A 72,089-nucleotide genomic window follows, 5' to 3' on the forward strand; every position below is an offset into this window, starting at 1 on the left:
TGACATTGATGGGTACCATATTTGAGTGCATCCTCACCTCCATCACCATGTGGTACCCTGCCTTGGACACACTGTTCCACCCACTCCCCTCCGGCAGGAGGCTGCCGTCTACCCGGACAAGAACCTCTCGCCCAAGGAACAGTTTCTTCCAACTCTCACTGACTCATGTCTAAATGGAATTAGGCATAACTTGAATTCAGGAAAATAATACCACATTAGTCCAAATGAAGTACGGGAGAATTAGACTGCACCTCCCTCTTCCCAGGTAGGCTATTGTTTCCGCATATACACTCTATTCCTCCTGTCTGCATGTTCACATGTTTTGTTGCCCTCCCACCCGCTGCTTCTCTCAGGCACGCCAGGGGGATCTGCTCGTGCTTCTGCTCAGTCGTGACCCTCAAGGAGTCTTCCACCACACCTACAGCCCGGTAACTTTCCCATCCTTACCCACTTCATTCAGTCTTGATCATATTCTAGAGAATGACACTCTTGTCTTCACAGGACGCTAGGCTCTGCCTCGCAACCAGCCTCCCCAACGTCAGGCTCGGCTTTGCCACCAGCCTCTTCATCCACCGGGCTTGGCGCGCTACCAGCCCTGTAATTCAAATAAAAATCTTCAATGTCCAATTGTTGTTGTGTTATTGCACTCGTAAACGCGTTACTTTAATGCATTTCTAGTTATTATTACACATTACAACAGCCATATTTCAATGTTACATTTACATTTAGTCATTTAGCAGACGCTCTCATCCAGAGCGACTTACAGTAAATACTGCTGGCCTAGGTGATTGATCGGAGAAAATGGCTGTAGCTAATTTTGAGAGGCATTGTAAGGGTGTGGATATGTTCTAACTTGCTCCGCCAATCTCTCCTCTATTCCTTCTGTCATAAACAGCTGTTGAGCGTTCACTGAAAATTCTAAACAATGAAGTCAACGACGCGTGCCGTCTATCTAGCCAATCACACTTGAGCGACACTATGTGACGCTGGCTCTTTTTTTCCCTAGTTCCAAGACCTCGGCTGTGTCTACTACCACAAACTTTATGAAGTACACTGCAATACAGTGCCCTGCAAAACAGTGCACTCTGTCGCTGATAAGTGCTGTTTCAAATGGAACACTGCTACGTTAAACACTTGGTGGAAGTGACGGACGCAAATCTGCTCGCCACACCCGCAAAACCTGCCAAAATGAAATCAAGTGGAAAAAGCTGCCGAAAGGGCTCCTCCTTTTCCGCTACGTAGCCAAGATGGTGCCCGTTTAGGGTGAGTAGTGTCCATCGTTGTACACTGTGGCTGTTTATCAATCCACGTTTTTTTCCGTTTTGTGTTCTTGCGAACTCGTTTGACGTCATCTTTTATTGCCCAAGTACGGTTCCAATCCAAAGAACACAAGTCACCAAGAACGCCAAAAATACCCAGAAATGTTCCTGATCCGCCCCTTTAATCGAGGATGCATCGGATGGTGACTTGACCAGAGAGAACGCTTCTGATTTCCCAGAAGTCATTGCAAGATGTCAAGCAAGGCAGACAAACCTCACAACTGTAATTTTTTACTTTTAATATTTCAGCTAAACGGTACGTGTAAATCAGCATCTGAATAAAAATGTGACGAGAAATAAGCAGTTCAGTCGCTGAAAAATTTCTTTTTTTATTGATGAAACGGCAAATTTGTAAATTTGCTACGACTTGTCGATAACCTAGCTAGCATCTCAGTGCAGTGCAGACACTAGGTACTGTAAGTTATCAAGGGCTACAGAAAACGTAAAATTACAGGTAGAGGGACAATTTTTTTGCTTTGTTATCTAGTCTTTGTAGTTGGTCACTGTTATCATAATGCTGCGAGTCCAGGAAAACCCTAACCATCTCAATTCATTCTCCGTCCTTGCGTCCTTGCAAGACAATTCTTGTAAGGACGCTTGCAAGAAGGTTCTTCAAAAGAATGTACTTGCGTTCTCAGCGTTCTTCAGATTGATAAACAGCCTGTTTTTTTGGACCGTTTGCAGTGCGCCATCCGGGTACTTTCAGTGCACTGAATTATTCTGGTTTTGTGAGTGAAGCGCCCTAAGCACTGAAAGTCAGTGCTCGAAGTGCACAAGTGCGCGGTAGTAGACACAGCCCTCGTGCCAAGCCCCCACCCCTCGCCCCTCGGCTTGAGGCAACGGCCCCGGTGGATGTAGGTGGTATTGCATTACGGTTAGGTTTCCGACTCTTTTTATTCTATTAACTCCAGTCAACATTTATTTGACTTTTTCAACATTACTGCTTTTTATAACATTCGGAACAGATACAGCATGGGATGTTACAGAAAACAAAACAAGTGCACAAAGGCACACATGGAGAATTCAATCAAGCTAGCCACGCTAGGCAAAGACAATCGCTATGCAGCTAGACGAAGGTCTTCGGATTGAGGTGAGGAGAAACAACGACGTGGATAAGAACAGGCACGTTCTATCAAAGATAATTGAATGTGTTAAATTCATTTATAAATCCTTGATATTTGGTTTTACAGTAATAGTTGTGTTGTGTTTCCTAATAATATAGGGTGACCAGACGTCCTCTTTTACCCGGACATGTCCTCTTTTTGAGACCTAAAAAATGCGTCCGGCAGGGATTCCAAAATCGTCCGGGATTTTGCCTCGTTGGATATTTGTGTTTCTCTGGGTCTTTGACAAACTAATTATTACGCCCGGCCTTACAAGTTTTGGAAGGGTAGGCTAGCTCCCTTACGTTCCACCTTCTTGCGCGAGCTCTGACCGTAGAGAGAACTGTTATTGGTCAACCGCCTTTTCAGTGTTGCCAGATGCACGATAATTATCCTCCAAATACCATGATTGTGAGCCTTTGGTATGATACCATTTCCAATCTGGCAACAATGTGAGCACCTTGCCGCCTTTGTTGAATATATGAGGAGGACTGAAAAGTGTCTTAATTTGTTTATGTTAATATGTGACCATAAACAATTTATTATTTAGAATTTTGTATTTGTTATCATTATTGCTTTAATATATGGATAAGACACATTAAAGACATTAACCCATTAAAATATTTCACAGCCCCATCTAGAATAATTTTCACCAGCCGCCACTGACAGCCTTAATTTTTTTATCTTACACACTTCTGCCACGGGGTGCCACCACTCAAAATCTCCTGCCACCACATTAATATTTTTCTAGATCCGCACCTGACGTCAAGCAAACTCGGTGACACATTTAAATGTGCTTTAGACGTTGCTCAGCAACGAGCGCTTGTCCCCGGTGACCTGCCTCTACAGTTCCGTCGTTTGGGAATTGACACACGAGCTAGACTGCCTCAGAACTAGCTGACCATTGCTTGTTCTCGCCTTGTCGTTAAAACGGATCTAGTCGTGCCCATGGGGAACCCGGGAATTGCAAAACTACATCGTCTCGCACATTATGTCTTAAAGGCCAAAGGAAGTTTCTATATTGGGACATGTCAGAAAGGTAAGCAAAGACATTAGGACAATCAATTCTGCTATAGTTTGTTAACTAGTACTGTACGTTCACTTGGCCTTATTGTTGGCATGCAGACAATAGATTTTGGGCGTCAGCATTTTGCTGTTTTATACCATGCGAACAGGGTATGTATGGATCAAAAGTTAGTCTTGGGAATAGAAAACCTTTTCCGAAGTAAATAAATAATATAAACAAATACACAAATGCAAAAGAACAGACTATATTATTAGGCTATCTGTCCAAACTCTCCTCTTTGCACCTATTACAAACTAATGGCACGCACTCAGGTGTCCGCTGTTATGGCGACGGCATTAATCCAGTGCGCAAGGCAGAGTTCACTGTAACCCAAACCGGACAACAGCGGGTCTGAGTTTCAGCGAGGCAGATGTACGCGAGGGGGTCCGTTACAACAAACCGAACCCCCTTTTAAAATAATGTTATCACATTATAAGTAATTCAAATTGCACTCTTCACGCATCAAGATAATCTCCCCACATGAGCAGAACAAACCATGACATTAAGTCATGCATTAGGGGTTTGTTACTTTAGTATTGTGCCGTCCTGTCCTTGTTGGAATGTTGTAGTACAAGAGTACTACATAGCGCCAGGCTAATTTAGCTCCTTTCCACCTCCCTGCTTTTCTCCCTGCATCTTTCTTTTTGAATCCTTATGTCCCCTTCCTACCCACATCCCTCCCTCTCATCCCGTCTCTCCCTCCTTGCTGTTTCTCCCCCTCTCATCCTTCCTCCCTCATTCAGTTCCTCAGGAGTGAACACGAGCAGTGGCAGCTTTCCCAAGTCCCACTCCTCCCAGTTCTCTGAGTTCAGCGTCACACAGACACCTCTCTCCGTGGACCAGAGTCCCGACTCAGGAATCGTAACAACCCCTGTGAGTACCCAAGATCGACCCCAATACAGACACACAAACACGTTAAATGTGATCTTTCTGACCTTCAGTCAACCTCCCCCAAACTAAGCACCCTGTTGACCCCTTAATGAAGTAACCCATTGTCCCCAACATTCTCAGACATCCCCCTATTCCTACCTCCACTTTTCTACCCTCCTCCCTCTTCCAATGTGTTATATCCCCCCCATACTTTTCAGTCCCTTTCCACCTTCCAGAAACCCTTCAACCTCTCACTTCTCTCCTCAACCGCTCTTTGTGAGCATGTGCAGTAGGACCCAGCTCGGATGTCAGTCAATACTCGAGGCCACCACTGGTAGTGTCCAGGGTCATTTATGGGTGGTCACCCATGGACATATAGGGTGACAGAGGGACAGGCTAGGATTACAGTAGCATAGGGTCAGAGGAAGAAGGGGATTAGGGTGACGGAAGGAGAGCATGCGGAAGGTGAGGAGGTAGAAAGAGGGGATGATGATGAGGAGGTAAAAAGAACTGGATGAAGGTGAAGAAGTAGATCAAGGAGGATGAAAGACAATGAGTGATTGAAATCACTCAACAATACCTAAACTAAACTAATACACATTCTTCTCCTCCACCTCACTCCTTTATCGCCTTTTCTTCCCTTCATACACCTCCTCGTCTCCTCCCTTCTTTCCTGCCCTATTCCAGCTTCCATCCAGTAGGTTCAGGTTTGTGTCGTGGCACCGCCTCCAAGAGAGTGATGTCACCGGAGACCAGCTCACCAGCCCCAGGGTCAGAGAAGGTCAGAGTCAGGGTGTGACCTTTGACCTTCTGCATCAGTGCAGACAAATGCATCAGTGTTTCTACAACAATACAGTAAATATATACAGTAAATATACACTCGAATTACATTCAACACAGCTGCACAGCTTATGAAGGGAGGTGGGTGATGTCATCAAACAGGGCCTTCAGAGGAGGAGCTTTTCCTAAGAGAGGGTTTTGACGATGCCCCATTGAAGAGAGGGAGGCATAGAAGAAGAGAGGAAGGGCAGAGATGGGCAGAGAGACTACAGGAGAACTGGGAGAACTGCTTAGTAAGACGGCCATTTATATCAAGTTCTCTTTTCTTTGCATCCTATGAAGTATGTGTGAGTGCAAAATGTGCGCTTGTGCTCACGCACGGGTGTGTTTAGTGACTTGTGCCTGGGCATGCATATCGTAGAACTGTGTGCGTGTGCATGTGTGAACGTCTCTGTTTAATAGGATATGAAAACACCCCTCCCACTACACCCCCGCCCCTCCCAGGACCTGAACCTGTCCTACCAGGACCTTGGAGACCCCTACCAGCAGGAAAACTTCCTCAGGATCCTGCACCGGCTGATCCGCGTGGAGGAACTACAGCTGGTCAACAATGCCCTCACTGACCTGAGTTCTATACGACTGCCAAGGTACTACATTACCCACAACTAACCCGAACACTTTCATTATTATACCAAGAGCCTTAAAAGTTCCAGTGCCATGTTGCCTGAAACTCATGATACCCCCTCCAACATCCCACACACCGGAAATTAACTACTTTCACCAAAGCATTCTTCCAAACAACATTGTGTGTTCTTTAAAGAGATAACCTAACCACAATTCCCTCCTGGCATTTGTGTGTTACCTTGGGCCAGATGCAAAAGCCTGAACCTGCACAGGAACCATCTGACAAGTGTGCGGCAGCTGCCAAAGCTTCCAGCCGTGGAGCACCTGTGTCTGTCTGAGAATGCCATCATCACGTTGGGAGGACTGGGGGCGTTGGGGGCCACACCACTCCGGTCCCTCACCCTCACACGCAACCCAGTCACCTTCGCACCGGACTACCGCACATGGTGAGAGAACACCTCAATGGAATGCAGTGGACACAAACTTACACACTGTTCTCACAAACACACTTGAATTTTAAATGGATGGATGCAGAGTTAGGAGGAGCGTGAAAAAAGAAAGGGATCGGTAAGAGTGACAAATGAAAAGAGAGAAGGAGGTAGAGGTAGAGGAGGTAGAGGTCTTCTCAGGCTTAAACCTCCATGTGTTCCTCCTCAGTGTTTTCTCTTTTTTGCCAAAACTCCAAGTTCTGGATGGAATCCCAAAGCTGCCAGAGGACTCTATGACTCCCAGACTCCAACTTCCAGAAAACACCAGGATGTGTAACATTTTGTAACAGACACTAGCCCATCAGAAGCAGTCCTGAAGACAAGGGTTGCTGTTTTACCTACCAAGTTAAAAACTCAGGGCAGACAATATTTTAATAAAACATTTACAGTAAACTACCTCATGGAAAATAATTTCCCATGTCTTGTTTCATTGGTTTGTTAAAACTGGTTTTGTATATTTTTGTCAAAATTTAAGTTGTGTTTGAGAGAGACATATCTTCAGACATTAGTTACATAGTAACGCTGTCCTACTAGCACAGAAGGTAGTATAGACATCCAGTATGTGTGCCATACAGCAGCTACCCCTGTACACCTGGCAGTGTTATGGGTTATCTTTCCAAGGCTTTAGTTTATCTTGTTTGTCTCTCTGTACTCCCATACTTCCAACAGCTTTCGAATGACAGGTAAATTACCTGTGTGCCTCCAGTCACAGGGAAAACAGAAATGCTCCTTCTCTCAAATGGACACAGAGGTGGGGGTCACATTGAGATCGTCCCATCCTGTCAACAGTTGTTCATTAATTAATATGCATCCCTGTATTCTCTTAATAATGGTGTTGATTTCACATGCACCTGAAACCTGATCAGACACAGATGCTGTTAACACAAAGGGATAGTTTACACCATACTGTAACAACCCATAGCATACACAAATGTCCTGTTTGATAACTTAATGACTGTGTGTGTATGCTCTGACACAGCAGTCATCTTCCTGCATTCAGATAAAGTAAAAGCTCTTCTCTGGGTTGTAAAGGAGTCTCTTTTGCTCCATTGCCTCCTCCAGCTGCTCACTAACCGTATGGCTACATTCCAGCTGTACTTGCCAGTTCTACCAGTGCACCTACACACACACATGAAACATATTAATCATTCCACAGTTTAACGTGGTGACCTGTCCAATGTAGTCTGTTCTGTTTGATTAGGATATGAGAATAGGTTTGTAACTGGTTTATAAAGAAACAAATCTTTCTCACACAATCTGGTTAAAAGATTGTGGGGGGGGGATCAGATGGCTGAGCGGTTAGAGTTGGGCTAGTAATGAGAAGGTTGCCGGTTTGATTTCTGGCTGTGAAAATCATGTTGTGTCCTTAGGCAAGGCACTTCACCCTACTTGCCTCGGGGAGAATGTCCCTGCACTTACTGTAAGTCACTCTGGATAAGAGCATCTGCTAAGTGACGAAATGTAAATGTAAGATTGAGTGCCAACAGTATGTGAATCTTAATGATAATGTGAGCAAATATTAAACAGGCTCTCAAGATGGATTTTGTCTCTTGTAAATCAAGACATTCAAATGCTTTATGCCTGGTAATTCGTCAATTAAATGATTTTTGACATAAGATGAAAGACCTGAAACAGTGCTTAAGATTCTGGCTGAGGGTCATGAGACTCGCCTATTGGATGTCATAGTCTTTCATTATTTGGTAGAAGAGTGCTAGGGCACACACCATTTAGTACACTGGCATGGACTCCTTACCTGACTGCAAAGCACAGAATTGAAACCCTTAAATGAAACACGATTGTGTATTTTTGTCAGATTGGGATTTACAATGGGGATATACATTTATGACACCATGTCAAAATATTATCCACACCTTTTCTATGGGCTAAAATTCCTCTGACAAAAAAATATATCTTCCACCCTTAAAGATTGTCAGTATTGGGATAACAATAAATAAATGAAAAATGTTCCTTTGATTGGAATGTGAAAGATAGTAGAAAAACGTTTGAGTAGAAAACATTTGCATAAAAAACAAGTATAAAAAGCTCAGCAACTATGTTGTGTATTTGTGGGCACACAAACCCTCTTTTTACATCAAAACACTAATATTACATTAGTACAAAGACAAACAGATATATATAGATGAACAGAAAATAAATTTTGGAGGGACCTGTCCATCCTCTTAAAAGAAGTTCATCAGTTCCGGTCCCACTTAAACAGGAGAACAATCCAGTTTCCAGGTAGATCCTTCCAGTTGCTCTGTTCAGAACGTCAAGTGGCTGACCGTTTACTCCTTTCTGGACGAGTGTAAAACCAGGCCTCTGATAGGTCCCAAGGGTAATGAAAAAAGACAGCTATAGGTCAACATCCCTGTCTGTCTCACATCTCTGCCCTGCGATTGGTGTGCTTGCCCCGACCAACAACAACCTCCTCCTCCTCCTCCTCTTCATAGTTCTCCTCATCGTTGTTCTCGGTTTCTTTTCGGTGCTCCGCCTCCTTCTCGGCTTGCTCCTTCACTTCATCCTAAAGATCAGAAGAAATATAGTGTGAGTCTACATTATGTTCTAGCTATCGTTTTTCTCCATCAGTGAAACCAACTCATTATATTATCATTAAAAAGATGTGACTCGCATTTAATCTACAGATTAGACCTATCAGTCTACCCATCAGTGTAGGAACCACCAATCGCAAGGCTTCGCATAGGTTCAAGGAACTAAAACAAAAAACAGAAACAAATGGTATTTTACTAGGAACAAAACCAAAACCACAAACGTTATATATTATTTGTGTTCTGGAACAGAAACGCTTATTGTAGTCAAGTGAAAAGAGATGATGATGATGGAGATGATGGAACCAAAAAATGCACAAAACATTATTTGTGTATTATTTGTGTATTGTTATAAAAGCAATAATGTACGAGAGCGCGGAGGGCCGGCAAACCCTGTAACCCATACATTATTGACGATAAAGTACTGCCTCTCGTACCTTAATTAAGAACCGCTTGCGTCAGGGGTTTGCCTTGACCAACAAGACGAACAGAATCCTTTGACCATCATTGCTTTAAGTTTTTACAATTCATATTTCAGCTAAACAGGACATGTAAATCTGCATCTGAATTAAAATGTGACGAGAAATGGGCAGTGTAGTTGCTGAAAATGTGCTTATTTTAATGATGAAACCAGAGCCTGTTTAAGGAGAGCCTGCCCACTCCCTATTAAGCCCCATTGTACCAAATTTTGTTGCAGTTCCACCAGAGTTCCACTGGGAGTGATCGCGGTCGAGTGCAAAATGAATGGGAGTCTATGGAGCTAAACGGCTAAATTTTTCTCTTTCGCCTGATTGTCGTTGATAAATCTCAGATTTGATTATAGTTTTTGCATGTTCAACATGGATTACAGGTCAAAAGTTGAATGAACGAGTACTTTTCTTACAGGGTAAGTCGTTGTTGTCCATAACACGCTAGCATTCTGCTAACGAATGTTGATTGGTTAGTGAAGGACTGACTACAACCAGAGATCCCGCTTAATGGCATCCGAAGCAGAACCAGAATGTCAGAGCATTAGCAACATTAGCAAGCCAAAACTCAGAACCCGGAAGTTTCCCGAGAGTGGGAGTTCTCTCTTTATTATACATTCTCTGATGAAACGACTAATTTGTAAATTTTCTCAGACTTTTCGATAACTGTCATCGCACTGCAGCGACATCTACTCTTCTGGCGGTGAATTGTTTTCAGCACCCACAGACTTTGGAGTAGGCCTACTATAAATTCAACAAATCTGTCCAACTCCGTCCGTCTGTCTGTAACGGAGTCGGAGTAGTATAAATCGGCCTTTAGGGTACTCAGTTTTCCAAAAAACAGACTCATGGGAACGCCTTTGTCTACGTGGAACGCCCTCTGCGAGAGCCCAACGTGCACCTCCTGAATTTCCTAACTATATATCCTAATTTCGGATAGTTACAGATACCCCCTTAGCTGTGATTGGTCCGTTAACGACATCATTACCGTTGTGCCACCTACTCTTCTGGCGGTGAATTGTTTTCAGCACCCACAGCCTACGGAGAACCATAAACGAAAAAGGGTATCGTATCCGTCCGCCCGCCCATCCGTAAACTGAGTCGGAGTAGCATATTTCGGCCTTTAGAGACACGTACGTACGAGAGTTCTCCTTACGAGCATGTTCGGGAAACGCACGTAAGAAATAACGATGGTTCGTTATTTTGCTAGTAGAGAACCCTTAGACCGTAACGACTTAGATACATTGTTATTGGGAAACGCAGTAGTAAGCAGGATTTGATGGGTGCATTCCTGCATTTATAAATGCAATTCAGTGTGGAAGTAATCCAAGTAATCAGAAAAAAATTACTCAGATTGAATAACGTAACACGTTACAAAATACATTTTTGGGCATATATTCTGTATTCTGTAACGAAATACGTTTTGAAAGTATCCTTCCCAACACATTATTATGGAGTCCTCTTCTGTCCTGCCGCAAGGCATGCTGAAAACCAAGAGAGCCGTTGCGACCCTTCATGAACACCGATGTGATAAAATACATTTCCCATTATTGAGTAGTTTGAACCCATCCACCACAGAGGACCTCATTCGGATCAGTACATAGGGGCCCTGCCTGGAAATGTTTGATGCCTCTAAATGTGCTGAAAACTGTCTGTCAGCTGGAAAAAGATCAAGACGCCCATGCTTGGCCAAAGCTTGGCCAAGCCAGTCAGTTTGAAACAATGTTACAATGAAAACAAGTAAGTAATACATTGATATCTAATGAGTAACCAAGTCTAAGTCTAAGTAACCAATCCTGTTTCCAGTCAATTTTGTGTAATTCATTCAATGGTCTAATAATAATGCAATATTTTAAAAAAAATTAACAGAAACTGACTGTGCCCCTACATTTTTGTCTGTGCTACTAACGTTTTTCAGACATGCGCTCCTGCAAAAAAAGGTTAGCGTCGAGCCCTGGGATAGACTTGAACTTAACGGCGGCAGGCAGTGATATTGTGAAAGTGGAATGTGGTGTGGTCTCACTAACCTTCTGCAACCAGAGGAGCAGTGGAAGACTCAAGCTATCTGAGGGGCAGGGGCTAAAAATATAACAAGGGCACCAGCTGCATAGGGTGGGACACAGGGGCGTTGCTAGACATAAAGCTGTACTGGGGCACAAGCCTAATTACAACCGCTCATAACTTTTTTTTCTTGCTGCGTATATAATGCACAGTGTGCAATACAATGCACAATACAATCTTCCGTTGCTTAACCCGCTATATGTACAGTTCAGGGACATAGGTTTGATATTAGCTTAGGCAGGGACATCAATATTAAATACGAGCGAGTGGAGGCACTCCACTACTACACTGGTATGGCACCCTAGAAAGGACTTTCTTTTTCTTGCACACTGGGCCACCGTACAGGACCCTTTATAATCTTATTTTACCATTGGGGCATCCTACCTGCCCCAAAATCCATATTTATCGCATACAAAAGATCGGAACAAACCGATTGAAAAAATCCTGGGTTGAAGCCCTCACCTGAGTGTTGCTGTGGAACCTTAAGGTGGAACCTTGATAGAATGAATAATGTGTGCAGCGTTAAAGAACAGTTGCAGAACATTGAGCAGTGTTTAGAGTGCTCAAACGCTCTGATCTCTCTCTCTCCCTCCACCACTCTTTCTCCCCATCTTTCTCTCCTCTCTCCAGTACCCATAGGAGTGGTGAATAAAGCCCACAGGTAAACAGATACTCTCATAGGTGCGACACCTGATTCCTGCATTCAACTGCTGGGACATGCCAGACAGGCTACAGTTACAGGGGCAACAAGCGTGCACGTGTGCCCACACACCTGTTCAAGGTTCTCTTCATTGTAGGGGTCTCCTTCCTCCTCTTCCTCCTCTACCTCGTCTTCTCTCTTCTGAGCACCAGCCAGATCCTCCTGCACCTATGGGCAGATATTAGGGTATTGATCAGCATTACAGAATGCTGTGTGTGTGTGTGTGTGTGTGTCTGGGCGCACACCTCGTCCTCGCCCTCCTCCTGCTCATCCAGAGTATCTTCTTGCTGGTCTGGGTTAACCGCCATCTGCAACACACACACGTATGTTACCACTTCCTACCACTACTATATCCTTGTGTTCTTCCTTCCAACCGAACCCTTTTCCACTCCAAATATCTCTCTTCACTTAACCCCCCACTCTTCTCTTCAACTGACCCCAACTTTCTTGTGACTTTTTCCCTCCTCCCATACCACCAGTTCCTCATCTACAGCAGGCTGGTTGGGGTGTGTGTCTGTGTGTTTGGGCAGATCCCCCTCTTCCTCCCCTGCTCTGTGCTGTGGCTGCTGCTCCTCTGCCTCCTCAAATTCATCCTCCCCCTGGTTGTTAGGGTCGTCCTCGGGGTCCACCTCCCCCTCTACTGCCCCCTGTAGCACAGGAGGGAGGGACACAGTGACAGGGAGGGGAGATCAGTGGGAGACCATGGCTTTGGGAATTGTCACTGGGGGTTGGAAGAGTGTGTGTGTGTAAGGAGAGATGGATGGATGTATGAGTAAGGATTTTGATGAAAGAGTAAGGGTTTGGATGGATGAATGGATGGATGAATATGAGGCTGGATGAATGGATGAGTAAGAGGTTTAGATAGATTGATGGATAGATGAGGAAGGGTTTGGATGGATTGATGGATGAGCAGGGGCGGACTTAGCTATGGGCGACATGGGCAGCCGGCCGGTGCGGCATCTTGCAGGGGGGGGGGGGGGGGGGGGGGGCACAGAGCGCCCGCACAAAAAAAAAAAATCTAAATTGTGACATTTGCACGATCAGTCTCTATCTCTCATTTGCAGGTCACGTTGAACTCAGGTCTCCCCACTGAAAGCCCGAGAGGCGAGCAGGGGAATCTATGAAATAGTGCACCTATAACTTTGTACAGTATGCATATAGCAAAATCTGTCACACTACAAAATGCAACCAAAATAACCATAATTTATTAATAATACTGGGAATATATAGTTTCACAGATATATAGTTGAATTATTTTCTGCTAAATCATTCATATAAAACCAGTCTGCACAACACCACGGGGAATTGGTTTAGTCTTGACCCTTGGTTGACAGTGTTTGGGGATGGTTCATGGGCAGAGCGCTAAAGCCCCAAATATTTTAGGTAAAAATTTGGGTTGTCATTTTCATGACATCATGTTTATATTACAATGCTACGCGCGCTCTCATTGGGTGCATCGGCAAGGGCACAACCAGAGCCTGTTTAAGGAGAGTCTTGCCACTCCCTATTAAGCCCCTTTGTACCGAATTTTGTTGCAGTTCCACCAGAGTTCCACTGGGAGTGATCGTGGTCGAGTGAAAAATGGGATTCTATGGAGCTAAACGGCTCAATTTGTCTCTTTCGCCTGATTGTCGTTGAGAAATCTCAGATTTGATTGTAGTTTTTGCATGTTCAACATAGATTACAGGTCAAAAGTTGAATTAGCGAGTATTTCTGTCCTTTCGATTTCTTACAGGGTAAGTCATTGTTGCCCATAACACGCTAGCATTCTGGTAACGAATGCTGATTGGTTAGTGAAGGACTGACTACGACCAGAGTTCCCGCTTGATGGAACCCGAAGCAGAACCAGAATGTCAGAGCATTAGCAACATCATTAGCAAGCCAAAACTCTTTCTAGCATGTGTATTAACAGGGAGAGCCTAACCTGTCAGCTGTGTTGTCGATGCCTCGAGAGAAAAGTGGAAGTAACCAGAGCTTGCCATCAAGCAGTAGCTCTGGTCATACGATGTGTATGACGTCAATGACATTTCAAAGGCTTTTTAGAACGGAAAGGCGACTTAAAAAAAATGTAACACCCAGCGGTGTGTATTTTTTTTCCCTCTGTAAGGCTGTTTTGGCAGCCCCTTTGTCACTGGTCAACCAAACACTCGTCTGGGACAGTTGTTGATTTGCATGAATGCTAAAATGACAATCACACCTTAATGACACACCTCTGGAGAGGTTGTTTCAACAGTTGAAGAGGAAGGTGGACAGAGGAAGACTCTGAAATTATAATTTAAAGTTGTGTTCTGGTAAATATCGTTCTAAACTGATTTTAATGTCATGTTTGTATTGCATTTGTTTCTTATTTTATGTATTACATGTTAGTAATAATTTTACTTCTGTAACATGTACATGTACAGGATTTACAGAGTTTGTAAGCAGCAGACCAAGATGTGTTTAACATATTCCCGTCTTGCAAGGGAACCACTTGGTCTACTGCAGCCTTGATTAATGATCCAATTTGAACTTGTATGCGTTAGAGAACATTTTCAGTCATGTGACCGGTGTCCCCATTTTAGTCAGGTTTGGGTGTATATAGGAAGAAGTTTAACCAATCACTTCGAGTTCTGTGTACGATACAGCTCCGGTGCGTTAAGCGCCTATAGATTAATTAAATTAAATTAAGGCCTCTGAGTCACTTACAGTGGATCTCCACGCTCCGAAGGAATTTACCGGAGCCTCTGAGTGATCAACTACCTATCCTACTAGGTCTACTATGGTCAAATCCATATTATAGTAGGGATAAACGACTGTTTAGTGAACACGCATGCTTTAGGGTCGGTGCTCTGATCAAGCCGACGATTTTTACCTACGTCAGAGTTTCATGTCATTAACTGTTAAGCGCTCATGGTTACAGGCAGGGGCGGACTGGCCATCGGGGATACCGGGAGAATCCCCGGTGGGCCGACGGGGTTGGGATGGTCCAAAACACCGGCCCACTTCCATTACCAACCGGCCCTTTGACATCGCCAGCATCTCATATTATTTCACGTCACAGCTTGAATACGTAAAAATAGCTCTATGACCTTTTGTAGTCCAGATTCACTAACTAAGATTTATACTGCTCCTCGCGATCTGTATTCACACTCATTTTTCAAAACATTTCTGACATGTCTTCTGAAATGTGTTCATACGGACGTCGTAAGTTTAACATAAGAAATTATATATTATTATATATGATGTAATTTCTTTGTAATCATCCGAAATAATGCTAAGTGTATATGGATATTTTTCCAAGGAGGCCAATGACTGGTCGATACGTGCGATTGTTGCATTGAGTGGACAACTCTCCGTGTTTTGAGTGGGCCGCGCACCGTTTACTGAGTGGGCCGGTCTGACAGTAAAACTCCCGGGCCACTTTTTCCCCCCAGTCCGTCCCTGGTTACAGGTAACGCACTTGTGCACGTCTTAAAATTGGAGTCAGATATTAACGAGTTAATTATCTCCCTGAGAATCTAACCTAAAGTGAATTGTGGTTCCCAAGCCAGGGACAAACACCAAGCGTCTCTGGCCTTTCAATTCACCGCCTACAATTTGGTGTACCCTTGCGACGTGATCCTGTGAGCTGGCTCCGGAATCAACGGAACTGGGAATTAATTGGATTATTGTATTTTCTATGTTGTCTCTCCTGGGGTAAGCATGTTTCTACAATTCCTATCAGCAAAGGATTGAGGGATACTCAGGATACGTATAGAAATTTCTGTTTAGTATTGTTGTTTTCCATTTTATTCCATCTCAAGGACAAAGAACATGGATTTTCAGGGACATGACAGCATGAGTGTAGGACAGGGACAAGAGACCTTCCTAAACTTATGGTCACTCCGCGTGCACAAAACGCTAGTCCGTTTATCCGAAAAAGGTCATCACATTTATTCTGCGGCTAAATGATGAAGTGGTTTGCGGAAGCGGGCTGTAAACTTGACAAAAACCCACGTTCGAAAAACTAAAGATAAAATCTGCGCTGGGATACTTAATGCATCGTAATATGTGCCAAACCGTCGATAGGATTCAAACTACTGACAAATATTCTACAGCTAGAAACAGCATGCTCTGTCGAAATGCAAAAACTACGACTAAAAGTTGAAGGATTTGATTATGACAAACAAATGTGGGCTAGGCAAAGTATTGCATTCCACAAAGAGATAACCGAGCTGCAGAGTCAGCTCTAAAACGACAAGGGCTATAAAACTAAGCTGGAAGAATGTTGCAACAATGTAGGTTTTCCGGTAGCCTCGCTGAAACAATCTATTTTGGATTCTATGCGCCATGAACAGGACAGTTCCGACGATGATATAGCTTCAGCAGATATCACCGCAGTCAGAAGGGCCAGGGGCAGACATGTCGAGGAACGGAAGTCAGTGATGTAAGCGATCATCTTAGTCATCGTAGTCATCGTGATCATCGTAGCCCAATGCGCAGGCCTACTAAATCAGTCAAGAAACAGACAAGTAGCCATGCATACACCGCATGGGGCTAGATACTTAACCTAAAACAGGAAAGAGAAGAACCGTTTGAAACATTTGCTAGGCGTTTATGGAGCGTGTTTAATGAATACTCAGGAATCAATAACCCAGACCACGACAATGCAGTGTTACTTCAGCTTCTAAAAGAAAATGCAGGCAGTCACGTCCAAAAGGCAATTTTAGTCGGATCAGGCCCACCTCAAAATACATTTGACGCCAGAGGGTTTTCACCGACGTCGCGCTCTGGCGGTAACCCGGATGCGCGGCCATTGTGGAGGCACTCGGTGTAAACAAACTGAACGGAGAGTATTGTGCGCTTTGGATACTTTAAGTGAATATAGCCATGTCTAAACAACCAAAAAGCTCATCAAATCACGTCCAAGATGCAAAGGCATTGAGGGAAGGACTCGGACCACAAGAAAGGGCACAATATTTCGAGAAATTACTATTTATTGGCAGGGCAGATCCCTACGAGTTAGATCCCTCTTCTTGGATCCGTGACAACCCGGCGATTCTTCCTTCAGTTGCATATCCCGATATAGTCAACAACCTGGTTTTCTCACCGAGCCCATACACAGCGGAAGACCTTAAATCCTACAAAGGTTTGGAGGCCTATAACCAGATGGTGTATGGATGGGTGAGGGAGACGCTGTAACAAGTTAATGCTATCAACGACAGTTGCAGACATCCCAACTTGCAGAGACTCATTTCCGCGAGGTGCAAAGTTAGAGCCAACCTCGGAAGCCGGTTATGTAATATGCTCGTAGATACTGGTGCCGCTTGCTCCTGCACAGACATTCCTATACCCTTAACTAGCGAGACAATGGAAATAGTTGGTATAGGCGATACAAAAATGACTGCAACTCGCACAAAAACCGCACGTTTGGACTTGGGTTCAGTTGTGATCAACGAACCATTTTGGTATTTACCTAACAATAGCGAGGGAACCATTTTGGGTATGGACATCATGCAGAAACATGGTTTTGTTATAGATTGCCCAGAGAGGCAAATTGAAATCATGACAGACAAAACCACAAGGAAACCACCTCCTCAAACAAAGCCAGTGTTGTGTTAATTTCCATTCCAGACCCTGTTCAAATGCTAATGCTTAGGCACAAAACCTATGGGCCAAAGACAAAAACGACCACATTGTTGATCAACTTGGTAAACTAACAGCTAGGAGTGGGCGAAATGGCCAAAATCTCCTATCACGGTATGAGTAATTTTATATCACAGTTACGGTATATATCACGGTATAGTAATTGATATAGTAAATATAGTCAATTTAATTAAGAAATGCTACTATATAACCATACCGTACTTCATCATCACACTTGATTATTTATTACAAACAAAAACAACTGCCTTACATGAGACAACGCTTGAGTTAAAAACAAGACTCAAAGTTACTAGTACGAGCGGATCCGTAATTCCCTCAGACAAACGGGGGGGGGGGGGGGGGGGGGGTAAAAAATAATTCCTTCGATAATAATTTGTTACACAGAACTTTATTTTATTAAATATTCATCCAAAATTATTCAAACCTTCACTAAATCAACCACAAACAAATAACTTCTGCGTATGCAAGTAGCAACGCTAGTGCTAAATAACGCTAACTATTTAACTGGTCGGCTCCATGACGCCGGGTAAGTAGCTAGCTCCTGAGACTTCTCACCAAAAGAACGAAGGGGAACCCTCAATTAAGACATGTTCGTAGGTACCTAGCGAAAAGTTGCCTGAACTTTCCTAGATCTTAAGCTAATGCTGAATGCTCGCTGATATAGCTGTCTGTCTTACTAGAACGGCAAATGTATGCATCGTTGCTAACGTGTGCCGACGTTGTGACTATGTATGTGAGAAAGACGCGTAAGTGACAGAGACGGAGGGAGAGCAGGGAAAGGAAATGCAGCTGAAAGAATTCGCTGCATGTTTAACCTAAATAGTGTTAAAACATTTTTTTACGAAACGCAAGATGTGGCGGCCGGTGTTGATTCTGTGGTGCATCGCCACAAAGTAGTGTGGGAAACACTGAAAAGTATACCGCGGTTAAAACGGTATAGCCAAATCTCTCCCGGTAGACACATTTCTACCGTTGCACGGTTTATACCGTCATACCGCCCAGCCCTACTAACAGCTTTGAAAAGCCAGCTCTGGCATCGAAACATACCTTTGCCCACACACTTCAGTGCAATCAAGACCGCTCCTGTGGATCTTAAAGAGTATTAGAAAGAACTCTGGACATCAGACAGGGAGTTGACACCACATTTCCAGCACAATGCTCTCGTTACAGTGGTTGAAGGTCTTGTACCGCGAGATGGGAAGTGTGTATTTGACCCAGGGTCCGAGACACTCTTCACTGAAGGTGACATGAAAATGATCCTTGTTAGACCTAAACAGGTTGTTCAACTCCACCAACATGAAAAATATTCAATACGCTGAGTATTGTCCACTATAATGATGTATGACAATAATGAATGTGAAGGTTGTATTGGTTTTTATGTGACTTTTCCTTTTACACACCCCAACAAAGTTTTTCCAAATTCCACTACCATATGCTCCCTGGGCGTCATTGTTAAAGACCAAATTATTAAGACCATATTACCCGCTATATGACCGTTAAGGGTAATGTGTTTTTTTTTTTGTTTTTTTTCACTCGTTCTTGCTGTCATTAGACTTCAAGTTATGTTATTTGTACATGTAACACATTCCTCCTTGCGTAGATGAAAATGGCAAACAAAGCAAAACTGTTTTCTTGGGTCCAAAATAAACTAAACAGAAATTAAACAGCAATAATCAAATAAAATAATTAATTAAGTTATACCAATCTACATTTACAGGTCAGGAACCATTGTGAGTTTAGCTAAAACCTAGAACATTTACCACCAACTCTATAAAACACACAAAGGTACATACTGATCCACAATACCCAATACTCATCCACACAAACCAACATAGGAACTCATGGATGGACAAACCATATGCACTATGCATATGCAGCTAAAGGAACTGGAGCAGCAACAAATAAACTGTCCCAACGAATCTTTGAACTACAACAAAGACTAAACACGGGTAATACAGTAGGAATGTAGCAACATCACAATTTGGACCTGAATTATGTAAATGTAAAATATAGTTGGAATTGCATGTAATCACGTTAAAAAGTTGAAGGTTTGTTTGTCTTGATAAATTGCATGAAAAATGGAGGAGGCCTACCTTTTCCCAGATCCAAACATTTTGACTCAGTGTGGCCACTTCTTAGAAAAGCACGACAAAATCTAACTTTGTTGTTAGCATAAAACAAGCATGTGGGTGGAATAGGCATATTTCTGCCAAGATCCCAACATCGCATTTCGGTGTGTCCTTGTCTTTTACAGAAGTTACACTGTATATGAGGGGGCTGCTGGGGCTTGGGTTTGACCTCTGTTGCCATTTTTATGGCAGCAATGCATGGCGGATCAGGAGCACGACGGTTCTTTGTAGAACGCGGTTTGGGAATTTGCGCACCAATTCCACTGTCTGAACACTCATCAGTAGAATGTGAGCCAGCATGGCTGGTCTCTTCACTGCTTTTCTTAGCTGTGTGTTGCCTTGTGGCACAAAAAGGGATCGCTGCTTTGAGGACAGAGTTGAGAAGACATTTGCCAATTAGATGTACAGTAATCTTCAATATTCGTTTATTTTCTGCTTTCTTTTTATGGACTAGTTTAGTTTGCCTATGTTCAATTATTTCAGCTAGCATAAAGTCAGTTTTAAGACCGTTCTTGTCTTTCTTGCTCAATTCAGATAACGTTTGGTTAACGCTAACTTCTTCCCATAGGTTAAGTAATTTGTTCTTTTCAGTTTCCCCATTCAATTTTTTGTTCTTTTTATGCCGGAGCTAATATCAGAAACTAGTAATAGGCTTCTACCAACAGAACCAGGCGGAACACAATTAATGTAGGCTACATTTGTAAATGCTTACTCACCGCACCATGGTTTGAAACGCTGGTATACCAAACTGTAACTGAATTGCTCGAAACATATCACGTAGTCGGGGTCACCAAAACTGTAGGGGGTTAAATATTGTCCAAGCAACCAAAACGAATTCCCCTATGGTTTAAGGGAGATGGGAAACTGAACAGTGTATTAGCATTAACCAAATAATGCCAATACCAATAGAATTCCAGGTATTTGACAATATGGGTTAAAGCAGAGCAAGAATGGTCAAAGTATGGTTAAATGAAATACGCATTCAATAACATTGCAAATGAATGAAATTATTTACAAGGCAAACATGTTACAAAATGAAGGCTTTAAATCTTACCCGCTCTACCGTGATCATTGTAAATCAGAGAGAAAGCAAGAGGTGAGCAAGGAGTAGGACAGTAGGACAAGGGAGAACTGAGGAGAAGGTCTCAGGAGATGAAGAATCCAAAGAACACTGCATTACAATTCCCTTTATACACAAGAACAACCAATCAGACCACATCTTGAATGGGGTGTGAGAGCCATCAAGTTGAGACCGTCCAGAAACTCCAGACTTTAGCATATGAGAGGTGGGGGCAGGTTTGACACCCAGCCTTACACCTCTATCAAATTAGACCAGCCACACAAGCTGACAAAAAGCCGAATGTTGCCACATTACGTTAGGATGCTGTTGTCCCGGCAAACCCACTTCATAAGACAAGTAAAAAGAACAGTCAACAAACAAGCATGGAAGGAGCAACCAACCCTAACAAAAACATAGTTACAAATAAAAGCTAACATGCATGTTTAAAGGGGTCATTGATTGCAAAACCGATTTTACGTTGTCATAGTTGAATAACGACAGTTCGGTGGGTGAAATGGACATACAGTGAACCTCAAAGCCCATTGACACCTCTTTCCTATCCAAATCTCACAACTTGAAACTGCAGCTGTAAAACAATTGGTTTCGAAAAAAACAGATTTTGTGATGTCACAAACATAGCATCACCTTTGTCACGCCCCAACATTTACACACAGACCAGCCCTCTGGAGTTCTGGCCCAGGATCTCAGACACTACTTTAGCTGCGCGCTGCTCTGTGTACTTCCACGGGAATTACAGAGGAGAACATTTGGAAGTTTTTACAGGATATTGAAAATGGACCATCGTAAATGCAGTGTTCCAGGCTGTACAGGGAATGCTGACACTTTTCAGAGTCTTCCTAAGGAACCAAACATTCGACAGTCTGTGATGTTTTTTATATGTAAAGATCCTTGTGCAGTTCGACCCTTAATTACACATTTGCTCGAACCATTTCACCGAGGACAGTTTTCAAAACCTGTTTCTGAAAAGAGGTGCTGTTCCGACCTTATGTTCATCACAACTGCAAGCTGTAGTATGATGTTGTCGCTAACAGTTATTAACAATGCTAACGTATCCTGCCTGTATCTAGCATCGATAGAATGTGTGATGATTTAGTTTATTGGCTATGGCGCTAACGTTATCTCATGTTCCTGACTGTTTTTCATTCAAATAAATCACCTGTGTTGTCATGTAAATCTACAATTCACTATGCATGTTTGTCCAGATCGATTTTTCAGCAAGATAGCTAAAGCTAACTGAAGCTGAGTTGAATCACGATAGTTTGTTTGTTAAGCTGTCGTGCTAACGTTACCCACCTAAGTCAATCCCGTTTACTTTGACAACAGAAGTGAAAACAACTAACGTTATAATTTCAAATGATATCTAGTCAATCTGTTAAAAACAGTGTTGTGTAGACAATAGATTTATTTGTAAATTGTTATTTCAAGTCTCCACCTTTGATGTTTCAGTGAGTGCTGTTGGCCGTGTTGCGTCTTTGCTTCGCAGCTTCACTCACTGTAAACCAGTGGGGAACCTTCAGGGCCTTCTACGCCTTCAGAGAAGGCCTAAACAAATTATAAATAATAATATATTTAATACTAATAATAAAGTATTCAATAAATAATAATACAACAAAATTATATCTCATTTATTTTAATACAATACATTGAATACATTTTCTCTCATCTATGTTCTACAGTTAAGCTTACTGTCAAGTTCATGTCCTGAAAACATGTTATCCAATCAGAATCGTCTGTCTCTATTAAGGCCCAGTTAGCTGGCTCATTCATTGGTTAGGACTTCACAAATCCTGGGGAAGGCCAAGCTATGTGTTTTGGTGTGAAGAGTGACGGGCAAATCGACCAATCACGCATTGATTTCAAGTGGGCGGGAACAAAACAAAAGATTGTAGGCCTTCATGGAAGTCCGAATCTTTTGCAGAGTGGTGAGAGCGGTTGAGAGACAGAGGCACCGTCCACACTAGCCCGGGTACATTTAGAAACGCATACATGTCTGCGTTTGCACCTCCCGTCCACACTAATACAGCGTATTCGGACACTGAAAACGGAGCTTTTCGAATACGCTCCCCTAGCCGGAGACATTTGAAAACGCCGGGTTCAAGTAGTAGTGTGGACGGGGTCCACGGAGCTTTTCAGATACGATGACGTTCAGTTGCCATGACACTGGGGTTAGCTTGCGCTCTATAGCTATAGCTAATGTCAAGATGAACATGGAAGGTGAAAGAAATATGCTGCTCCATCTCTAATTTATTTACCAGTTTAGTTAGTGTACTACTTCAGATACAAGTTTTATCACTTAATAGATACGCGTTACTCCTACGCAGAAGGCGAGCGTTGTAGGCTACTCGGTGTGCCTGAACAGATGTTATTGACGTTATGGTCTATTTGTTTACATCCGTGTCATCGTTAGCTAATTAAAGGATTGCACTTGTTTAACCCATTCAATGAATCGTATTGTTGCTTTTTTCCCCGATGATTTTTTTCTCGGCGGTGATGGCCAAGGTGAAGGCCCAGCTGTAGTACGCACGGTTCGCCACTGCTGTAAACTGACCAAGCGCGCAGCTCATCTATATATCCATGAGCATACCATAAAGGAGAAAACCTAGCATTTCATTCTGGGGCTATTTCACAGGATGCGTCAGGGGGCATAGAACAGCACCCGGACCATTTTCAGCCAAACCACTGTTACATACCCTATTCAGAGACCTTAAGGAACAGTGTGAAATACCCAAAAACCCCAGTCAATGACCCCTTTAAACACAAAGGTTGTTGGTTAATATAGCCATAACTGTGTGTAGGTTGTCCTTTGATGATAAATTCCAAATATGATTTGATCTGATTTGATCCAACAACATTACTATTTTGCAAAGTGTAGTCCCATACTATTTTGCAGCCTCTTGCACTCAATCCCTTACTAAGTGATGTTAAGTATGTGACGGTTCAGGGTTTAGGGAGGGGACATTGGGATTGAGCCTTTGTATCATAATTCTTTTCACAAATGTGTCCAAAACTGATACATTCAAGTTAAATATAATAATATTCATAGTTAACTACATTCGGCAAATATAACAATATGAGTCCAACATAATGTTTATATTACATAAAGCTCCAAAAACTATTTTGCGCTCAAATTAATGCAACAAAAATTAACTTGAACACTCTGCCCGGTTGCATGACTTGAAGTCTCAATGTACACTCACATCAAACCAATACTAGGTCCAAGGTTTGGGCTAAGCCCCTAATGTTTACAACGTCTGGCTCCGCCCCTGCCTACCACCACAAATATAATCTAATTATGTGGGAAACACTGGCAAGGTTTTGGATGGATCAATGGATGAGTTGGGGTTTGGATGGATAAGTAAGGGTTTGGATGGATGGATGGAAGAGTAAGGGTTTGGATGGCTAGATGAGTAAAGATTTGTATGGAAGAGTAAGAGTTTGAATGGATAGATGAATAGATGTGTGAGGGTTTGGAGGGATAGATGAGTAAGGGTTTGGATGGCTAGATGGATGAGTAAGGGTTTGGATAGATAGATGAATGAATAATCTAACCTCCTGATGTACTGGTACTCGGTGCCCCTCTTCATCATGCTTCTCATCTCCTTCCTCAGGTTGCAAATGTGTGTCCTTCTCTGCACGATTGAACACACACACACACACAGACAAAGTAGCCTTTTTAGGAGTCTAAAATTGGAACAGTACACATGAGGTGCGAGTATCTTTCTCTTCGTCCCTCACCTTCCTCCTCATCTGCGTGGGGGTCATCCTCTCCCTGGGCGATGTCATTGTCCATGTTCTCGTACTGGCTCCTCCTCCTTTTTAAACCACAGCACAGACCGAAAGAGTTGTGTCAACTCCATTGCCTGATTAAATTTTTCAAATATAGCCGCAGAAATGTTCCAAACAAAACAGCCGCATCATTGAGAAACAGCTGTATGACAACACTGTTCGAAGGTAATAAGTTAAATTTGCACCGTGTTTAATCTTTTTTTAAATCTTATCACAGTCGAATGGCAGTAGTAGTCTAGTACATTTAATGTTGTTAGTACTGAGAGATGTCATGCTATCTAGCAATAACATATTGCTACAAAAAACTATGGTTAAGAAGTTACTGTAGTCTTGCTAAATTAAACAATGTACTATTACAGTCAGTTATGACTTTGACAGTAGGGCAAGATTTAATAATGATGTACGTAGAACAAATTACTTGTATGCAAGTTACTTTTGATGGCAATACATAAAAGGCATTAAGAGATTAAGTTACTGTACAGCTTTCATATTGGAGATGTGACTACATTGATACCATTACCAAGTGAGGCTACATACTACATACATGTTTTAGGCTCCGGGATAAGTATCAAACATAGGACCAGAGCCATTTCTCTCTGGCTCTGCATAGGACATTAGCTAACAAGCAAAAATAATTAAACAATACCTATATTGGTTTTTTCCACACAAAGAAAGTACACAAATAGTGTAAAGTGGATTGACCGGAAGACTAGAAACCGTTCTGTCCAAAAAAATTATATATAACAATAATAATAAATGTTTGCCTTGGACTGGTTTTAAACCTACAACCCTTCGTTTATCAGCACATCATCTCATCCAATTGAGCCATTCCCAGACCTGGACTTTGCCATGTTCAGTCATCAACTAGATAATAAAATAAGACGTTTTTCCAAAGGCAAGCATTGTCAGATTTGGTCCAAGTTCAAACAGCTGTAATTCAGTCATATTTTCACATATCAAAGTGAAACTTTGCAGGGTACTTCAGGGGGGTGTCACCTTAAAGCCTATTAGGTTTGAACCATCCTTCAAAAATATATTTGATTTAGTGACACAAACATATTGAGGCAACGTGGACATTTACATAAATACACCCTTTTTTGTATTTGATTCAATTGCCTTAAGTAACGTTTTTAAATACGGCAATCATACATATATGTACACAATTTCAAGTCAATTAGACCTTTGGTTCAAGATAAGAGGAATTTTGAAGGTTTTCCAAAATTATCACTGTACAGGAAAATCCATCATGGCGGACTTCATGGGTCCTTGAGGTTTTTTAGTTCCTCATGAGAAATGAGTGATGTACACCAAGTTTCCAAATAATTGTAGCAATGGGGTGGAAATACCATCACTTCAAAATTTGACTTTTGGGCATGGCCTGTGGCGCCCCCTATGGTCCAATGTGGCCCATATTTGGTGTGGGGGTACCCACTTTGATGTAGAATCAATGCGCCAAATTAGAAAATTTATGACAAGGGACTTTGAGATATTGGGGCGCAAGGAGAAGAAAAATACCAACAATAACAATAGGTTCCCTCCTACCGGAGGGACCCTAATAATAATACCAACAATTCCAATAGGGTTCCTCCTGACGGAGGAATCCTTATCAGTATTGATTGTGTAGAATTGACAACCAAATTTCCAGGGTATATACCCATGATACAAAAAGGGGAACATTCCTACCCACCATCTGGAAAATGGCCCCCATCACACTCTCCCAAAATGATGTACTATGTACTATGATTGTATTATCCAGAATATATTTTGCTGTGCCTTTAAGCATGCCATTTCCCAGTCATCCTTAAGTATTTCCTCTCCAATATCGTCTTTCCATGTTTCTAACCTGTCTTTGGATGATTCCTTTTCATGAGATACTAAAGTCCCACAAAACATGCTGGTGATAAATCTTGCCTAGGGCGCCACCTCTGACATCTCAAGTGCCACCACTGCCAACTATGCCAACGAAAAGCTAGTAATCCGTTGACGCGGGTGGCCTGTTACATACCCGAGGAGTGAGTTTCACCGATACACATCAGCTACATCTATGAACTACTTGTTCTGAACAGGTGTTGTCAGTGAACAGGCTGTAAAACTGTTGGTTAAGTTACAGACACTCATGAAAAACTGATGCTAATTATCTGGGAAACATTTTCTAACAGCAGTCAAGTTGTCATTGTTTGTGTCAAAACAAGTTGTGAATTTGTTGTAATATTAAAACAGGAGATCTTGACTGAGCCTACTCTGTGCTCAAAGTGATGCTCGAGCTCCAGTGGTTTGCTCTGTAGGTGAACAAAACTTTCAGAAGACGTTGTGGCAGAATCGCATGAAAAACTACAGGATATGCTTTTTTTCCATTGGTTGTTGCATTAAATCTTACCCAGATACAATGCTGCTATTTACCGATTGGCTATTGTGTGGACCCCCGAGTGGCAGGCTCGACTAAGAACTTCAGGGGAGACGCTTGATTCCTGCCGGTTCCATAGTGAGAGTGGCACGGCCAGAGGAATTTTGGTTGGGTGCTGCGGCATATTTAGTATATTATATATTTTTTTCTTGTGAAATACAATGTGTGGCGGGAGGGCGTGACAAAAGACTGAAATGAGTGACTGTCACGCTCAATGCGTGACACTTGAGAGCCCTGGTTTGTGTTTTACCCATGTCACAGCCTGTTGAACGATCTATTGTTGGATTTAAAGCACAATTGAAGTCCCCTCCAAAAATAAACAATCCGCTCATGGTAGATAAATCAAGAAAGATATTCCTGAAGAAGTTGGGGTTATCCTCATTAGGACCATAAATACTCACTAGGTTCCATGTCATTGATAGGATTGCATCAGAAGATAACGTATCTTCCACCTGGGTCTTGGATAGCTTTAACAATCTGCAATGGTATTGTCCGGTGAATAAGGATAAGCCCAGATCAGGCGATTGTCAAAAATGAGAGTTATGTCGCAAAAAGCAGAGCATAAACCAGCAGAGCAGGGTAACTGGAATGCTTTACAAAAAAATTGTGGTATCCTGAAAAATTGCAATACTGCAGCAATTAACAGGGCAAGGGATACAATATGGCAAAACATTGTTGACCGTTTAAATTCGCAAATGATAGGCCTACCAAATCTACATAATTAATGCTGGGGACACACTAAACAATTTTTTTGATCTTATAAGATCTTCAAACTGTGAGAGACCACACACGAAGACCAAAAATCCTAGATTTAGCAGTTTTGCTCCTACAGTGTGTGGTGTGCCATTATTTGACAAAGACAGCACACCACCAGTCCCCCGGCCCTCGGCTTGAAGCAACGGCCCCGGTGGATGTAGGTGGTATTGCATTTCATGTTTGACTTACGACTCGTCGTTGTTTTTATTCTATTTACTCCAGTCAACATTTACAAAACTATGTCCCACAATATTTTTTTTTCGATTCTCGAACCTGGCTAATACTACAAAAAAAATCCTGATCTTTGCTAAGTTTGAAACTAATCCGAAATGGGTAAACTAGCACCCCATTTATTTGCCTAGGTCAATAAAAGTTCCCTGCAAATGTGCTCGCGGATACTAACAAGGCACAAACACAAAAGTTCACATTGGCCGATAGCCGATTTATATTGAGCTGAATGAGCCATAGACTTATATTGAATGAGCACAGGGAGAAATGGCTTGAGTTATGTGGTTCTGTGAATATGGCTGTAGCAGAGAGTCAACAGACAAAGCTTGGTACCATCCACACCTTTCCCCTACCCCCGAAAAGGGGGAAGGGTCCTTCCCCCTTTGTCCTTATCTCCCAGAAGATGCTTCAAAGCTCTGACCCAGCATGGGGTCAGGAACAGAGACCACATGGTCACACAGTATCAGACAATGGAGTATAAGGGAGAACTTTCTTTTGTGGATTTACGAACATATTTCTCAAGGACTACATGGCTCATTGACACTAATTCAATGACAGTAGTCGATGTGTTATAATGTGTGTTTTCTCATTTACCTAGAACGTGTTTAATTGATGTTTGATTATAACTCCCCTTCAGATATAGTTAAATCAGTCAATCTTGATATCAAAATAATTGTATCATACTAACAAAACCAGTTATGAACGTTGTATTGCTCTATTCTGAAGTTTAAGCATTTCATGGACATTTGAGATAATGGAATTTAAACTATCAGCCACTTCACACCTCTGGGCAGATCTCAAGACGACGCCCAGGTGGAAGTAACTGACCAATGAGAGAGGTCACCTTCACACGGATGACCCCCTGTTCTTTGGAGTATAAAATCGCCGAACTTACAATCACCCCCGCTTGTTCGTAGGATTAACTTGGGGTGAACGCGTCACTCTCTAACCTTTACCTCATAACCTGCACCTTCACTTTGCGCCCGGAACTTTGACGAGAGATTCCGTTTCCTATTCGTTGGATATAACGAACCATTGACTCCGTTCTTCAAACCGACAAAAGTAACTGCGATTTGCAATATTTCTTACTTGTGACATATTGGCATGTTGTGATTGAATTGTCGATGTTTGATTGTATTTTACAAATGATTTAACTTGACCATCGTTAGATCGGTTGCTATTGATCGTCCATTGTTACTATAGAAGCCTCTTCCTCTGTACCTCTTCCTCACTCTCTCTCTCCCCTCCCCCTCCACACGCGCTCTACGCAGCCATTGTGCCAGTGCGCTCTCATTAGAATTTAGGCCTACTGTACTGCTTTAGCCCAACTAACCCATAACTTATCTGGTATGTGTTCACTATAATTACATTCTCTTAAATAAATCATTGTGTATAATACTCGCGTATCTCTCACGTTATATGATCTGCTCTACTTTCATAGAATTCCCTACTTAAGATTAGACTGATTATTACGAGTGCTATTATTCAATATTATTAAACAAGGTTTCCTCTGTCCCTTTCACGAATCAGAGGTGGTGCCCCCAAGAACGACTATACTTTATTATAAACTAAGTATTGCTAATCTTAACCGTGCAAACCACACTACATACTGGAGCCCCGTGCGAGGCTTTGAAACAGATTGAAATGAGCGATTTATAACTTGAGATACATCTTCCGTCTGAAACAGAACCCACCCTCCCACCCTTTTTGTTAAATTAACGTCCGTTGTATTTAACTATTCCCCAAATAGCTACAGTTTTAAACACTGTTTGAATACTGTGCTGTGTACTGATTGAATTGGTTTTTTTATTCGGTAGGCCACTGGCGAGAGTTTGTCTACTATCTCAGCGGTGCCTCCACTCGTAATAATCAGTCTAATCTTAAGTAGGGAATTCTATGAAAGTAGAGCAGATCATATAACGTGAGAGATACGCGAGTATTATACACAATGATTTATTTAAGAGAATGTAATTATAGTGAACACATACCAGATAAGTTATGGGTTAGTTGGGCTAAAGCAGTACAGTAGGCCTAAATTCTAATGAGAGCGCACTGGCACAATGGCTGCGTAGAGCGCGTGTGGAGGGGGAGGGGAGAGAAAGAGTGAGGAAGAGGTACAGAGGAAGAGGCTTCTATAGTAACAATGGACGATCAATAGCAACCGATCTAACGATGGTCAAGTTAAATCATTTGTAAAATACAATCAAACATCGACAATTCAATCACAACATGCCAATATGTCACAAGTAAGAAATATTGCAAATCGCAGTTACTTTTGTCGGTTTGAAGAACGGAGTCAATGGTTCGTTATATCCAACGAATAGGAAACGGAATCTCTCGTCAAAGTTCCGGGCGCAAAGTGAAGGTGCAGGTTATGAGGTAAAGGTTAGAGAGTGACGCGTTCACCCCAAGTTAATCCTACGAACAAGCGGGGGTGATTGTAAGTTCGGCGATTTTATACTCCAAAGAACAGGGTGAAGGTGTCCGTGTGAAGGTGACCTCTCTCATTGGTCAGTTACTTCCACCTGGGCGTCGTCTTGAGATCTGCCCAGAGGTGTGAAGTGGCTGATAGTTTAAATTCCATTATCTCAAATGTCCATGAAATGCTTAAACTTCAGAATAGAGCAATACAACGTTCATAACTGGTTTTGTTAGTATGATACAATTATTTTGATATCAAGATTGACTGATTTAACTATATCTGAAGGGGAGTTATAATCAAACATCAATTAAACACGTTCTAGGTAAATGAGAAAACACATTATAACACATCGACTACTGTCATTGAATTAGTGTCAATGAGCCATGTAGTCCTTGAGAAATATGTTCGTAAATCCACAAAAGAAAGTTCTCCCTTATACTCCATTGTCTGATACTGTGTGACCATGTGGTCTCTGTTCCTGACCCCATGCTGGGTCAGAGCTTTGAAGCATCTTCTGGGAGATAAGGACAAAGGGGGAAGGACCCTTCCCCCTTTTCGGGGGTAGGGGAAAGGTGTGGATGGTACCAAGCTTTGTCTGTTGACTCTCTGCTACATGGCCCTTTCAAAGGCAAATGTTCAATAAAGTATATTTTAGACAGTTCTCAAGCTTTTATTTATTGTATTATTACCAACTCTTGTTAGATCACGCAGACATCCCAAGTGTCCCGGAAGGTCCGGGAGTCTCCCGCATTTCAATAGCGGCTCCCTGACGCCCGCAAATGCTATACAATCTCCCGGAAATCGGGGATTTTGTATTTCGAGCGAGCAAGAGACTGGGAAATTGTAATTTCTGTTAGAGATAGGTGCATATCGCGCGTCATGACAGCGTTTTCGGGGGGGGGGGGGGGGGGGGGGGGGGGGGGGGTACGTGCTGGTTTAGGGGGTACTTCATGCGTCCGGATTGCGTCCCGGGGGAGGGGGGAAGCCACCTCCCGGAAATGAGTCTCTGCAGGTTGGGATGTCTGGATCACGTTATATCCATTAATAGGCGTTTGGTTTTGTAGGATGAACATATAAAACACAGGCCACATTTATACACTGATGTTAAATTGAAGGCAGTGTGAATTTTGTGGCATTTCGTTTGAATTTAAAGTTGACAGTAAGCTATGGTAAGTCTGCATTATGGAAGATTTCGGTTACCAAAATAACTATTAAGCTTTCTTTGCCTGGCGAGAACAACGACGGAGCTGTTCATGTTAACAGTTTATTTCATCCGATACAATGCGTTGGAAATCATATTCATATCACGAAGAAAAAAAGCAACATATGTGAGGAGTTCCATCTAGAATAGCCCTATAGCCTATTTCCAAAAACCAAGTGAAAGGAATACTGTACAGTGACAGCATATATTTCCGTACAGTTTGCATCATGTCTCTGATTCGTATCGGACTTGTACCCCATTCTGCCATTGCAATGCCTTGGCTCACACCCTGGCAACCATATAAATCTATGCTCACGACTGGTTGTCCTGTAGTGTGTCCCCAGCATAATGCATTTAGGCCAACTGATAATTAGCGTAATTTGATGAGCTGTCTGAAACCGTTCAGACAGTAGCCTACCGCGGTTTATAACTCGATTTTAAATTGTTTCTTGTGGTGGTGCGGTTTATATTTTGAAGTGGCTTATAGAAAGTTTTTATAACAAAACAACAGAAGAAACACTTTTTTCGTGAATGCTATTTAACCCGTTAAGGAGTAGCGTCGCACATATGTGATTGTTCAAATGCAGGTCTCACAGCGTAACGTTGCATATATGCGTAGCCGGTGAAGCCACCTCCCTGAAATTAGTTTTTGCAGGTTTGGGTGTCTGCTAGCATGGTGGTAGCATTGCTAAGAGTATTATGCTAGCTACCTTAGCCCAGAAGCTAACTAAAGCTAGCTAGCTTCCATTTTGGAAAAATTATTTGCGCTTTGGGGACCATCGGAAATATTTAGAACTCACACGTAAATATAAGTTAATTTCCGGGCAATAGAAAACATACATACTTACTTTCATTTTCGAAGTGTGTTACACAACGGCATGCTGTACTGCCTATACTCGTTTTAATTGTTGTATCAAGTGCGGCATTTATTCCAGTGCGGTTTATAGTCAGATTTACACACACAAAGCTCCCATTGTGGTAGGGTGCAGTCAATCAAGAATGCGGCTTATTTTCCCAAAAATACGGTAATCACTGGCCGATATTTTCAACAGGAGGTTGAGAATAATAGCCAAAAAAAGAACGTAGCACCAATTGAAAATGTTATTTGGAGGTTATGTATAAAATCAAGACACTGCAGGAGGCCATGGTTTGGACTTGATGTGGGCTAATAATGTTTTTGTCTTCACATCTTGAACAAAATTAATAAATTACTTCAGAATAACTTTGCCACACACATTTATTAACTGATAGGCTAAATGCTGAGCTTGAAAATAAAAGGGAAAGATAAAGATGACTAAAATGGGGATTCACTGAAATAAGTTTTATTGCACAGATCCAGCACAGGCTTTCAGATCAGAAGGTGACCCAAATTGTAGCACACTTTGCTTGGCAGAACAACAACAGTCATTTTGAATTGCTCAGCGTGACTAAGAATATTATATTACGCGTGCATATTTAATCCAAATCCAATTATACTATTCTGGCTGACAGTGTATGGACAGCTGCCCCATATTTCCGGATTTCTAATTAACATGGTCTGCTTCCACCGGTCCAGATGGGGCTTGGACAGTGGCAGACTCTGGCTGTTTGAAGGGCAAGGACGGAAACATTTAAAGGGCTGCTACTGCAAGACATGGGCTCTCACCAGTGTAACAATGGGAATGGGATGACACCCCAAGTGTCCCACAGCCTCACTATGGGAAAGCATGCCCTAGTGGGCACATTGTAGGGGAGACTGTTGGGCACAGCATCTAATCATCTTTTTTGGGTGGAAAGGACATGATTTGGCCGCTTCGCAGCCAGTGTGGTCGGTCCCATTTCATAACATGGGCGCTGAAAGAAAAAAGGCGGCGCGTCCAGGCGCGTCGCAGCATATCGCAGGCAGTGTGTCCTAGGCCTTAGTACTCGGTCTCTGCGTCCACATCGCTCTCTCACCCAGGTGAAGGAGCGCGGTGCCGCGGCGTTTAACATAACATTATGAAGTCGGGAGAGGTATGCAGCTGACATAACTGATAGCTGATGTAACATAACTTTATAATCATCATTAGCTACATTGCTTTATGTAGCCTGGCTTGTTCACAAACAAAATCTTCCCTGAAACATACAGTATGTTACATAGCTAATAATAGCTACATCTCTGTGTAATGGGGGAAGAGATTTCTGAAGAGTTTTGGTCCGTCACTTACTCCTAGCTTACCTTTTTTAATGTTTCTTTCTAAATGCCAGTAAAAGTTTGATGTAGGCTTAGTGCCAGCCTTCTCTTTGTGGTTCAGTGTAAACTCTGTGGTTCAGTTAACCAAATCTAATTATAGCTGATTTGGCCAACAACTTCCAGTTATGAAAACGGGTCAGGGGTGAAAAAGGTGAGAAGGATATTACCCCTCTAAGGGGGTCCGAGTGCATGCTATCCCATAAGAAAAATTTGAATATTCCATATTTTAAAGCATCAATCTGATGCATTTTGAGATACTTTTTTGCCAACCTGGGGAGAACTGGAGAAACGTAACTTAAGCCATGAGTCTAAAATTATTATGGCCTCCTTACCAAGTATTATGCAAGCCATTTCATGCCAGCCTGTCACTGGGTCTAACATTTACAGTATATGAGGCACAATGTTGTAAGGGCACCACAAATGGCTTAATGCATAACCCCCCCAAAAGATGGTAAACATGCTGCATAGACATACTCGTCTACTCTTCCATCGTGATTGACAGCCAATACAAGTACCAGCGTATTTTGAAGTCAGAATGCGTATTCGCTACACAAATTGCGTACAGGTTGGCAGGTCTGCTTATTTATAGAACGGCAGGGACGGACTGGAAGTAAAAATAGGCGCTGGACTTTGATCCAGATCGGCGCACCAGAATCGGTCCCGTATACGCCACCACACCGAACGCCTTCCTAATGCATGCACATTTTGTCTGGTGATGCTAGTTAGGGACTTCCATGGTTAATGCAAGCGCGCAAGCAAATTTTTTTAGCTGATTTGAGCGAAAAATAGTTTTGAGCTTGAAACAAACAGCCATTTATCCAATTGGTAAAACGTTGTCTAGTGAAGGTAATTACGTTTACGTTTCATAGCCTGGTTTTCCATCTTTATTGTCTCAAATGAGCTTTTCTGTCAGTGTCACTGTTGTGTGTAAGCGGCACTAAGGGCTGCATACGTTCATTTGGAATTTTCCACCGGAGCTTTAGCTAGCTGGCTAACGTTGCGTTCTCTTCTGCTGTGTTCAATGACTCAATTCATCAAGCTGTAGCTAACGTTAGCCAAGTCTATGTCAACAGAGCTCCTGGGTAACTAAACTTAAATATACCAGAAAATATAAAAATTATTGAAACCATCATTCACCAAATCCAGTCAAGTAGGCTAAATCGCCGAGGCCAGGAGTGCTTTCAGCTTCTGATGGTGGTCTGCGCTGGTGATGCAAGGACCTTTGCGTTAATATTTCCATGCACTCGCATCGACAAGCGCACCCGTTCGCAGTTCACTGAATATGAATACCAACCCCACCCCCCCCCCAAAACAATTTCTCATCGAATCTACACGATTCACGTAGGTCACATATTTTAGTTTCAAAACTGCAATTTTCGCCGAAAGGTGAGGGATTTTCATGTCTGAACTTCAGACAGCCACTGTTTTCCCCATCTTCCTCATTCACTTTTGGGGTGCGAGGAGGGGTGATGGGTAATTTCAAATTTGTTCATTTATTGGTTGCATTTGAAGTGTGATTTATTCATCCAAAAACAATATTAACAAATAAATTAAACAATGCACAGGCCATTTAGTGATATTCCTGCAGTTGTGGGCTTGACCGGTCTTGAAATAAAATCCTCCTATTTGTCTCGAGACCGAGACAAAACCGAGTAAAAATGCTGTTGACAAGACCTTCGAAATGTGGTCTTGAGACCGACCTTGAAACCAAGACCGATCTCAAGTACTACCACACTGGAATGCAAACCATCATTTATTGCGTTAAGGGGCATCCTGGCCACTGTGAATGGCAGACACTAGGGCACTTGGTCTAATTTTTGCCACTCTAGAGGGCATTTTAGAAATGCTTTTTCAACCCTGGGGGCACCAGGCAGTCACCCCAAGTCTTCCAGTGGGCCTGGATACACCCATGGCGACAGTATATTGCACCTATAACATTGGGGAAGCCAAAAGGAGAGGATAAAATAATATAGAGGCGTGTCAACATATAGGCTACTATAAACAATGAAAATACTTAATACAATTGAATAAAGAGTCTCCTTGATTCTTTGCGTTTCGAGATTACCTGGAAAACTGATAATATTCAGGTACTGTTTTGGAGCAAGTCACCAACCCTGTTCAAGAGTGTCCCACATGCAAAGAGACACAGATACAGACAGACTGAACAGTGAGTTGGCTACAGTGAGTTTCCCTCCTTGTGTGTGATTCCAGCAGACTACATCGTCTAGGCCAGGGTTCTCCAACCCTGGTCTTCGAGGGCCGTTATACTGCATGTTTGAGATGTTTCCCTGCTCCAGCACACCCGTTTCAAATGAATGGGTTGTTTCAAGCTCTGTGGAAGCCGGATAATGACCATTCATTTAAATCAGGTGTGCTGGAGCAGGGAAACATCTAAAACATGCAGGACAGCGGCCCTCGAGGACCAGGATTGGAAAACCCTGGTCTAGGCCTACCTACAGACTGCAGTCTACTACCCTCCTTTCTACCATTATAGTCGACTACTCTCCTTTCTACTACGGATGCTAGGCTGCTCTTATGTGTTCATTGCCATCCTTAAGAGTTGCTAAAGTGTTATATAGTTATATATATATATATATTAGGGCTGTGAAATGATTAAAACATTTTTATCAAATTAATCACAGGTTTCTGTGGATTAATCATGATTAATTACATATTACAGATCTTTTGAATTTTTGTCAGTGTGCGTCGATCTTTGATTTTGCGGTACCTTGATGCTCGAGTCACCCGTTGCCACTCGCAAAACTTTGGTGAACTCCTCAACAATATCAATCCGTCTACAGCTTTTTGCAATACATTTGGCAACTATGCTAGTCACCTTGTGACAGGCAGACTTAGTGAGGGCTCTACGCTGTTCAGTGAGGGTGGTTTGGCGCATTCTACTTTAACTCCGCTCGCCGACCAACGCATACTTCGCGTTGAGGTGGTATAGGTTACTTTAGGCTGGTATTGCTTCGGTGGAACGATAACATTCAGTCATTTAGCATTCAGTCATTTAGCAGACGCTCTTATCCAGAGCGATTACGTGTTTCCGCCAAGTGTGCATATCACTTTGGTTTTATTGGATGTTCCATCTTAGTTTTTTTTGGAACACAAACTTTTTATCCAGAAGTTGCAGATGGGTGGAATTGTGGGTATATTACGTTAAATGCGTTAGACAAAAATAACAAATTAATCCTGTAATTTAATAACGCGTTATTTTTCACTGCCCTAATATATATATATATTCCACTTCCACAGTGCTGGTCAGGGAAGCATTACTTCTGTCTCTGAAGACCCTTGGGGTTGGTGGGATAAATTATCTTTGTATAGTCTGAGCACCTTCATCCACAGGGTTGTCAAAGAACGGATACGCCATTATTGATTGTAACTTGTCCAGACGCTCTGCTGAGTTTCTAAGGCCTTATTTTATGTAATTTAACCAATGGCTTTTGAAAACAGTGACATTATTTCTTAACTTGTTTATTTAAATTAATACATTCTTTGGAGATGAAGTAAACACTTAAATTCATTCATGTCTGCACTTTAAAAAGTCTGCACTTATGTTTCCGAACACGGACTAAAGTGCTTTGCGCACAGGAATTTACCCGACTGAGCTTTCTTTTGAGATTCTGTTTCCGCCTGTTGAAATTATTAGCAACACATCCTAATTTAGCTCAACTTTTAGCCTGACACGGAGCAGACTAGTTCAGAAGTATAAGTTACCTTGGTTACGTAGCTAGAACTAGAATAAGCCCCTTAACGGAACTCTCGCTGAAGTAAGCAAGAATAAGTCTCGCTTTTCCTTAATCAACGTTGATGGAACAACCCCCATCTCCCACAACAATGTGAACCCCGGAACCCTTCCAATCCCCCTTCTCTCCATCTCCCTCCAAAACCTATAACACTTGATGCCAATTCACATAACTGAGGGGCAGCTTCACTGGCAAACCTATCCCAAGCAAACCATAAATGAAGTCCACAAACCATGCAGTCAAAAAGAACACTAATCAGAAAGTACAGTCCAAACTTCCCTAGTCCTTTTTTTCCAATGTTTACGGTAATGACCCACCAAAAGGCATCAGCTAGTTAACCCGATATGTAAATAAACCCACGTCATCTATCCATGTTAGCGTCCATAAAGTTTAAAGTTGAGCTTTGGAAATAATTGGGTTAAATTAAACTATAGCAACCTCGTGCACCATATCTATAAATGAAAGTTAACGAGCGGCCTCTTGCTAGTCAGGTCGGATAACCATAATCAAAGAAACAAAATGATTCCCAGGCTCCTTATATAATGTAGGTCCTTATGTCTACTGAATAGAGTAAGGTCACCTGTTCATGAAACTGAAAGCACAGACCTCTTCAACAGGTCTGTGCTCTCAATGTATCAGATTCATGACTCTGGTACTGACCTTCCGAGCGGTGAACGGGACTGCACCCGACTACGTCAAGTCTCTCCTCCAGCCTTACACCCCCACCCGCCACCTACAGTCTTCTTCTGACAACCGCCTGGTGGTCCCACGGCTCAAGAGCGCCCGGTCCCAACACAATCTCTTCTCCTGTCTGGCCCCACAATGGTGGAATCAGCTCCCCACCTCCATCAGGGACACTGACTGTCTCCCCACCTTCAAGAAAAGGCTCAAGACGCACTTGTTCCGGGAGTACAAAGGCACTTAGGAATGCTTGGCTGGACCTGATGTTAGTTTCCTCCAGGTTCACAATGACTCTTATTGAGAGACTTGTTGCTCTTGTTGGTTAGTTATAACAGATTTTAACTTTTGTACTCGCTGTGAAATATTTTACTGATTGTTCTTCTAAAGGTACACTTTTGCACTTTTTGAGTTTCATGTTGTTTAATTGTAACCTGTTTAACTGCATGCTCTTATGGTTCTTCCCTTTGGCACTTATTTGGTTTTTCACAATGCATGCTTCATGTTTTGGCTGCTTGCAATGTTTGGGGCTACCTCGTTGTTATGATTAGTGACCTATGCTCTTTTGTAAAGCTCTCTCTTGGAAGTCACCTTGGATAAAAGCGTCTGCTAAATGCATAAATGTAAATGTAAACATTAGTTAGTGCAGTACCTCTTCGAAAGACATCAGCTGAATCTCTGTAAACAAACCCATGTTGTCTCCTCAAAGTCCGCGATGACATTACCCTGCATCCTCCGGTGACGAGAGGAGGTGAATCTTGCCGTTGTGGAGTACTCTCATCCTGCATGGATTTTGTTGAAACCCTGGGAAGGAGCCATCATCCATAAACAGCTTCTTGACTGCGTTGAACTCACGTCTCTGTCTCAGCGGAGAAGTCTTAGGTGAAGGACAGTTTGCTTCCATTGTGTTTTGATGTCACGCATTTTAGAGCAGCTGAAAACAAATTCCCGGTCCTGGAACTTCAGAAAGCGTATGAGGACTGCCCTGTCTTGGTTCGAGTTTGCCGGGCCCAGTGTACGGTGGTGAGCTCTTTCCAGCATGATGGATTTATCAGTATCCAACCAGCCCGGCAACATCTCCTGCAGAAAGTCCAACATTTGTCGGTTTCCCTCTACCCCCTCTCTGAGTCCAAACATTCGTAGATTTTTCCTCCAGCTGCGATTTTCCAAGTCTTCAACTTTAGATTCAAAATACGTGATCCGCCTTGAAGCTTTATTCAGGCCCGTCATGGTGTTCTCCAACTTGTCTTCCGTTGACATGATGCGTGTTTCGGCTTTCTCCAACCGTAAAATATTGGATGCTATGTCCCGCTTCACCTCATTCATGATATTTTCTAGAACCTCAACCAAGTTGCCCATCTTGGAGAGCCGTCCGTCTATTCCGTCCAGTTTGGAACCAAACCCACCGAACTCAACACAAAGTGACTTTAGCTCTGATAGCATGGCGGCCTTGGTCCTTACTAGCTTGTTCCTCGTTCTCGATTGTCAAATTTTCTGCTTTTGCAAACTTTTTGCTCGCTTGAAAATATCACCCTCCTTATTCAACGCAGTTTTTGACGTGGTTACTGTTAAGCTACTAAATATAACTTGGGGAATTATATTATAATTCTGTAAAGCTGTGTGGAGCGATCACATTATGCCGCCATCTTGTTCTATACCCCAACGATTTACACATTTTAGTTAGTTTACCATATACCATGAATATTATAGAGATCCCACAATTCTGCCACAGCATAGTCAGGAAGGTGGAAGTACTTGTGTGCATTATCTTTTTCAACTCCCCGTGAGCAGTAAGTAACCACACATGACTGCTTCCCTTTCTGACCTGAGGTGCTCCTCCCTGAGGAGTTGTTCCTGTCTGTCGGCCTCCTTGTTGTGCTGTGCCTCCTTCTCCTGCTGCTCCTTCAGACGCTGCTCCCTCTCCCTCTGCTCCTTCTCCCTCTGGGCCTGCAGGGCCTCCTGGTGCAACTGCAGCGCCCTCTGCTCTTGGGCCCGCTGGGCCTCCAGGTGTTGCTGCTCTTGCTGCTGCTCATAGGCTGATTTGACACGCTCCACCTCAGAGTGGGCATCCTGATGGAGGTGGAGCTCCACAAGGGGGTCCTGTGGAAAATGTGCAAAAATGAGTCAGGATACCATCTTCAAAGTGTGTTAAAAACTAAACAAAGAGTGTTTGAAAACATTGATAGGGTTCTGAGCAGTACAATATTTCAGCAACCACACTACATCCACTTGAATAGTGTTTGTTCTACCATGGTTTTAAGAGATTCTACTGTCGTTCTAACCGGTTGTGGTTGGCGTCTCTGACGGTCAAGAGCATTGTCATCTGGCAGCTCATGCTCGTGCTCTAGCTCCACCCCCTCCTGCTCCTCATTCTGGGGTTGGTCAGACTCCTCCTCCAGCTTCTGGGGCTGCCCTGCCTGCTCCATCTCCTCTTCTGCTAGCTCTCTCCTCCTCTCCGCTTCCCCCTCTCCCTCCACATCCCCCTCTTTCTCTGGCAAGGCATTGTGGGATATGGTCAGCTGAGACTGGGGATCCATCTTAGGCCCCTCCCCCTTGTCCTGCAGGTCCAACTGTGATTAAGGAAATAGATGATTAGTGCGTTTGTATGTGTGTGTGTGTCCCAAGTAAAACAAGTAGTGCTGTCAGTTTAACGCGTTATTAACGGCGTTAACGCAAAGCTATTTTAACGGCGTACCGTTTATCGCGCGATTAACGTTCTTTTTGGCCTAGCAAACGTTGTAGTTTTTTTCAAAAGCTGTTGCAACAACTACTGACGTTAGAAAAACTACAACACCACACCGGATCTAGCTAGACCGGAAACAACACAACAGGCACGCCGCACACACTTGTTTGGGCTTGCGAGCCGGCTAAAGAGTAGAAGGCTAACGTTATGTTTTGAGTGGATGGCGAGTGCGAGACGCCAAAATGGATGCCAATACGATTCTGAATGGAAAGTTAACTTTTAAAAAGTTGCCAAATGGTTCCATTGACAAGACCAAAGTGATCTGTGTGTTTTGTCGTTGTGAACTGAGCTATCATCAGAATCAAACTTGGTTTTATTCGCCATGTAGTTTTGCACAAACACGGAATTGACTGTGGCCGGAAGGTGCAGACAATAAACATATACGAATCCTCAATCAAAAAGTATAAAAGGACAGTAGGAATAACAATCCAAAAAATGAAACAATTTAAAATGTACATCATCGCAGCACGTCCAGTCTGATATACCAATTGATGGCCAAGCACATAGCTGATGCGAATTCTCAGCCCCCTCGTCAAAGCCAGGCGATTGCAATGTTGTTAATAAAATAAATAAATAAAAAACATTTGCACCAAGCAATCCAATCCACTTTTCCATGTTGATAAGAGTATTAAAGTTAGAAAAGAAATGTGGACAAAAAGAAATCAAGGGACATAATAAAATAGATAAACATTTGCGATTATTTGCGATTAATAGCGAGTTAACTATTACATTAATGCGATTAATCGCAATTAAATATTGGAATTGTTTGACACCACTAAAAACAAGACAACTTCATCAGAGACAGTCATACTTTTGATTGTGTATCTAGGTGATCATCTTCATGGGCATATTCCTCCTTGTGGGTCTCAACCAATAGGGCTTCCTGCTGGGCTGGGGGTGGGTCCTGTTCATGGGCCTGGTCCAATAAGACTGCAGGCTGACCTTGTTGTTGAGGATGGTTCTGGTCAGCGTGTTGTAGACTGGGCATTCTGTTTAGGGTCTCCTTAAGCTTCTTGAACTCATCTACCTGCATCTGGAAGCAAAATAACCAAAATAGCAACCTTCAGACAACCTCCACACAACTCTTTCATACAAAGTCCTTCACTATTTAAATTATTAAACATAAGTAATGAGTCAGTGAGTCATGATTGATGAGTCATAATGAGTACATTGTGCGTTGCACACCCCCCATTGCTTCTTGCTACTATGAAGTCAATTTGATTTACATGTGCATGAATTAATGTGCTGTTAATTAGGGGTGGGGGGGAAAAAATCGATTCACATATGAATTGTGATTCAATCTTCTTGCGATTCACATACTTCAAAAATCGAATTGTGACCCCAAGATTTGATTTGAATCGAATCGTGAGGTACCAAAAGATTTCCACCCCTACTGTTAATGTTATGTGGACTACATAATTCACTTCAAAGTTTAAAGTGCCCCTTTAAGACGCAGTGAGTCCTGGGATACATGGTTGTTTGGAGTTAGGGCCTTTTTGATATTTTGCTGTCATTCTGTTATATGCTTGCTTAAACGACAGACAAGTTTGTGTACCAAAGACATAAGTTGTCCAACATTACGTCTTCCCAACTCCTGTGCTTACATTCAAATCAATCTCTTGATAACGCTGCCGTCTGGGTGGTCCAATATGAATCTGCAATGTTTCTGATCTAGGTTGTTTCAATGCAGTTTGTGCAGTGGGAAATTAGATTGGATCATAGCTAACAAGCTTAGAAAATGTTATGATGGAATATAGCCCGTTTTGTTGAGACTGACTGAAGACGTTCTTCGTCTGACTGCAAATTCACGGTATGGATATGTACCATTTTATCCCCCCCCCCCCCCAAAAAAAAAATATATATATATATGCGAGATAACAACAGGGTACCTCGTTAAGAGCAAGCACACCCAATAATAAGAGTACGAACAAAACAACACGTTTCCTCCTGACGGACAAATCCTAATAATAAAACTAACAAAAACAATAGGTTTCCTCCTGACGGAGGAATCCTAATGAGTTACAACTGCTAGTCTGTCTCTGCTGTGCCCCACCTCCCTCTCCGATGTTTCCTCAGAGAGCCAGGTGAGTGAAGGTGGAGGCCCCAACAGGCTGTTGAGACACACCCCTCCTCTCTCCCTTTGTCCCTACCTGAGCAGTGGCCAGGGCACTCTTGTGGTCTTCCAGCGTCAGTGCCAGCTGGTCGTGAGCAGCTTTCAGGTCCATGTGCTGGAACTGGGATGGCACGAAGCGTTGGCAACGGTAAATGGGAAATACATGGATAAGTACATACGGCACACACGCTACCCCTACTGTCCAGTCCTCGCCCTTGGTACTCACACGTGCATCCTGCAGTTGAATATGGATGTCCTGGTGAGCTTTCCTTAGCTGTTTATTTTCCTCCCGCAGGTTGTACACATTCTCTACAGTGGTAGCACCAGAATATAATACACATGAACACACATCCAAGGAAGCCATTTAAGGGAGAGACTACTGCACCTCACTGGGTGTTTTTAAAGAACAACTTGTAAGTTGGGCGCATTACCACATAAAGCTAGAAGAGGGAGACAAAGGCCTTGTATGAGGTCACATGTTTGACTGCCTTTGATACTAAACAATTGATTTGTGCCAAGGACTTGTTTATATCTGCCTGTACCTTTGAGCTTGGACATCTCCAGGTCCTTGGTCTGCTGCAGCTTCTCATAGCGCTCCTTGTGTTCCTCCAGGGCTCGGCTGTGGTCTTCTCCCTGGATCTGGTGCTGCTCCTGCAGCTCATAGTACTGCTTCTTCAAGTCATCGTGCTGGTTCTGCAACAGCAAAAACAGGGGCATGAAAATGGTTGTGTGTGTTTGTGTATAAAACATTGTCGGAAATAACAGATTTTTTACAATTGTCTGTGTGTCTTCTGCATGCATAGTTACTGACCTTCAGCATCTGATGCTGTACATGGAGGGAGTTGAATCTACTGCTGGCGTCTTGCTGTTGAGTAACACACCAATATACAGGCTAGTCAACCATCACCTCCACCCGTCCTCCATGACACACCAACACACAGCCAATCATCACGTCATAGACTTCATAGGTAGACTTTTGCCTACCTTCTCCTTGTTCAGAGACTGCTGAGACTCCAACTTATAAACCAGGTAATCTGATGGGACAAAAAAAAAGGTCAGCTTTAAATTGCCCATGTAAACAAATGAGGGAATGATACTGTTGCTGCTGTAAAGTGATTATGGGAGGTCTGGTCTCTCACCCTCTTTGGCCTTCTTGTGTTCAACTCTCTCCTTTTGCAGTGACTTCTCTAGTCTGGAGCGGTGCTCGTACACCACTGAGGGGAGGCAGAGAGGGATGTATACAATGGGAGATGGAGAGGGAGGGAGATCAAAAGGGAGGAGAGTAGAAAGAGGAGAAGGAGGATAGACAAAAGGAAGGAGGTAAATAGAGGAAGTACAGAGGGAGGAGGGTAGAGAGCAGACAACAAACAGTTACTATGAGAGGATGTTCTCACAAAGCCATCTGGAGTGCTGAGCTAAACAGAGACATGATGATGAGCCAAAATGTTTACTCGCGCACACACACACGAAGAATGTGAGTACAGTTTGGATTATACACTGTGGTTGTTTTATATTTGTCTAACATGTGTGTGTGTGATGGCCATGCTCCTCCATTGACGAGCAGGTGATGAATTCAACACTGTGATCGCACTGAGATGCAGACTCAGCACTTACCTCCACCTCTTCTCCACCTGTCCCCCTCTCCCCTCTCAACGCTGCACATAGCCCTTCCCTTCCTCTAAACCCCACCATTTTCAGCTCTCCTCATCATGGATGCATCATCCCCATCATCCCCACCCACTGGTAATAGGGAAGAGAAACAAATCTGGGATGGAAAAAGGAGTGTCACACCTCCTGGACAGGCATTACTAATCAACTCTTAAAGAGCAGACAGCACAGCCTGCTCTAAGGATCAATTTGTATTTCTGGAGGATGGCAAAGAGACGACAAGTTGACGGGGCAGAGCAGGTAAAGAGAGGATTACAAAGGACAGATGAAATAATGTACAATGATGTAGCCTTCATGTTTTTGAAGGACTCTTGTTTTCCATCTGTCACTACCTCGCTAGCAATCATTAATGCTTAGCTCAGGGTTTCCCTCAGAAAATAAATTAAGTTAAAGTGGTAGGGCTGGGTTTGCCGGCAGACCGAGGGGGGAGGGGGAGGGGGGGTTTCCGGCGTAGCGGGGCAAAGTTTTTCCTCAAATGCTTTCTGCAGCGAAGGGAGACTGGGGTTGGTCACGGTTTGGAATGAAAGGGAGAAAACAGGACAGAGTAACACGGCGGATATTGCTCATAAAAAAATCTACGTAGTTAGGGCGGCAGGCGTGTGTTGCTTAGGCGGCCGCCTTAACTGCAAAGTGCTGCGGGAAGCCCTGTTAGCTAATATCCATAGGCCTTTTGATCAGACAAGCCAAGTCAATGCTAAACGACAAGAATTGGCAAGACTGCAGGTGTCATCTTAGAATATAGCCACTTAGAGGCACACTAGAATTCACATGACAAAGAGTCATGGTATGTACTTTTGGCTACCTTCAAATGGGGGTGTCACCCCATTTCCACCCATGGTAAACATACCAAACAACCAGTTCCACAAGCACAGCAACACAAGCTGTAATTTTGTACACACGGGCTTCATTCTGTATTTTCAAGTCATCCATTCCATTCCATTTAGTCATTTAGCAGACGCTCTTATCCAGAGCGTCTTACTGTACAGTAAGTACAGGGACATTCCCCCGAGGCAAGTAGGGTGAAGTGCCTTGCCCAAGGACACAACATAATTTCGCACGCGAAATGTCTGGTAAAAGAATGCTATTCGAGCCTGGTAAGTTGATCTTACATTGTTTATCATCATCTTAAACATCTTATATTCTTATTGAAACAGCAATTGCTTCTATAGCCTTCTGTTTGACTGTAACTCAGTCCAAAATGGCGACATCGCTACCTTTTCGCCATCTAGTGGCGGTTGTCAAAAATACACAAGAGCTTTGCCTCTTGTCTCCAATACTCTTTGGCTACACTGCATTTTTTAGTCTCTGTAAATGACTAAAAAGTTGTGTATTTTAAAGACGGGAGGATAGACGCCACCAAAACAATGCTCTCCATCTTTGCAATACTGGTTATGAGGAAGCGGAAGATTGCTTGTGATGTTTGCGTTCCGTGCGACAATTGTATGCCGTGCCTGGTATAAATGGGACTGTGGCAAATCTTCTTTTCAGAAGGATCTACTGCGGTCAGCAGGGTAAAGTCAAAATCAATACAGTAGAGAAAATTCATACCCATCTATTCTATACCGTTCATACCATCCAACCCGTTTGCATTAGGATTACTTTTGAAATAGAAAATGTTAAGTTTCAGTTGCATGGCCGTTTTGTAAGGGTTGTGCCAAAAAAAAAAAAAAACTTATGAAAAGAGAGAGAAGGGGCATAGGACCAGTAGAGAGATAAGAGGACACAGTACCAAGTCTACAACAGCTTGAGTCACGTGATGCACAGTCCAGGTGTTTGTTTAAGCCTTCAGTCTCAGATACTACAGTTACACAGCACTTCTGAACACAAACACCTGTTCCCTCACCCGTCTCAGCCCTCACACACCCCACCGAGCATGGGAACTAAAGCGCCTAAGGGACTAGGTCCCCTGTGGTCGATACAGCATGTTCTTTCTAAAAAAAAATTACAGGAATGCTAAAGTGCATGGTCGGAGGGAACAAGGGACTCCAGTCTGGCGGTGACCTTTCCTGGACGAGCTAGGGTCAGAGCTGGTCAGGGTTGGCTAGTGAAGCAGACAGGTTTGCGTCTGATCACACACTGTACAAATCAGTGTGTGTGTGTCAGAGAGAGAAAGAAAGACAGTGTGTGATGTGTTTCATATAGGAGTTGTAACTGTAGCTTGGTGACCAAAACCTAGTGAGATCAGTAGAAGATAGACGGATATTATAGGAGTGCATGGAGGACTACACACCAGCATTGGCAAGCAAGAAGTGTAGTGAGCTGGGTGTTGGGGTGGGCTACGTGGTGGGCTACGTGTTGGGGTAGACTGGGCTGGGTGTTGGGTTTGGATGGGTGGTGGGCTAGATGGTGAGGTGGGCTGGGTGTTCAGGTGAGCAGGGTGTTCAGGTCTAAGGACACAGTATTCTTCTTGATACTGTAACTCTACTCACCTGAGCAACTTAAGACAGATGGGAACCAGCACTGCCTGACCTGGTTGTCACAAATGCCCAGAGAGGGAGGTGGGGTCTACACTTGTTACCCCCCTTCTACCGCACGCACCTCCTCCTTAGGTTTAGAAACTCTGCACCTTGGTGACTCTTAGGGTGCTTTCACACCTGGCATGTTTGATCCGTTTCAATCGGACCATGGTCCGTTTTCTCTGAAAGTCAGGTTTGTTTGAATAGGTGAGAACACATATTCGAACTCTGGTACGGACCAAACAACCGAACCATGGTCCCCCTAAAAAGACGGGACTCGGTCCGGTTCCAAGTGAACCATGGTTCGGTTCGCTTTAGGTCCGAACGTAATCTGACATATTATTGACCTATTCCAGGAAGCAAACCAAAATATAGTGCATTGTGGTTTGAAAAAGGATGTTGACATTTGACAGAGACAGCCGTGCCACTCATTAGTAGCAAAATTAGTTGAAGGAAAACGTGGGGAACTGATTAAGTGAAAGCTCTTCCGCAAATATGGGCCTTAGATCATATTGCAGAGATACCTGTGGAGACACATAAGAATAGCGAGGTATTTACATTATTTAGTGATATAGGTTTACTGAAATAAAGGGTTATTATTGCACAGTGGACCAATGTCGTTTGAAAGTTGAAAAACGTAGGCAGCAATACATAAAAGTGTGTGATATTCTATGGAAAAGTGGTAGCTCGTCAGACGAAAACAAATTATTCCCATGGTTTGAGAGTATATAATCCTAAGTAAAAGACCAACGAGCAACCCAAAAAACGTGGTCATAACAATTAAAGATAGTATTGCAATCTCTATACGCTGCTGTTGCTCCATTGTTGTTCGTGACAAGGAAGTGATTTTCCCTCAATAATTTTCTGTCCAATAGATTAACAACCTGTATGACCGCGTGTCATTGTTTTTTACAAAGGTCATTGTATTTTTTACAAACGTTTGTTCGCTTAAAACCGGACCGTGTGAACACTTACCGGACCTAATGAAAAATGCAACAAAGTAGCAACTCATCCACTGATTCGAACCAAGCAAACGGACTAATAGGTGTGAAAGCACCCTGAGCTGCTGCTGTTGTACCAATCCAGACCACTCTTCAAGGCTGAAGCTTTTGGAGAGATAGTTACAGAGTGACAGAGACTCTGGAAAACCTGTGTTCACACTCTCTCTTTCCTATCTACATCCCAAATAGTTTTTGTACACCCTCATACAATAAGACTCCAGTGTGTATGTTAAATCAAGGTACTCATTCTGCCGTGTTTTTTCAAGAGTTTTTCAAGAGTCAAGTCGGAAACTTGACAACACTGTGCTCCCTTGCATTGTTGTCAAGACCATAATGACGATGAATGTTACCCCTTGCTCCCTCCCAATGCCTGATGAGTGTAACAGCCCATCTCTAAATATAGTTCATAATAATTAAATCAACAACTCAGGGTACATATGAAATGACCAACAACTTTAGAGAATGGATGAAGTCACCACCTCACAGCAATGCAGGCCATGTATGGGGGTAAGTTAATGAGTAAACATTTCTCAGTGACTCAAATTAAATATAACACTATGAAGTCACGTTGTAAATATCCATTTCCATAACATTTATGCACTGGTGAGCTCTCAAGCATGAGATGAGAAACCAATTGTGTAATGTAGAGGATATTAGGTAATGAAGAAAGCAAGGAAACACAGATTCTATTGTACACCTCCTAAGAAACTGTTTTCAGAAACATCAACAGATGCCAGAGTAATGGGTCAACACATCGTGTGTGTGTGTGTGTGTGTATCTGTGTGTATGCATCTGTGTGTCGAAGGTTTGGGGGGAAATAATGACAGGTAAACCAAAAAGATAGATCACCGCTCAAGGAGGAACATTATTATGTTGTATGTGGCTGACAGTGAAGATGTCCGAACACAATGGGTGCGCAGTAAAGTAGTAAGGTTGTCAGTCTGTTAAGACTCAACCGAAGCCACTGGAAAGAGCTCTGTAACGGTTCAACGACATTTAAGTAACCTCGAATAAGTCAGATATCCCTCACCACTAACATAATCAACCTAAATAATCACCTTGAAGCTGCGCTGACAGCGATTCTTGGTGCTGTTGGTACTTCAGTGCCATCGCCTCCGTCCTCTTCAACTGTTTGTGCATTTCGTATGACACCATCGCCCCGTAGATGATCCCGAAGACCACAGTCACCAGCAATAGAGACTGGAAGATTTTCCGTTGCCTCCGAGAACACACTCCGTTACCCATTCCCCCTCCTTGCCGCCTGCGTAGTAGGCAAGCCCCGTCACCTCGGCAGAAACTTCGGGTAAACTTTCTTGGTAGGTCCAAATTAGGTCAAGTTACGCTTTACACTCGTGGCATTATTGCACACACATATCAAACGCAATGATCACCTACCAAGTGTAGGAACATGTTTGGTGAAGATTAGGCATTTTAGTGCATGTAAAACACATCAACGAACTCCTTTTGCTACTTCAAAAACTATGCTCAGATTTTCGCCTGACCGCACACACGTAGCCCAACTGTTGAGTGGTCGAATTGCACGAGTTTCTCCTGGTCTTTAAGTTTGAGATTTCAAGTGCACGGCTTTGTACAACTGTACCAAAAGAAATGAACGAGATGACGGTCAATGCCTATATTGCACCTTTAATTTTAGTTACGTGTCACCTCATAAATAGCTGCCATCCAACGCATCCAACAGCAGTCATGAAGGAAGTCCCTCCTTTCTCCAAAATCCCAAATTAACCTAAAACCGCCCTCATCCGTATGGGTCTCCCCAATTGGTCAATCCAGTTTTCGCTCAGATCCTTTGGAATGTGAGGCGGGGCATGTCGAAATCAGCGCATTACCCAAGGCATGACCCTCTCTTGGAAGCATACACACAGGCACACCCTTCTGTTCACCAAACATTCACTGAAGTTGACAGAGTAAGTTTTACAGTCAGGACTAAACATCTCCCGTCCAAATGTATATTTACATATATACAGTTTTGGGAAAGTTCACTCTCTACATGAACTAGTTCAGTTCATAGTTCACAAATTTTAAAATGAACTAGTTCAGTTCATAGTTCATAATTCAAAGTTTTGAACTTCACAGCTCCAAAAAATGAACTAGTTCAGTTCTTTTTTTGTTGCGAGCTATAATTTCCACAGCCCATATAGAACCACAGACGGCAATTATTTTATTAGTTTAACGCTGAAACTATGTGTCAGATTTCATCTTCATATCCAATTTTTGTCCTTTTCCAACCAGGATTTACATTCGCATTGAAGGGACAGCTTTCCCCCATTTGTTCTATCTGTATGCAATACTGCTCCCGGCCTCTTTGCATTTTGTCATTTAGCAGACGCTCTTATCCAGAGCGACTTGAAGTAAGTACAGGGACATTCAAGGCAAGTAGGATGAAGTGCCTTGGCCAAGGGACACAACGTCATTTGGCTTGGCGGGGAATCGATCCAGCAACCTTCTGATTACTAGTCCGACTCCCTCACCGTTCAGCCATCTGACTCCTGGCCTCTACGCAACTTCGGCCCCCTCACACTTGCCGGGCATAGACAGTGGGGAAAGCACACGCAGCGATTAACTGGTTACAATAGTATGAACAGAGGAACAGAGCCTGTTTAGACATTCTCTGGTATGAACCTGCAGAGCCGGAGAGCCCGGAGGCCCCGGAGAGCCGGAGTTTCAGGACCGCAGTTTCAGGACCGCAGTTCTAGGACCCTGACAGCGCCACCTAGCGAATTGAAAGGCAGTATCACTAGATCGCAACAAGATATTTGAATGCTTTGCGAGGCACAAGGAAAACTCATGTAATGATGTTGGATGACACAATTATATAGAAAGGTATAATATTTGAAAATATGTTCTTATAATATAAAAAGGTATAATATTGAAGACATGTTCGAATAATAAACATTGGATAATTAAAGAAATTAAAATCACATACAATGTGAAAAAAATTGAATATTTCTTAGATGTCAAGATCCAGTTTGGATCTTGATCTTTGATCAATTTGATCAAATTAAGTAAGCAAATGAAGGAAGATAAAATAGACTAAAGAAAAGGTGGAAAATATATAAATGTGAGAAAACGAAGTAGGCCTAAGCAAATTGAGGAAGCTAAAATAGCCTAAAGAAAAGGTGGAAAATATATAAATGTGGACAGATGTGTGATGTCTGGAGTGACCTTAAAGGTTTTCTGGGACTACAGAGAACCAATGTACACCCTGCAACATGAGCCTTAAGGATTGTGGCACCTTTGCAGATACTCTGAAATCTAGAGGGCTTAACTACACCAAATAGCCAAAGTCAACAAAGCATTTTGTACTGATAACATCAGTAATAACAAGCTCCTGGAGACCTGCTACAAACAACTGGCCCTGTCTTCTGTGAACTGTGTGAACAAACAGTTCCAGCTCTTTGGAAGACCTCTGCCATCTGCCTTGTTCCCAAGAAGAGCAGACCCAGGCTTCCCAATTAATTCCAACGTTAATTCCAACGTCTTACATCAGTGGTGATGAAGTGTTTTGAATGTCTGATACTTTTGTAACTACAAGAGACAATCCAGAACCTGGCAGATCAACTCCAGTTTGCCTACATGAAGTGTAGAAATCTCGATGATGCTGCCCTTACCTTCCTGCATCATGCACTCCCATCTGGAAAAACTAAAAGCAAATGCTGGGCTTGTGTTTGTGGAATATCTGTAGTGCCTTTAACAGAATGTAACCACATCTGTTGGGAATACAACCACTAAACATGAGTAAATCCTTTATTCAAACTGCTAAATTCCACACACACAGGGTTCTGTAAAAATACTTATGCAATGTACGTATTCAGTGATTCGTTTCATCATTTTATTTTATGCTCTATTATACATAAGTATCAACGTTATCTGAGGAAATACAAGTTTAACTCTAATCTGTTATACTTTAATTTATTTAATGTCATCATCACAAAAAAAACATTTTCTTTGAGTAATATGGGATGGTGGTGCTGCAGAGGATCCACCGCTTCCTTCTCTGCTGCTGGTGGTGAACGTCTATGGTGGATGGGCTGCATGAGGATGCTTCCTTTGGTGTGGATGGGCATGCTAGATTATGTTTTGTATTGGACATGACTCAAAACATTGATCACATCAGTGGATCAGATCGTCTTTCATATTCCTGTAAATACTGCACATGCCTGTGTGCATGCTACATTTTGGATGTGTCTGACACCACAAAGTTCTGGAAAAGTGAAGTTCTATTGTATTCTATTTGCTATGGCTTTTGCAGTCACTTAGGCCCCGTTTACTAGGAACAAATATATTTTCATGCGGTTTGGCCTTTCATTTACACGAAAACTGAGGTTTTATCACGGAAAACGATCATTTCTAAAAACGTGGAGATTTCTGAAAACTCTGTTTTTGTGTTTGCGTGTGCACTAGCTTAAACAGAGTTTTAGGTTCGCAAACGTCACAGTATGGGACTAAAAAAGCATCACGTCATGTGAGCGTCCTGTTTATAGTATTAGGTGCGGCTGTCGGCACCGCCGGTGCTGCATGAAGTCGATCGTGTTATTAGGGTTCCTCCGGTAGGAGGAAACCTATAGTTTTTGTTAGTATTCTTATTAGGGTTCCTCCGGTAGGAGGAAACCTATTGTTATTGTTGGTATTCTTATTAGGTTCCTCCGGTAGGAGGGAACCTATTGTTATTGTTGGTATTCTTATTAGGTTCCTCCGGTAGGAGGGAACCTATTGTTATTGTTGGTATTCTTATTCTTATTATTTTTCTTCTCCTTGCGCCCCAATATCTCATAAAGTCACTTGTCATCCATTTTCTGTGGGTACCCCCACACCAAATATGGGCCACATCGGACTATAGGGGGCGCCACAGGCCACGCCCCAAAAGTCCAATTTTCAAAGTGATTGCATTTCCACCCCATTGTTCCAATTCTTCTGAAACTTGGTGTGCATGCCTCATTTTTCATGAGGAACAAATAAGCCTCAAAGACCCATAAGGTCCGCCATGATGGATTTTCCTGTACAGTGATAATTTGGGAAAACCTTCAAAATTCCTCTTCTCTTGAACCAAAGGTCTAATTGACTTGAAATTTGTTACAGATATGTATCATTGACGTATTTAGAAATGTTACTTAAGGCAATTGAATCAAGTACAAAATGGCTGAAAGGGGTGTATTTATGTAAATGTCCACATTGCCTCAATATGTTTGTGTCACTAAATCAAATGTATTTTTGAAGGATGGTTCAAACCTAATAGGCTTTGAGGTGATATGCCTCTGAAGTACCATGCAAAGTTTTACCTTGATATGTCAAAATATGACTGAATTACAGTTGTTTGAACTTGGACCAAATCTGACAAAGCTCGCCATCTGAGAAACAGCTTTTTTAATTATCCAGTTATTGAACTTTGTGTGTTTCATGCCTGGGAATTGCTCAATTGGCTGAGATGTTGTGCTGGTAAGCAAAGGGTTGTAGGTTCAAAACCAGTCAGAGGCATCGTTTTTTATTTTTTATTCTGACAAAACGGTTTCTAGTCTTCCGATAAATCCTCTGGTTGTAAAACATAGCAATGCGTGTTTATTTGAGCCCATCACACACTCCAATCGTCTGTTTAGCGAGACTGTGTAAAACACAGCAAAACAAGCCAGGTTCACCACGGTAGCTAGCTATTGGAGGTCAGATGGCTTAGCCGTTAGGGAGTCGGTATATTAATCAGAAGGTTGTTGGTTCGATTCCAGCCCGTGCTAAATGACGTTGTGTCCTTGGGCAAGGCACTTCATCCTACTTGCCTCGGGGAGAATATCCCTGTACTTACTGTAAGTCGCTCTGGATAAGAGCGTCTGCTAAAATGACTAAATGTACTTGTAGTCAACGCATGGTTGAGATAACGCTAATGGTTATCTCTAATGAAGTAAATTGATTGTTCAGGTGGATCCCTTGTCTGTTGCACAAATTCATTTCAGTAACCTAAGCCAGGACACATCCCCACTGATGCTAGGCATGATTTGAAATTCCCTTCAATGACAAGTTATGGCACTCCAAACAACCTTTTATAAAAACTATAAGTAAGTTATTCTTTACAGCAGCAACCCAGTCATCCTGTTGTCCCATTTTTATAGGAAATGTATAAGCAGTTTCAACTTTGGCTGAATCTAACAACGCTTACCACAGGAGAAACAGCTTACTTTTTAATACAGTTACTGAACATGACAATATTCAACACTGAGAATAGCTCAATGGGCTGGGATGGTGACCTGTAAAGTATAAGGTCGTAGGTTGGAATCCAGCCATTATCTTTTGGCCTGTCATCATTTTGATTATCTGTTTAGTTCAATAGGATGACATCATTCTGAAATACCCTGCACTGATTCTTGAAACTTTGGCAAAAACATGTCCCACTAAGAAAAGTGCAAATTTTGTTGGAAATTAATACAACTTTCATGAATAAAAAGAATCAAGGTTATAATCAGGGGGTCCTTTGCACATATGTAAGATTATTTTATAGGTTTATTTGTAATTTGTATTAATTTAATGATCATATGCTGGCCCATTGCCTACAGAATAAGTTGTCCTCGGTTAGGAGATAATCTGTTTATCTTAATTAAAAAAACAAAAAGTAATAATTGAATTGAATAATATCTTTACCACGTGAAAGAGTACAGTGTAATATGTATTAAAAAGTACAAACAGTGAGTTTTGAACAATATTTACTATTATTTTGTGGATTGCTCAAAATGTGTCCCACATATTCGTCACCACCGTCGTATTTATAAAAAGCAATAAAATCAGGCAACTACAAGGTCAACTACATTCCTGGGGACCCCATTTTCAAACCTTCAGCTCTACGGCATGCTTCAAGATCACTCAAGCTCCCGTAAGTTTGCTATTTTCTCTTAAACTTGTTCATATTTTTGGACACCGCTACTGTCACAACCATAACATGTCAACACCATCTCTTTCATATAAAAAATACTAGATTTGATTATGACATAAATGTATACTTTTGAAGAAGAGGTCTGAAGTAGCTAGCAACAGAGGGGAAACAAGATGGCTAATGTGAACAACTCATGCATATCATGTGAAAGAGTAGTTTTTTGTCACCACCGTCAGACGTCACCACCGTCAGGTTTTCTGTCTGACGGTGGTGACGTACAGTCTGACGGGGGTGACAAAAATCTCCAGATGGTCCTCAACGGAGGCTGGAATATAATTGTTGATCACAATAAATACCAATATGACCTGTAATGTTTCATTAACCTCTTTTATATTTTTATATATGTAACTCCCCCTATATTTCTTCCATACAGGCCTACACTTAAGCAATATAGCACGAGTGAGAGGATGTTCATGGATATCCTCACAGCTGTGGTTCGGCCGCAGCTACGAGGCCGAAGGCCTCACGAACATGTGTTTGTGAGGCCTTCGGTGTCGTAGCTGCATCATTTGGGATGCACATAGTGCACTTACTACCTACCTACATAGCACATAGTATACAATATCCCTTGTAGGCTATGCATTTCCAATGACTAAAGCCAATTGAAAATGGCATGACAACCTTTAACCAAATCTAACTTCACTGTAATCCCCCCCAATTTCATAGTCATTACACTCAACTTTGACTTTATGTATTTTAGGAAGTTATGGCTAGGCAGCAGCTATCTGTGGAGGAGAGAAGGAGAAGAAACAGGGAATATCAAAAGAAGCGTAGAGAGAAAATACACAGTGAGGCAGAGTTAAAGGAGGAATACCTCAGAGCGGAAAGGCAAAGATGGAAGAAGAGGGTAGAGGAAGGGAAGCTAAAAAATATCATTATTACCATTTATAAAAATGGTAAACTATATTAGGCTACTGGCAGTCACAAGTTGCTGTAAACACTTGACACTAAACACTAAATTGAACTCATGTCCTACTTAAGTTTTTTCTCAATGACTCAACTATCTCTCGTCTTACTTTGTCGTACACAACAGGGATTTGTTTCTCGGAGAATATAGAATTCCTATTCTTGCTAGAGGTATCGGTGGAGCTAGCCACCCACTAGCCATAGCTGAATCCGAGGGGGAGGCAGACGTCTCCACACAAATACCATGTAGCCTCTTCAGATGACAACCTAAATTAGCCGTGCTGCCTGTGTACGTTATAGCAGCACCAGCACGACATATCTTGCCAATTGCATGTTGATAACACTCGCCCGAACACGCCTCTAACTCGTGCGAAACTTGGCCTAGAGACTTGATGAGAATCGGCCACTTACAGCAGTAGAGATGAGAGCGCGCTTAGTAAACAGAGAGGAGGAATCTATCTAAATATAAAATTCTTGGGGAAAAAAAGTATTGTGACTTCGTCAACCACCAACATTTTCGTGTCGTCTCGTTAACGAAAGTTATAATATATTTAGTCATAGTTTTTATTTTCAAAGATCCGTTTTCGTCGCGTCATAGTCTCGTTTTAGTCATGGGAAAAAGGTTGTTAACGAACATTTTTCGTCATAGTTTTCGTCAACGAAATTAACACTGGGCTGCAGGAAGCGGCACGAACGCAAAGAGCAGGATGAATTCGTGGCGAGGTGTTCAAGAGGACGCTACGCCTGACCCCCGGCCCAACAGCAATGAGTGAAACTCAGCCACCAGGGTAGGCTAACGTTTACTGTCTGGTATAGCCCATTGAATGTAAATGACACCACAGTGGCGGGGTTTATCTCTGCGAGGGATGAGCCCACCTACAGAGAAGAAGTGGAGCGGCTGTCGAATTGGAGCACGGCCAACAACCTTCTCCTTAACACTGCAAAGACAAAATAACTCATAATAGACTACAGGAGAAAGAAGACTGAGATCACACCATTGACCATCAGCCGGATCAGTGTGGAGAGGGTGGCAGACTTTCGCTTCCTGGGGGTCCACATACAGGACAGCCTATCCTGGAGTGTGGACACCTCTGAGCTGCTGAAAAAGGCCCAGCAGAGACTGTCCTTCCTGAGAATACTCAGGAATTGAGGAGTAACATAATACAAAGACTGCTGGTGTTCTTTTACCGAGCCTCCATTGAAAGTATACTCACATACTGCATAGGCATTTGGTATACCAGCTGTACAGTGGCACAGAGGAAAATGCTCCAGAGGGTCATCAACACCGCTCAAAAGATTGTTGGCTGCCCTCTCCCGCACTGGGAGACCTACACAGATCCCGTTGTCTCAAAAGAGCCCAGAACATCATAAGACACTTCACATCCTGGGCACTCACTGTTTGAAATGTTGCCGTCAGGCAGACGGTACAGATCAATCAAGGTAAGGACAAACAGACTCAAACACAGTTTTTATCCAACTGCAATAACCACTGTCAATGCTGCCAAAAAATAATGTGCACAATGTCATGTTATGTTTTATGTGATGACTGTGGATGAATGACATGGGTGTGTTGTTTATGGGACTGTCTCAGGTATATTTATTCTGATTTATTAGTTATTGTTGTTTATTTGAGTAATTTTAGTACTTTAGTAATTTTATCCTTTTTTCGATTTTTAGGCCAATGAATGTTGCACTGACTGGATTTCGTTGTACCTGTGACAATGACGAATAAAGATCTTATCTATCAGGATGCAACAGAGGATGCTGTGAGCAACACAGACCCTTTGCTGGACTACCCCTCTCTAGCTGGACAGCTTCTCTTCAGCCCTGACCCCAGGATGGCTTCTTCCAGCTGGCCTGCTCTGCCTGCCTGCAGGCTCTGCTTGCCACTGCCTGCCACTGCCTGCCAGCCCTCCAGAGAAAGACAGTACAATACAAAATGGCTGAAAGGGGTGTATTTATGTAAATGTCCACATTGCCTCAAATCTTTGTGACACTGATTATTTATTTAGTTAAACAGGTGTCCAGGTACTCCACAGTATGACTAGCTGTATAGTCAAAATAGTAACGGTAATGTTTCATTCTGAGGGGATTCCTACACAATAGCAAAATCTGGCTCTTTTTTCATTTAACTGGCAAGTTTTCCTTTTACATGGTAGTTGCTATGGCTCAGGGGTATTGACAATTGCGGTGGACATTTGAGAATGAATACACCCAAAGCTGCTAGAATGTAGTAAGTATTTATTGAATAGAGCTTTTGCAGAAAGGACCTGACACACACAGCGTACATTGGGCAGTCTGTCGGCATCTGATGAGACAGGCTTTTTATACATGGAGATACAGCTGTAGCCACCTGCACACATCAGTGTCTTGTTCATATTATTAGCACAACGTATCAAAACACAAGGCTACAGTTTTCTCAGAAACTTTCTAGAAAGTCACTAAATTATATATATTCACTACAACAGCTTGATTGATGGAAAGATTAACATTTCTTGTTTAGAACAGACAATATGTCAGTCTTTTAATATAGTATATATATATATATAATATAATAGTTAATATAAAGGTGAATTGCCTTTTGTAATTAACAACTATAAAAGTCATGATTTGCTTGTTCTATAGAAAGTCAACACAATTGATTGTTGGTTTCACTTGTTGCTTGTCTACCCTTTTGGTTTGCCATTTACTATGTAGTCTACTGTTGGTATTATAGGCTTGTGTGCTGTCAGTTATGTGTTTACTGCCTTTTTTCTTACTGTGCTGCCAAAGAAAAATGTAATGTATGCATTTGATGAATAATAAAGTTTTGTTGTTTTACTGTGTCTGGCCATTAAATCCATAGACATAATAAAGAATGTCTATGATTAAATCATTAAGTGACCTAAAAACAGGTGTGAAGCCTGGTCATTTCCGGTTATTTTCTGCCACGAGGTACGAAGGCAAACAAGCATCTAAGAGAAGCAACTACTAAATCAAAGTAAGTCATCACAAATTATGCATACAAATTAAATATATTATATATATAGTCAACAGTGAATGAGTTTGTTAGGCTACTAGCGTAAAGTTAAGTTTGGTAATAATTTCAGTAGACCCTAACCGTTGTTTGGCGAGAACGAGAACTGAACGTTATGAGCTAGCCTAGCCTAGCTGTTGTTAGGTTCAGTTTTTCATGTTTTTTCCGCAAGATGATACAATCTCAACCTTTCATATGTTAAAGATATAATTGAAAGAGGCACATAGTAGTACTATACAAATGTGTTCGAAGGGTAGTGACTTAGGTAGTCTGCGTTAGTCATTAAACTGAGTAGGATACCTGTTTAGTAGGCTTTGCATACACATGCGCCATCGAAACCCAGAAACCACAGAGCCCCCCGATATATCAAACCCCAATTTACCCCCTGATTGTAACTTGTCATAGTTATATCCGTGATTCAGACTGTAGCCTGTTACAACATTTCTTAAACGGTCTTAACAGCAGAGGTATTGTAGTCGAAAGGGAATGGGTCTTAATTGTTTTATTACCCGGGTTTGCATGATTAAGTTAATGACTCGTGTATAGACCAATTATTTGTTTGTAAACAATCGGGATGCGCGCGCACTGTGGCTGCAGAAAACCGGGAAAGGATAGCATTTTAAATGGCAAAAGGACCACACGGATAATACAAATAGTTAGATTTAAAAAGACCAAAAGCGTCGAGGAGGACATGCCTTTAGGAGAGAAAGCGATTACCCAATGATCTGTCGCATCAGAATTTTGATTTGGGTCACGAAAGTCTTGAAATTTGAGTGAGAATGTCGCCCGGTACAGACCGCATAGTCGAGCAGCAACCATGTCTTCACGTCATGTCACAAAGTGCATAATTTTACACTTTTACAGTCAATTCTACATTTAAAAAGTCGAGCAGGGCAGCTTTCAAGAGATATGGGAATTCTGCTTTTAGTCAGCTGGTCCGATTATTTTTCTGATTTGTTTAAACTGGCAATCTGAGTGATACTACATCCCAGTTACACGTTTTGACGTTAGCCTCAGTCAGACTCGCTCACTGGCAGTGTGCACAATGTTGTATTTCACTCCATTCTACACCAGAAACGTCAGGGAGGACTGCCTAATGTAGATAGAGTCTGGTGAAGATAGCCAGAATCTCGGATTTCTTTAACCTGTCTGTTTCATTCGTCATTTGCCTGAGAAAGCGCCCTCCGTTAGCCAGGCTAGTTTTGCCCGATCACTTGGACAGGCTATTTAAGGGTATCGGGGTCAAGTGACTTTTGTGCATAGACGTGAACGTAATGTATTTGTCCAAAGGCCAAGAGCCTCAAAAAGTTAATATCAAGCCCTGCAATCCAGTGGCCAGAGATATATGATGACCTGAACGACACTCCAAGAGTAATAGAACGGGGAGAAGTTCGTCTTTTGCAACCCACATGCGCAGTTGAGCCTGCTTGACATTTGTGTGACGTAGGGTGATAATTGGTCTATAGCGTTAGCTAGCTTGTAGCCGTGGAGTGCATTTCATTAACACAGTGAATGAACTAGTTAGTACTGTTTCCACACGGTTGAATATAGTAGGTTTAGTTTGATTTGTTGCCAACGTGGGACAACTGCACAAGACTTGTTAGACATCACTCATGATTCCCAACAGTTGGTGTGTAGCAGAGAGGATAGAGAGACTGACTTGTAACCTTACGCTCATGAGTTCAAATCCCCATTCAGCCTATTGTTGTTGGCCAAACATGAAATCGTTTTGCTTCTACATTGTACATTTTTATAATATTTTGCCATTTTGAGGAGGAACCCGCATCGCTACTTGCAGCTATATTTTAAATGTGTATTTTTTGATCAAAATAATTCAGTTTTATTAAATTCGGCATACAAATAATTCAGATATTATATATTCAACAGCAAAATATTTCAGTTTTATGAAATTCGACACAGAAATATTTCAGATCTTTCAAATTCAGATACTTTTGTCAGCTTTCTAGCTCCGTACTTGGCATGCTGGGACATGGAAAGGGTTAAACCTTTAGACTTTCATCAAAGTAAAAAATGCTGGTTTATCCTCAAAAAAGCAGTCTGCAGAGCTACTGTGTCTGTGGGGTGACTGTCTGTCTCTGGAGGGCTGGCAGGCAGGGGCAAGCAGGGCCTGCAGGCAGGCAGTCAGGGCAGGCCAGCTGGATGAAGCTGTCCTGGGGTCAGGGCTGAAGAGAAGCTGTCCAGCTAGAGGGGGGTAGTCCAGCAAGGGATCTGTTTTTCTCTCAGCATCCTCTGTTGAACTCTGTTGAGCAGGCCTCTGCATGACCCTCCAGACCTGTAAAAGTGAAGAAAGGATCCATGTCAGTTGTGAAAAATTAAGCTTTTTACATCTACACTTGACATAAACCACAGTTTTGACTGTGGAATGCACTGGCATTACTTGAACTTGAATCCAAATGTGTTGACCTGATGGAGACCCGGCCATGAAATCACTTAAAACATTTGGCTTGATTTCAGGCTCTGGCAAGAGTATTTAGCTCTGAAATGCTCAATATACACATCTGACCAAAGACCAGCTCGACCTTTGCCTGTAAACAGTGATTCTGACTGTCAGAGACCTTTAAATAGGCTGACCGAGTGAAACTAGCCTGGCTAACGTAGGTCGCTATATCAGGCAATTGACGAATGAAATAGGCTTGTTTTGAAAGATCCTATATACTGGCTATCTTCAGCAGGCTCTTGTCTACAAAAAGCAGCCCTCCCTGACGTTTTAGGAGTAGAATGGAGTGAAAGACAATATTGTTTACACACTGCCAGTGAGTGAGCCGAGTCTGTCTCTGAGGCTAAGTCAAAACAATGTACCGCCGGTGTTACGTCCCAACTGGTTCCCAATTTAACTGGTTCCCCTGCTGTGCGTGCACCTATCAGTCTGCCTCTATCACCAGATTCGTCATAAATTCACAAACATATTACTGGCGATTTTCAAGTAGGATCTCATATTTGCTATGGCAAATATGTGAAAGTAGGCCTATGGGCTACGTGCGCACTACATTAGTGACAAAATAAATGGAGACAAAATAAAACATTTGCAGGCTCGCATGAAGTGGGATTCGATCGCACTAGAGCGTTGATTTACACCGCGAGCTATACCAGATCTGAAAAGTTAGCCAAATGGTTACGTATTTGTTAACTACATTGGCCTTCAGGTAACATTTTGATTTGGCTTCTTCTGAATCAACTGGTTCCCATTGACACTACCCGAATGTAGGCTTCTAATCACGTATTTGGGGTTGTTTGGAGGCTATAGCCGTATTTACCACGACATCAAAGCTCCTTCTGACACCATATATTAAAAATTCATACTAAGAACGTCGCTGCTAACCCAGACAATACGATCAAAATACGCGTAACACAACATGAAACATTCGTTTCCTAGTAGCCTATGGCTGAGTGTTTCTTCGTTATTATCTGTGACACCACATATCTTGTGGGGTTACTTGGTTTGGGGTTCCTCCAAAACAGGGTTACCTTGCCATGATTATCAGAAGTAGGAACATGTCTGTGCCCACGTTTCTATATCATGCAGCGACGATCTAAGTATAACTTCGCAATATGTGGTGTCATTAAGGGTCTGTGATATCGTGGTTAATATGGCTATTGCCTAGAGACAACTCCAAATACGTGATGAGTAGCCTACATGAGGGTAGTTTCTACGGTAACTAGTTGATTCGGAAGAACCAAAACAACATGTTGCCTGAAGGCCAACGTCCTTAGTAAATTTGTGACTGAATCAATCATGTGTCTCAGTAGCTCTCGGTGTAATGCAACGTATAACAACAACGCATGTGTTTATGCTCGTGGGATCGAATTCCACTCGAATCTTTTATTTTCTTAGCTTACATTTATTATGGTGTGAATGGCTGTAATGTAGTGATCACTACATTTGTTCCGAATATAAACTTATGAAATGAATAGATTTCAAAAGATATAGCTAAGAAACACTAAGCCATAGGCTACTAGGAAACAAATGTTTCCTTGTTTTGTGACGCGTATTTTGATAGTATTGTCTGGGATAACAGTGAAGTATGAATTTTTAATATGTGGTGTCAGAAGGAGCATTGATGTCGGGGTAAATACGGCCTTGGGACAAACCCCAAATACGTTATTAGTAGCCTACATTCGGGTAGTGTCTATGGTAACCAGTTGTTCCAGAACAAGCCAAATCAAGATGTTACCTGAAGGCCAAGGTGGTTCATAAGTACACAACTGTATTGAAGATTTCCATGAGCTGGAATGGCTCACGGTGTAAAGCAAGAGCCTATGGTAATTTAAGTGTTTTGCTCTAGTGCGATTGAATCCCACTTCATGCAAGCCTGCAAATGTTTTATTTATCTCCACTTATTTTGTCGTGAATGCTAATGTAGTGCGCACGTAGCCTATACTTTCATATTCGCCGCAGCAAATAGGAGATCCGACTTGAAAATCGGCAGTATTATGTTTGTGAATTTGTGACGAACCTGCTGATAGAGGCAGACTGATAGATGCACGCACCGCTGGGAAACCAGTTAGATCGGAAACCAGTAGGGACGTAACACCGGGACGCAGTCTCACTCCACTTGTAAGTTTTCCACAAAACACAAAAATAATCGAAGCATCTGGCTAAAAGCACAATTCCAAAATCTCCTAAATGCCCTCCTCAACATTTTTGGTGTTGACCGAACGGTGAAATGGTGAACTTATGAACATGACGCGACCAAAACATGGCTAAGCCTATGCGGTCTCCCTGGTGCATAGGCTTATTACAAAGACTTTCACGACTCAAATCTAAATTCTGAGCCGACAGGTCTGTGGGGAATCGCTTGCTCTCGTAAAAGCTGCCCTTCTCTACCTTTTGATGAATTCGCCGAGATGCTTACTAATTCACTAATTTCACAGAGGGAAAAAGCTAGCTACTTTTTGAGTTCGGTTTTCCGTCAATTCAAACTCACGATCTAAAGGTCTCAATGTGCTCAAACCTTCAACATAATTCAAGAGTAGTGTACTTTCACGTACCTAATCATTGATTCTAGCTTAAAATGTGTAAAAATAGGACTTACCGAACGTGGCTGGCTCCAACACGCCTATCAGGCGATTCCAGTTGAAAACAATAATGGCCGCCGAAATATAATTTATATTCGTAACGGCGAGCTGCAATTGAAAACGAAATGAAACAGGAGATAAAGACCAAGGGTGGGGGCTTGGCAGCACACCATTTCCAGAAAGGATGTGTGTGCGTCTCGCCATGCTCGCGCGTGTGTCAAGTAGGTTGACCACCTGTCCCTCTTTGAGCTGTATCACACAGCATTTTCAATATGCGACGTGCGGGACAAGGGGTGCCAATGATGTGCGACACAACGCAAAGTGGGACAGGTGGTCACCCTAGTGTCAAGGGGCAGGATGAGTCTGTGAAATTTTGAGCGCCCGCGCTGTGGAGCAATTCACTCGAATTCAATCATATATTGACATACCAAAGTGAAATTGTCAGAGTGATGTCGTCTTGAACCCTTGTAGGTTTGAAAAACTGTCAAAATTATATTTGATTTATTGACACAAAGATCTTGAGGCAATGTGGACATTTACATAAATACACCCCTTTCAGACATTTTGTATTACATTTCTAAATCAATTTGACCCTTTATAAAAACATGTATTATACACATCTGGAACAAATTCCAAGTCGATTGGATCAATGGTTCATGAGGAGAAGGGTTTTGAAGGTTTGGACAGTACAAGAAAATTCATAAGTCTGAAAATATGGGTCCTTGATGCTTTTTTGTTCCCCATGAGAAAAAAGGCATGTATAATAATTTTCAGGCATTTTGGAGTAATGGGACGCTGGGGAAATCACGTAGACTTTGGGCGTGTTTTATAGCGCCACCTCCATAAGTCGAAATTTGTAGACTGTAGCCAACAGCAATTTTTCATCACAAGCTACTTGTGAAAAGCCTATTGTTCTATGATAGTTCTATCATTAAACATACACTGCGTTTGTGGATAAACCATTGTTATCTCACAAATATATTATTATTGGGGTGTGCTTGCCTTTCGGCGAGCACAAACCATTGTAATCTCACATATATATTATTATTATTATTGTTTCTCTTCACACCCCTAAAACTCAGTCAATATGTGGACTACATAGACAACCTAGGTGTCAAAAGTTTCGTCTTGGTAGCGATTGAGTTGCTTGTATTGGGATTTAAGTTCCGTTGCACGGTTTAAGTAGACATTAAGAATTTGTGGCGAAAGGTGAAGCTAATGGTGGCTAACTTGCTAGCCACAGTCACTGACGCCACTAACGTCACGAAAGCTCGCGTGACTATCTCTAGCAGAACATTAGTTTTAGCAGCTTGTTAACTTATGGGAGATGGCTAGGCTAACTGCTTTACTGCAAGGCAGCTGCAGAAACGCCACAAGCAAAGAGGCCTGGGTGATAACTATTTGCTCATTTTACTTTGTGATATGACACACAGTTGTAATGTGTAATGTACAATATAAGCTAATATTATTAAGGAAGTACATCTACTTTCGGAAACAGTCTACTATTTCACTGAAGCATTAGCATCATGACATTAGCCTCTGTTGCCAGGCAACACATACTACAGCTGTCTATGATGCATCTGTTTTCAATCGTTAAAATAAACATTCCTCACACGGATATATTATGACATTAGATTACAAGTAAACGATTTGTGGGTGAAATTATCATTACCAGTGGTTTCAAACCAGTATTGCTCACGACACTGCAACGCTGTAGCCTAGTCTACTAACGCTAGCTAACAAAAACATCTCTACAGCTACAGTTTACAGTAGGAATTCAAACAGCGGCACATCCATTGCCACAACCTAAACTTTGTCAATCGGTTCATGAAAATAATTCATTTCAGCCTAGACCGTACAACGGATGTAACGTTAAATCGAATTCAACCAACGCAATCGCTACAGTACCAAGACGAACAGTCTAGTATGTAGTACAATCTACCGGGGCAGCTTCTCCACACAGGGCTTATCGCATTCTGCCTTGTTACTGACAATGATCGCTACCACTGACATTTTTATGAATGAGGGATTTCCACCTAAATAAATGTCAAGCTTATTTACGTTTTGGGGGGCATATTTTCAGTTAGCAGATGGTACTATTTGAATCGCGATTCCATCTGAGATAGCTATACTACTGCTGGTACAGTACAGTAACGTTTTTTAAAAGAAGCTTATGAATCAATGCAATGAGTAGGCTACTAATGCCTGAAAATATCACGAGAAGGGAAAAACTTACAATAATGTTTAAATCATAGAGATTAGGTCATTTTTTACACCGGTATATTTAGCCAATTTAAAACCTGCATAAGTAGCCTGATGTGTCACATTAAAGAGTTGTCTTAATAACAAATAGCCAGCTAGACCATATACTAGACGCCCAGCAGAAGTTTGTAGCCATATAAGGCCTATCTATATAGGCTACTTGATTTGGCTGCAAGATTCGCTGATTTTGGGTGTCCAAGATATGAAGGATTCTGATCTGTAGCAACAGTCTAGCCATGTAGCTAAGCCTTCTCCGGGAAGAGTGGATTTTCGAAATCTAGAAGACAAATTTAGGCTAGTGCTACTTGCCCCACTGCACTGGACAAGTTATTAAAACTCAAATAAAATGAAATAAAATGTTAGGCCTACTTCACGTTATGTGCCACTCATTAGGCTACGTCTATCGATTTTATTTTACCGAATTCTGCATCAGTAAAACACCAAAAAGGTGTCTTCGTCCCAAGATCTCTACAAACCGGCTAATTCAATCAAGCAGCGCTGCAAGACCCAGTGAAATGTATATCCTAGCTAGCGGTTTAGGCTGAAATGAAGTATTTTCATGAACAGACAAAGTTTTGACATTGACAAAGTTGAGGCTGTGGCAATGAAGTTAAGTAACAGCTTTGTTGCAGGAGCATTCTTTGTCCACGTTGCGAGCTAACGGTGTCCGGTAGGCTTCTTTGCTATAAATAATGATGTTGCTATAAATAATGATGTTAAACCGAGACCATAAGCCCTCAAAGAAAATGTAAGGTCAAAGAAACAAAAGAAAGGTTTGAGGTTACTCTGAAAATTATCAATACAATAGGCTAATGTAATAATACAACTCCTAAATCCTTTTCTAACTAGACTCCTCTATCTTGCATAATGAAACATAACGTTTTTTAAGTAGTCTAATCAATAAGCCTGCGCTTGCCATCATTACTCAAATGATGCCATTCAGGGCGGTAAAATTACAAAATAGGACGCAAGTGTCTCAGAAATAATAGAGAGCTATTTGTCTTCAAGGCCAACCAATGGGAATATTGTGAATAAAAACAACACATACACAGGGAGCAAGTAAACAGGCAGATGTTAGCCTTGCATTGTTTGAAAAAGAAGAAGCGGGAAGCCAGCTAGTATATAATAGGCAGATGTTGGATGTTGGATCATATCACACCATGGAAAACCAAAGTCGTCCCCACGTCTGGATCGTTGGCAGCTTGTTGATCTACTGGCTTGCGCGGCACGCGGAGGTCGGACTGTACCCCGACCTTGCACTGGAGTGCCATATTGAATGGGTAGGGGTGAGGGGCATGAGGTGGGCAGACCTTGTGCCTAAGCTAAGTGAGAAGCGTGGCATGCTTCCCAGCCCGGACATAATGGTGCTCCACTTCGGGGGAAACGACCTCAGCCAAGTGGACCTGACGAGGCGGATGAAGTGAGACCTGGGGGCCATCATGGAGATGTTCCCAAACACTCTGCTGGTGTTTTCGGATATCCTGGAACGCTGCGTCTGGAGGTATCAGAGGAGCACCAGCGCTTCTGGTATTGACAGGGCAAGACGTCGAGTCAACGCAGCGGTGTCTAGCTTCCTGGCCGACCGTGGGATGGGGAGCATTCAACACCCCCAAATACGACACGGTTTGGTGGGGATGTACCGACCCGACGGTGTCCACCTTGATCACGTTGGAAACAATGTGTTCTTGGGAAACATCCAAGACGGTCTCCGACGACTCCTGTGCTAGCCACAGCACACACAACAACGGCTCTTTTAAGAGCCACCCATAATGTAAAAAAAAGAGCAATTAGACCATTCAAAGTGCCGTTGTAATTTTACAACCATGGGGTCTTACAGGGTTAAATGGTACCATCTTTACATCTTTGAAGTGTGTCATAAAAAGCGGCGTCACGTAGGCTAGGCATTGCGAGGTCAGCTCACGGTGTAGGCTATACGGTAGGCTACTCCATATAGCGAGCAACTCTACATTCATACGTCTCTGAGCTTGCTTTAAAATAACAGAAAACATTAATATATTGAAGTTGATAGGCTACATTTAGATGCTCTTATGAATCAAAACGTCCTACCACTTGAGAAATACGGTCCTACACATAATTAGACAAATGCAATATTAGATGTCCCATAGCCTACAACCTCATAACCAGGTGCAACAGTTGCCTCGAGAGGATTAAGGAGTTGAAGAAGCAGATGCTGTGTCTTCCTCTTGTTGGGCAACCAACAAGTTGTTTATATCTGATTACAATTTAATAAGTTACCTAGCGCTGCATCTTCATGAGCTACATTTGGCCTCCTCCTTAGCAGTATCACCTCTCCTCCATCTGAGTGATACATGTAATTTTTACAAAATTATTATCAAGGGAACACAATGGTCAGAACTGCAGTCATACATTTAAATGCTTTTTGAAATATTTAAACACCAAGAGACTATGGGCAGCTGGAGCAGCCGCAAGCACACCCTCACAATTTCCCCAGAAATTGTATGCTCTCTAGTTATTGTTTATTTTCGCACCCCTAAGGCTCAGTCAATATTTGGACTACATAGACAACGTCGATGTCGAAAGGTTCGTCTTGGTCGCGATTGCGTTGGTTCTATTGGGATTTATGTTCCGTTGCACGGTTGAGGTTTTAATTAAGTTTTTGTGGCAAAAGTGAAGCTAACGGTGGCAAACTTGCTAGCCACAGTCACTGACGCTACCGACGTCACGAAATATCGCGTGACTACCTCTAGCAGAACATTAGTTTAGCAGCTCGTTAACTTCTGGGATATAGCTAGGCTAACTGCTTTACTGTAAGGGAGGAGCAGAAACGCCACAAGCAAATAGGCCAGGGTGATAACTATTTACTAATTTTACTTTGAGATACTTTTACTTTGTGATATGAAACACAATTGTGAAGTGTAATGTACAATATAAGCTGATATAAGGAAGTAGTTACGTCTACTTTCGGAAACAGTAGTCTACTATTTCACTGAAGCATTAGCATCATGACATTAGCCTCTTGCCCGGGCAACACATACTACAGCGGTCCGTGATGCATCTGTTTTCAATCGTTAAAATAAACATTTTTCTCCAATACATTTTCGTTGTAGGATTTATTATGACATTATATTACAAGTAAACGATTTGGGTGAAATTATCATTACCTGTGGTTTCAAACTAATGTAGCTCACTGCAACACTGTACAGTAGCCTAGTAGGGTACTTACAAAACAGCGTTAGCGGCTAGATAAAGACTACTAACAGTAGGGAGGACAGACCAAAAATTTCCTATCAGTTTTTCTTTCAATTCCGTATGTAACCTAACGTAACTTAAACTTAGCCGAAGTCAGATTTCAGTTACCTCTATTCGTTTTCTCACAAATCCCGTTTTTAGGCGTGATTTTAGGTAATTTTTTTAAACGTTCCACCGCTTTAAGCCATGAGTTTTGTGGCACCGAGAAGCTGTCAAGCTCCCTTTAAGAACGCCATTCTTCTACGTCACAGAGCTCTGCTTCTAGCCAGGGCGGGAAATGTGACTTACATTTGTCATTTAGCAGATGCTCTTATCAGATTCTCTGCTCTTATCCAGACTTACATTATTTGTACATTGCGAGCTAATGCGGTGTCCAGTACTTCGCTATAAATAATTATGTTAAATCGAGACCACAAATATGCAAATGTTTGTCCCGTTTAGCATTACTGCTGTAATGTAAATTTTTGGCCACTTGGGGTTGTATTTAACGTTGAACAGGGTGTTTGTGTCCTTGTGACATTGCCCATTATTTTCAAATACCTTGATTTGAACACGTCTGTTTGTTTATGATGGATAAAAAGTATACACTAATCGTATTATAAATAATATACTTTATTTATAGGGATATGAAACTTATGGTCCAAAATTTAGTCATTGCCTGTGAAAAAAACTACAGGTTGATAGCTCTCAGAGGACAATTGGGCACCTCTGCATTCATGGTGAAGGTTCAGGGGAGCAACTTTTATCTATTACTTCTATACTAGCTATGACAGTTTGGCTTAACAGGGAGTCACCCCATTACAGGGCCCCCTGTCTCATATCACCAAACTGTACTACTTACATTTACATTTATTCATTTAGCAGACGCTTTTATCCAAAGCGACTTCCAAGAAAGTTAAGGGGGTTTTCGGCACTCCGCTTCGCGTCGTGCCTAACAACTCCCCTTACCTGTTCTAAAATCAGCGTAAACCACGGCCTCTTGGGGCTTATTACTTAATTAACTCAATATCACATGTGATATTGAGTTATCATATGTCTCATATCACAAAATGGTCCGTCATGAATATCCTCAAGCTACCACAAAGCCTGAATATTACAAACCAATAGCTAAATGACACACTGCAAAGCTAAGTCTGTCAGTGCCGCACAGGCCCACTTGATCAGACAACCCAATGCTAAAACCAAACAAATGAGTATTTACCCAATACAGTCTGAATATTACATACCAATTGCAAGACTACAAACCTATTTATAAATCCTTTCACAAATGTCCGAGCTGAGGCGAGAACTTCAGCTTTTCTATCTGGATCTAACCCTGACAACCATTCCCAGGACCTATTCTGCTTAAACATGACCATACCCTCTAATGCTATTTTACTTGCCCTGAACTTTGATCTAATCAAATATCCCCAAATCCCTCTCGCATGAAACATTTGTTTTGGGCACTGATCTGAGGACATGATACTGATCTTCAGACACATCATCATACCGTCCATTTTCCAAGTGGTCCGCTACCAACCTACAGCAAACTTTCACTAAACTAGCAGATACAAGTTCTAGAACTTGTTGAGTCATAGCATCAAACTCTTCTGATGTTGACTCCAACAACCTATCTAAGATGGGTCCTCTGTGGATGTCTACATCCTCAAACAGAGTGACCTCACCCTTCATAAACTGCCTGCTGTCTGCCTGCCACTCTCTAAGCTTTATAACAAGCGTTCTATACCTATCATTCATTGCTAATACATGTTCAGTAGGCGCCCATATATGGGAAAACTTTCTGGGGCCGTGGTGGGGCCCAGCCGCGATGCCAGCAATAATCATGTTTCTTCCTAAATATTTTAAGAAATGATAACAAATTTTATTTTGAACTGAAATAATCACGATTAGGGCCTACTTAAAAAAAGCAAACATAAACATTGTGTTGTTGGCTTAACCGGTGAAGACCTCACCCTTTGTAACGAGTGGTGCGAACGCAGGGTTGGACCAAGTGTTGATTATTAAACAGAGTCAGGGTACAGGACAGACTACACAACATAACGCTAGACCAAGTTAGCTGGTGACAATGCTAGATAATGGTTGTTAAGTAGCCTAAAGACCTATTAGGGGGGGGGGCATTCACTGGACTTTTTCAGGGGCCCAGCCATTTCTATGGGCGGCCCTGCCAGTAGGCCTACAGTATTTGGTCATTTAAATTGGTCATTTTGTCCGGTAAAGTTACATTTTTCCTCTTGTGGGTTTTGCTTTTATCTTTTACCCTAAAACAAACATTTGGAATTGCAAGCTGTCAATATTCTGCTCTAATCTCTCTCTGTTTTGAGCTCTGCATTTACCTGCTCGAACAATTGCAAATTCCCTTTACATCGAACTTCAAGGTGATCTATGTGATTGTCTTTCCTCATAATTTTTCTATGTATGTTACGTAGG

General features: G+C 42.3%; 2 protein-coding genes across 7 annotated transcripts; one reads left to right on the top strand and one right to left on the bottom strand.

Moving 5' to 3' along the window:
- Positions 1–3,095: 3,095 nt before the first annotated feature.
- LOC124477819 lies at positions 3,096–7,575 on the top strand. The gene is made up of 7 exons (XM_047035866.1): positions 3,096–3,461; positions 4,232–4,361; positions 5,046–5,139; positions 5,301–5,431; positions 5,643–5,785; positions 6,011–6,208; positions 6,420–7,575. The coding sequence occupies exons 1-7, from the start codon at positions 3,451–3,453 to the stop codon at positions 6,535–6,537; spliced, it is 825 nt and encodes a 274-aa protein (XP_046891822.1). The 5' UTR covers positions 3,096–3,450; the 3' UTR covers positions 6,538–7,575.
- Positions 7,576–8,031: 456 nt separating this feature from the next.
- golim4a (golgi integral membrane protein 4a) lies at positions 8,032–50,010 on the bottom strand. Of its 6 annotated transcripts, none has more exons than XM_047035512.1 (16): positions 49,338–50,010; positions 44,294–44,368; positions 44,139–44,188; positions 43,966–44,019; positions 43,697–43,847; positions 43,381–43,463; positions 43,192–43,275; positions 41,853–42,074; positions 40,581–40,868; positions 40,124–40,398; positions 24,595–24,671; positions 24,409–24,488; positions 12,462–12,671; positions 12,270–12,332; positions 12,097–12,192; positions 8,032–8,771 (listed from the first exon to the last, which is right to left on the bottom strand). In XM_047035512.1, the coding sequence occupies exons 1-16, from the start codon at positions 49,522–49,524 to the stop codon at positions 8,628–8,630; spliced, it is 2,139 nt and encodes a 712-aa protein (XP_046891468.1). In that variant the 5' UTR covers positions 49,525–50,010; the 3' UTR covers positions 8,032–8,627. The 6 variants fall into 6 exon arrangements, with proteins under 6 accessions (XP_046891468.1, XP_046891466.1, XP_046891467.1 ...); XM_047035510.1 differs by having other exon boundaries at positions 40,548–40,868; XM_047035511.1 differs by having other exon boundaries at positions 43,381–43,466.
- Between the last annotated feature and the right edge of the window lie 22,079 nt (positions 50,011–72,089).

Source organism: Hypomesus transpacificus, chromosome 15 (genome assembly GCF_021917145.1).
Source record: "Hypomesus transpacificus isolate Combined female chromosome 15, fHypTra1, whole genome shotgun sequence".
In the NCBI taxonomy this organism is placed as follows: domain Eukaryota; kingdom Metazoa; phylum Chordata; class Actinopteri; order Osmeriformes; family Osmeridae; genus Hypomesus; species Hypomesus transpacificus.

Bases quoted from the DNA above. Each gene is read 5' to 3' on its own strand.
- LOC124477819 (XM_047035866.1), top strand. The intron at 5,432-5,642 runs GTAAGACGGCCA...CGCCCCTCCCAG, and splicing joins AGAACTGGGAGAACTGCTTA to GACCTGAACCTGTCCTACCA. The intron at 5,786-6,010 runs GTACTACATTAC...ACCTTGGGCCAG, and splicing joins AGTTCTATACGACTGCCAAG to ATGCAAAAGCCTGAACCTGC.
- golim4a (XM_047035509.1), bottom strand. From the start codon at position 49,524: ATGGGTAACGGAGTGTGTTCTCGGAGGCAACGGAAAATCTTCCAGTCT. The intron at 44,020-44,138 runs GTAGGCAAAAGT...GTTACTCAACAG, and splicing joins AGTCTCTGAACAAGGAGAAG to CAAGACGCCAGCAGTAGATT. The intron at 24,489-24,594 runs GTGAGGGACGAA...TCAATCGTGCAG, and splicing joins CCACGCAGATGAGGAGGAAG to AGAAGGACACACATTTGCAA.